Source organism: Haemaphysalis longicornis, unplaced genomic scaffold (genome assembly GCF_048455015.1).
Source record: "Haemaphysalis longicornis isolate Haplotype H1 unplaced genomic scaffold, Haemaphysalis longicornis Haplotype H1 scaffold_2, whole genome shotgun sequence".
In the NCBI taxonomy this organism is placed as follows: domain Eukaryota; kingdom Metazoa; phylum Arthropoda; class Arachnida; order Ixodida; family Ixodidae; genus Haemaphysalis; species Haemaphysalis longicornis.
Window position 1 is genome coordinate 23,168,739 of NW_027526295.1, and position 72,089 is coordinate 23,240,827.

At 47.6% G+C, this 72,089-nt stretch overlaps 1 protein-coding gene and 1 pseudogene across 1 annotated transcript; one reads left to right on the top strand and one right to left on the bottom strand.

Annotated features, from left to right (window-relative positions):
* The first annotated feature begins 6,424 nt into the window (after positions 1 to 6,424).
* Positions 6,425 to 59,659, top strand: LOC144168795 (uncharacterized). The gene is made up of 5 exons (XM_077697762.1): positions 6,425 to 6,559; positions 7,101 to 7,208; positions 11,492 to 11,650; positions 14,013 to 14,183; positions 59,361 to 59,659. The coding sequence occupies exons 3-5, from the start codon at positions 11,501 to 11,503 to the stop codon at positions 59,385 to 59,387; spliced, it is 348 nt and encodes a 115-aa protein (XP_077553888.1). The 5' UTR covers positions 6,425 to 6,559; positions 7,101 to 7,208; positions 11,492 to 11,500; the 3' UTR covers positions 59,388 to 59,659.
* Positions 17,774 to 43,531, bottom strand: LOC144170889 (uncharacterized; annotated as a pseudogene).
* Positions 59,660 to 72,089: the final 12,430 nt, after the last annotated feature.

Below are 72,089 nucleotides of genomic sequence, written 5' to 3' on the forward strand. Positions count from 1 at the left end.
GGCGTACGTCTCTTCAGGGTGTTGGACACGGGAAGCTAGCTTCCTTTTGGCAATGGCTGAACGAGTGCTTGGAGTGCCGAAAATCTTCCGAATCTCTTCCTTAAAGTAGGTCCAATCAGTGATACGGCTGCCCTCGTTTAGAAACCACGTTTTTGCCACCTTTGTCAGGTAGAAACCAACGATGTAGAGCTTGAAGGAGTCGTCCCATCGGTTAAATGCACTCACCCTCATGAACTGGTCCAACCAGTCATCCACGTCCTCACCGCGGAGCCCGGCGAAAAACGGTGGGTCGCGCTGGTGGCTGGTGATCGGAGCCGCAGCAGCGGCGGCGCCAGCGGTTTGGCTCGCGGCTTCACGCTGCATAGCCTTTGGTGATAAACGGCGTCCGGAACGGAGCTCCAGGGGTGCAGTGGGCAGACGTAGAGGTACTGGGATCGAGGTAGACCTCCACCACTTGTAAGGGCCCCGAAGGACAGCCGGTACAGGACGTTTATTAGGCGTAGCAGCTCTCGCGGAACACACACACAGCTGGCGGCGAAGAGGCGGACACGAGCCCCGAGGTGGAAGATGATGATGAGGATGACTATCAGAGGAAGATGAGGTATGGGATAGTGGCCCCTAGGTAACTGTGGTAGCGGTCAATGTCCCAAAGGGCTGGCGCACGACTAACTGCTCACAATATATATATATATATATATATATATATATATATATATATATATATATATATATATATATATATATAAGAGAAGAAAAACTTCGAACAAGGTAAAAGCACGATTGTGGCCTACGTTTCAGCAAAGAGAACTTGCTTTCCTCAGGGCAATCTCTCGCCTGGCAGGCAGGGTTTATATAGGGGTAGGACCCCAGGTGAAAGGAGAGGGAAAGAGGGAAGGGAATTTGAGCAAGCTGATTGGTTTCGGAGTGTGTCGGGGAAGAGATTGAGGGGCCAAGAAGGTTGTCTAGTTTAAGCCGCGAAGTAGGTCACACGGAAGTCAGCTGGTGGTTGATATTCGTGGAATTTTTGGACAGAAAGGATGAGAGGGTGCTTATTGACCCGCCGCGGGGTATAGGAGAAGGATCTCAGAACCGCCGGAAGCAGACCGGGCGGTGAGGGTGGGGTCCTCATCAGAAACTATCTGCAAGCCTCAGGTCAAAAGAAAAGATAGAGACGGGGGAAAACTAACTAGGTCAAGAAAAAAATAAAAAAGGAGAAAAAAAAAAACAGGGAGGGGAACCACATAAACCCACACACAAAAGAAAAAGCAATGGCCCGGCAACTGAAATGGCACGTGTCACCCACGGCAACATTCCTGGTACAGGCCTGTCCTGAAACTCAAAAACGAAAAGATAAAGTTAGAGTGACATACGGGGCACAAGACCACGCGGAGTAAAAAAAAAATAGAAATTAAAATAAATAAAATTGAATTCCAAAAGCAAAGGTTGGAGGCATGAGGGCGAGTATTAAGCTAGACACTAAGGAATGAAAAAAAAAAAAGAAAAAAAAAATTAGGTGACCAGGTACACAGCAGAGTGAACGGTCATAGTCTTTGGATGAGGTATATGCACGACAATGCCTAATGCTGTATTCCCGGTGAATATCGCAAGGATTCCAAGTTGCCCTTAGACGCATTAATTCCAGCAGGTTCCATGGAGTTGAATTTGTGAATTAAGTAGGATTCTCGGTATTTCCTGTCCCTAGGGGACTTAAAATTTGACTGAAGTATATATAACTTAAGGTCATCAAAATTGTGGCCTGGTTGGTTGAAATGCTGCGCTACAGCTATGGAGGATTTGCTAAGAGTATCTGCCCGGTGACCATTAAGTCGTAGGCTCATAGGTTGGCTCGTTTCGCCTATATACTGTTTGTGGCACATTGAGCATTCCAACATATACACAATGTTGGATGAAGTGCACGTAAAACTTGAATTAATCTTGTGGACATAATTACTGGCTGTGCTTTTTACAACGCAGTCTGTTTGCAGGTGCCGACAAGTCTTGCATCTGGGGCGGGAGCAGCTGGCTATGACTGGTTGCTTTGAAGGCCCTGTTTTAGCATGCACTAAAATATCTTTTAGATTCCTGTTTCTCCGGTAGGTAACCCTTGGTGCTTCCGGGAAAGTCTTTTTAAGTCGGTCGTTACTGGCTAAAATGGGGTAGTACTTCCGCAGTATATTGTTTACGTTTGGGAGGGCGTTTGAAAATTTAGTTATTAGGGCAGGTGGCCTGGCGCTTTCGTTTTGCCGCTGTTTCTTGAGAACGTCATTCCTTTTGAGATTAGACACACGTTGGTACGCCTGATCGAGCGAGCTTTCGGGGTGGTTCCTGTTCATAAGGGTGGCCTTTAGTTCGTCTAGGTGCTCTACGTAGTCACTGTCATCACTGCATACTCTTCTAAGCCTGGTGGCTTGTCCTACAAAGATCCCTTGTTTGCAGTGTCTGGGGTGGTGGCTTTTATAATCTAGGTACTGCTGCCTGTCTGTTGGCTTTCTAAAAAGCGTGGTTTTAAGTTTACCGTTGTCTAGAATGACGGTAGTATCTAGGAAGTTCACTTCTTTTTCAGAATACTGGCAGGAGAATATAATAGTCGGATGCGAAGAATTGAGATGGGATATAAACGTTTCTAGAGTCGCGCGACCGTGTTCCCAAATCATAAAGATGTCGTCTATGTAGCGGAGGTAAACCTGAGGTTTATGCGGAAAAGAGCTTAATAGGGTAGCTTCAAGTTGCCCCATGAAAATGTTGGCATAGGTCGGTGCGAATGGAGTACCCATGCTAGTTCCAAAAACTTGCAAAAAGTAAGAAGAGTCAAATTCAAAATAATTGAGAGTTAGAACTAGTTTTAACAAAGTTATGTACACTTCTGGTGCATGTTGGTGCGGGTTCACTGATAGAGATTTTGAAATCGCTTCAATTCCTTCGGCGAACGGAATGTTTGTATACAATATGTTTGTATACAATACAATACAACGGAATGTTTGTATATATATATATATATATATATATATATATATATATATATATATATATATATATATATATATATATATATATATATATATATATATATATATATATATATATCATCATCATCATCAGCCTATGTACGCCCACTGCAGGGCAAAGGCCTCTCCAATTATTCTCCAATTGCCTCGGTCCTGTGCCAACTGTAACCAATTTATCCCCGCAAACTTCTTTACCTCATCTGCCCATCTAACTTTCTGCCGCCCCCTGCAACGCTTGCCTTCTCTAGGGATCCACTCTGTTACCCTTAATGACCAGCGGTTATCTTGCCTTCGCATTACATGTCCTGCCCACGTCCATTTCTTCTTCTTAATTTCTACTAATATGTCTTTAACACCAGTTTGCTCCCTGACCCCCTCTGCTCTCTTCCTGTCCCTTAATGTTACACCTATCATTTTCCGCTCCATTGCCCGCTGAGTCGTTCTCAATTTAAGTTGAACCCTCTTAGTGAGCCTCCAAGTTTCTGCCCCGTAGGTGAGTACCGGTAAGATGCAGCTGTCATACACTTTCTTCTTCAGCGACAATGGTAGGCTGCTATTCATTATCTGAGAATGTCTGCCATATGCACCCCACCCCATTCTGATCCTTCTAATTATCTCTGCCTCATGGTTTGGATCTGGGGTCACAACTTGGCCTAAGTAGATATATTCGCTTACCACTTCCACTGCCTCGCCACCTATGTCAAACCGCTGTGCTGTCACGAGGTTATTGATCATTACTTTAGTTTTCTGCATATTCATTTTCAGTCCCACGGTTCTACTCTGTTCGCCCAGTGCGGAAAGCATGCTTTGCAATTCGTCCCCCGAGTTACTTAGCAAGGCAACGTCATCAGCAAATCTGAGGTTACTGAGGTATTCTCCATTAACCCTTACTCCCACCTGTTCCCAATCCAACGTTCTGAATACTTCTTGTAAACATGCTGTGAATAGCATTGGAGAGATTGTGTCTCCTTGTCTGACACCCTTTCTTATAGGTATTTTACTGCTCTCCCTATGGAGGATGATCGTAGCTGTAGACCCATTGTAGATATCCTCTAGTATTCTTACATAATGCTCATCTACCCCCTGGTTCCGTAATGCCTGAATGACTGCTAGGGTTTCAACCGAGTCAAATGCTTTCTCATAATCTATGAAGGCTATATATAGGGGTTCAGTATACTCAGCGCACTTCTCTATCACCTGATTGATCGTGTGAATATGGTCCATTGTTGAATAACCTTTACAGAACCCTGCTTGTTCTTTAGGTTGACTGAAATCTAAGGTTGCAGATATTCGGTTAGCGATTACCTTGGTAAATACCTTGTAGACGACTGACAGTAAGCTGATCGGCCTGTAATTTTTCAAGTCCTTCATGTCGCCTTTCTTATGAATTAGGATGATGTTCGCGTTCTTCCAAGATTCCGGTACCATTGCGGTCATTAGGCATTGCGTATACAGGTTTGCCAGTTTTTCAAGGACAATTTCTCCGCCATCCTTCAAGAGGTCTGCTGTTATCTGATCCTCACCAGGTGCTTTGCCCCCTTTCATTTCTTTCAAAGCCTTCCTTACTTCTTCGGTCGTTACTGGTGGGATGTCTATCTCCTGTGAACTACTGTCTCGTTCGGCATTATCCTGTATGTCCTGGCTACTGTACAGATTCCTATAGAACTCCTCGGCCACTGTGACTATTTTATCCCTATTTGTGATGACATTTCCTTGCTTATCCTTAAGTGCATACATCTGATTTTTCCCCACGCCAAGACGTCTCTTCACTGCTTTCAGGCTACCTCCGTTCTTTACAGCGTATTCGATCCTCTCCATATTATACTTCCGTATGTCAGCTGTCTTACGCTTATTGATTAGCTTGGAGAGCTCCACTAGTTCTATTCTATATATATATATATATATATATATATATATATATATATATATATATATATATATATATATATATATATATATATATATATATATATATATATATATATATATATAGTCGTCACGCTTCAGTATTTCTCCTGCATAAATGCACTTCCCCTTGTCAGCAACTACAGGCCACGAGTGAAAGACCAGACAGGCGTGCGATAGTGATACCGTACATTTATGGGTTGTCCCATCGATCGAGAAGGCAGAAGATAGGCATGAGGTACAGGTAGTTTGTTCCGCGCCAAACGAACCTGGATCCCTGAGACATCTCGTGGAAAAAGCGGTAAAAAGGAAGAAAAAGGAACTAATGTTGAAAAGTAATGCACATGCGCAAGTTTGTCAAATCCTCCCTTGGGATGGTGTACAAGGTCCCGCTTTCATGCGAAAAGTAATCGGTACGTGGCCTTGACGGGAGCCATGTGCTGGGTCAGCAGACGGCTGTATCGGGCAAGAACTGCGCTTAGTGAAATGCACTTGAGCATTTTGTAGGACTGAAGTTCTGTTCACGTCACGAGATGAAGTGACCAGGGAAATCAGGGAAGTGTTCTGTGTGGTGTCATGCCTCCAGGGCGAGTGCCCCTTCACTCCGCTCGTTTCGCTGCTGGCAAAGGAAACTGATTTTCTACACGATTAATATTGAAGAGTGACACATGCGTACAGTGGTGTGCGAAGTGTTGACCTGTATATATAGTTTTATTCGTGTCATTAGAAATTCATTTGCTAAACCAGTCATCAACCGTACATTCCTCCCTTTATAGTGCGCTTGTCTAGTGAACTCTAGCGCTTTACGGTTGGACGTGGACTTGTCGATTATCGCACGTGCTGTCGGTGATAAGAGTTTGCGTTAAAAATCTACAAAGGGTGTACGCTATGTTGGTGTAGGGACAACGAGCCACGACTACCTTTGTCGTCTAGGGCAGCTACCACGTGAGTTTCTCGAGCTCCTAAACCGATATACAACGCCCTCCTCCGATCATCCCTGCCCAACCAATCGAACATCATCTACATATCGATAGATTATGGAGTTCAACGCGCCGAAGCTACACCTGGGCTGTGTATGAGGTGCGCCGTAATGGAGGGTTTGAGATTAATTTTGACCACATAGAGAAATCTCGGCGACCCCCATACCCCTTGCACTTCACGAGCTCACATTTGAACACAGGTCGAATTCATGAAGAAAACTCTTAGATATCTAGAACACCGGCATGTCCTTTATTCCTTTATTAATTCCGTGTTCCACTAAAAATGAGTATGTACTGAAACAAGCAGCTGACGCCGCTTTCCGCGCATACCCGTGACATTTTATAAACGTTTGAAACTCGCGCCACTTCGCCCTTCCCAGGGGCGCTCGTAATATATATTTTACCTTAGCCTAACATAAACTGTAAAACCAACACTGTCGGTGTATTCTTAAATAAAAATTTGTTGCATAAGTGAATGCTAAATATTTTTGTTATGGGTGACGACAGTAGCGGGAACAGCCACAAAAGTTTTGACGGAGGAGCCAAGGAGGAGCGGTGCACGTGGTTATTAGCGGTTGTGTGTCGCTTTAGGAAGTCCGCACGCCAAAGCAGGCGAATAGTGGCATGGTAAAGTAATCTACGAAAGAAAGTCTACGCTTCTCATTAAAGGTGCGTACACTTCGCAGACAAAGCAGGAACAACCGCGAGACATCTGCCGTAGCGAGCGTCGCTGGGCGCGAAAGCTTTCGAAGGTGCTTGTCTTCTCTCGTTATGTCTTTTATTCTTTAACATTAATGACAGTGAGTATCGTTCGTGCTTTGTGTTGATGCTTTTTCTGTGTATTCTAGTTTTCACGCCCGGTGCCTCTATGTCCGTCAGTTGAGTTTGTCGAAGCGTCAATGCCGCGTTTTTTAAACGTCTCGTCGATACGGGCGCTGGAAACGGTGGTGTTGGTTGTGGCTTGCGACAGGAAAAGGAAAGGAAATGCACTGGGGATATTTTGAGCTCGGCAGGGAGCTCACCTGCATGCAACCCAGTGCAGGGGAGGGGAAGTAGAGGGGAGTGATAGGATAAAGTAGAGAGAGAGAAGTATAAGGGGAGCTGTCAGTCCGGGCACATCAGTCAATCACTGCACTCCGTGCTACAGCGGCTGCATGAGGCCGGTCGTCTCCAGGTGATGGAGCAGATGGACTTCCCGTTGTTGCCGCAGGCCCCTTCGGGAGGAGAAGGTCCTCCATGCCGGCACTGGGAAGGCCTCGACGCTGGAGCGCTCGGTGGAGCTCTGCTCTCGGCCCCGCGTGGTGGGGGCAGAAGCAGAGTAGGTGCTCCAGCATCTCCAGTTCGGAACAGTCCTACTGGAAACGCGGTACACGTGTAGCTGTCAAAGTGTTTTTGAAAACCTCACCAGTGCAAACACGAGCAGTGACGTTATACGCAGTTGTGGCCTTTCCTGGGGCAATGGTTCGGCGCTTTTGTTGCCGGGAGATTGCGGCTGGACTTGCCCAATGTTTATGTCAAACGGCTGAACCTTGTTATCATTGCAGTTTGTGGCTTAGACAGTGTCGATGTGTCACTGGCGTGGTAAAGGAAATGAGAATGTTGTGCGCGATGCTTGGCATGGCTTTGTCATGACTGCCAAGTAGAGATGAGGCGGTATGCGTCCCAATGCTACCGCGCCGTGAAACCAGACTGGGGTCCACGTTTATTTTTCGCTCGTGGCCACGGTGGTGGCCCAACCCCAGCACCATCGCTCTTGGGGATAGGCCCCATGCGCTGGTATGGTGGCGACACCGGCGCCTGAACAACTAGCACAACCTACGGCCACTGCCGGCATTTATCGGATGTTGCCATTGCCAGCGTGCACAATCCTCTGTGCACGCTCATGCTACGCTGCTATGAGTGGTTGCTCGAACCAGCGCACTAATTTGTGGTCGCCAGCTACATGCCGCAAACGATGTTTACTGCGTCCCGGAGGGGCTGGCAAGCGCAACGGAGCTGTCTGATGTTTGTAGCAGTGGCGTTTGTCACATAACAGGTGTGGGTGCCGAATTTTAGTGAAAGGCAGATACAGTGATTGGTTGTGAGTTACGTTGCCCACATGCGGCTCACACATCACTACACTTTATTAAGATTTCAGTGAATCGAAGTGAAATAGTCTCGGCAAGCTACACGCGCTTGAATGGGTGGCATTGATCGTGTGAACATGTTGATGCAGTTGCTAGGCTCGTCAACTTTCGTGAACACAGGGCAGCAACTGCCCACTTTCAGCACTGGCATTAGCGCCAGACTTTCTTCTGTCTGAATCAACGAAATTTTAGTCGTATAGAGTTGGCTGCGATATCTGCGTCAAAGCAGCCGCTGGTGCTGCACAGGCAGGAGCTATTCGCCTGCCCATCACCGATGAGCACCATAATACAAATAATGAATCAAACATACAGATCGTTGAAGCGTAAGTGAACTGTAATACTAAAATTCGGGGGTATGCATAGGCCCAATGACAAAAAAAAAAAGGCCGACATCGTCACTGCTTCAAAGTGATTAATACGCACATTTGTTGCCCATTTGTTTAGCTGGCGTGGTTCCTTGCCTGTGAAATCCCTGCAGCTTTGTCTGTCAACCGTTATTCTGCCTCATATTCCGTAGCACTGAGAGAAGATTGCTGGGGTGTATGGTGGCGCGCTGTTTTTATTCCAAGTGACGTTCGCACTGTGTACGCGTGCTTTGCCGAGCACCGGCTGTCACAGGTCCCCACCGAAGCTGGTGGCGGGCGTGCACATAAACAAGTTCCCCGATTATAAACTGCATTCACACAAAAGACCAAAACGACGGTTTTTGGCCAGAAGTCGATCGGCGTTTACATTGCACGCCGCACTGCACGGATTCATCGCTGCCGCCTTCCTGCTTCATTTCCAGGGAACTGAGGGAAAGTATGTTTTTAGCAGCCTGCTCGCAGCCTTTTTGAAGATGTTGGGGAGCCATCAATACACAGAAATATGCATTAGTAGCTTGACGTTTCTGCAATGACTGCGGTATCTCTACCCTGTACAGCGGCTCCTTGGGCCTGAGGAACATGTGATTTTTGACTGCACCGCTGTTCGGCGGCACTGCGGTTGCGCTCAAAACAGCAGCGCACGGAGCCTATAGTCTGTGTATGTCACCAGACGACTACGTACTGGGACGCCGCCAGCTTCTTACACCAATGATGGACTTTTATAGTCCAAGAATGACGCGACTGTAAAAGTAGTGCAGCCAGCGTAGTTGTGAAGAAAACCGTCAAGAGAGCGGTATCAAGGCTATTTATTCCCCTGCTCTGTGGCATGCGAAGAAATGTGCTGTGTCCTTCAGCGCACCCAATCATTGCTGCCAGGTTGAAAGCTTGTTTGGACTGCCCACTGTACATTTGGATTACTGGGAGCTTTCTTTCGTTCCTGAACATCTTACTTTGACGGCACAGGCCTGAGCTTTCAAGCTATCTGGATGCGCAGGGTATCTTTTGCCCTGAAAATATGCAGCTAAGTTGGTGTGAATTTGTGGTGTGTAGCACAAAAATGTGCAGTGATGGCAGCCTGTGCTACCCATGTCATACATGCGTGAAAAATGACATTAAGTGTTTAAGGCCTTAAGATACCAAAGGACATTATTTGGGTGGCCGTACTACATTAAATGTGTAAAGGCCTGAATACATGGAGCGAGAATGCGACGAAAAGACGATGAACAATGCCCGGCGGTGAAAAAATGTCGTCTGCTGCCGATGTAGCAGTGTCAGAAAAGTTCATCGGCGGCGCAGCGGTGGCGGCGAGCGGCAAACCAAAGGTACCAATCAGGACTTCCGATTTCCCCTCCATGGCATATGGCGTGTACAGGCCCTGTAGACGGACGCTTTGGGAGAGTTTGATAGACGTACACTTGTCCCGCGCTTGCTCCAGCAGAAAAAACAGATTGTAACTCGGAGATTGATTGAGGAAAATGGTGTTGCAAGAAGTGAAGTCCGCATTTTTTCTGATAGCTCAAGCTGTAAGCGCAACACGGTCCTGACCCAACTACCGCGGCTTGTGTCACTGAGATAGGCATGTACGATAGCTTTCATTAGGCTAAATAAAGGCGATCCGGCTACATAACTTGTATTAACAGCAACATGGGGCCAAGATGGGCGTGTGAAGAACAGGCGATATTAGTGCGAGGGCCTCTCAAATACTGCAAAATACTAGGAGCAGCCAGCCGTGTGTATTCAGAGGCGAGATTGAGTAGCTCTATTTTGCAACATGTCGCCATCAGTGGTAAAATGCCAGTTTCATGTTCTTGGAGTCGCTGGTTTGAATCTCCCTGGGAACATTTGTTGTTTCTTTTTTTTTTAATTGCCTTTAATGCTTTTGAGAACTGAAAACGCATATTTCAGCAGAAGAAACGCCCATGAGTCACGCAGAATCGTCAAACGATGTACAACCCAAGCGGGGAGCTCCTTCACTGGGTCTGTTTACTGAACGCCGCCGTTGATTCTGGGCATGCAGGTTACCCAGCAATGGAACGGCGGCGGATGCCATGTCATAACTCCATGTAGTTCAGCCCAACGAACAAACGGCGCCCTGCCGTGGCGGATTTTCCGTCGCGCGAACTTTGTCATTAAAGTTCGCTACATGTATTCTGGCCTTAAGGCATGGTGGTGATAATGACCAACAAGAGAAGTGCGCTAATATTTTAGAAGTTTTCAATGTAAAGAAAAACGTCTTACAAGGGTTAAAATTTTTTTTTTTTTTTCTGAAATAAAGCATTATGAGAAATAGTGTTTTCTAAAAAAATGGTGTGAGCCATTTCTAGAGTGGCTTCAGCAGCTGCCGTCGCCTGCCAGCGGTAACCAAATCCGAAAAATTTGAAGCGACGTGTAACACGATGTTTTGCCTTTTGTCGCTGTTTTAGTGATCTTCATCTTCTTCAGAACTTCGCCACCAAGAGTGCACAAAAAATCGTCTTATTTTGATGTTCAGCCACGTTTCTGCGTTAACGCTCTGGTGCTGAGTTTCGTCGGTTTCATTTGGTGCTCATCTCGTTCGAGAGTAGGAAGATTTGCGATGTTCGTGAGGGTGAATGAGTTGTGCGGAACTCTTTAATCCAAAAATGACATTAGAGTGAGTGGCCTTATATCTTTGCTTTTGGCAGCGAATTAATGGCATGAAAACTTAAGGCATTAGGCACCTAATGTCATTTTTCGTGTACTTGTGACGCTGGTGTATTTCAACCACGGTGACCGCTGTCAAGGCACGGTTGGCAAGTTGTTCGAACCCTCTCGCCTTGGGGGAATCCATTGCACGGAACTTTGTGTTGGCCCATGCAGTGCAGCCTGTGAGTTGCTTCCGAGAGTTGTTTCTGCTTGCAAGTCTGCAAGTGGGCCCACTGTTTGCAGGGTCAGTCAAAGAATGGCCAAGTGTACTTAAAAGGTACAGGGCACAGGAAGCTAGTTGGGACACTTCGAACAAAGAAACAAAATCGGTGCAGTTCTCAAAGCGATTTCAAAGGGGAACTGTATGACAATGTAAATCCCCAAGTGAAAAATACTAAAGTGTGTAGTGTTTTGTTGTCATAATGTTTGCGTGCTTGTCTTGCCAGGCGAAGGGGATGCCCGTCACACAGGCAAAGGTACCCCGCTGGGCTGAAAGATGGCGCCACCGCTTCCACGGCCATCCAGTGCAAGATCTTGGCACGCAGCACACATCCAACTGCCGTCTCAGACCTCCGTGGGAGAGCACCGAGTGGGTACATAATGTGGTGAGTGGCGATGTGATCGACCCCCGCCTCTGCGGGAGGTGGCCGACAGCGTGCCAAAGTGAGCTCCGCTGTTTTAGCAGATTTCACAGGCGGGGAACTGGCTTTTATTTTTTTTGCAAAGCTCTTCCATGTCAGGTAGCCATTTATCTATTTATCAATGATTACTCCCAAATAATTGTTTCTCAGCCTTACTAAGTGCTGTATCTCTAGGGTTGTTTGTTTTAGGGTTTTATATTTTTTTAAAATTGGGGGGGGATAAAAATCGGTGCTATTTTTCGAACTGATAATTAGGGAGAAATCGGGTTTTTGTGTGAAACCATTATGAAATTTGAATATTTCTGGGTTAAATCTACAGATGTACCAAGTAATGCACTCAGTTTATTTTTGAGGGTATCACGAGATTTTTAACTCTTAACGCGTACAACTGGTGCTTATTTCAATCTGGTAATCGGGGGGGAACATCAGGGTTTTCTAGGAAATGCTCTCCGAAATTCTGCATTTGTTTGGAAATGAATCAGTAATGATGACAGTAAAGAGCATTGGTAACTTATAAGAAATGAAACATTTTTTCACAAGAAACTGGTCGTCAATTTCGTACTCATCTTTGTTAACGTACCATATGATCTCCTTGCACAACATGTCTGTCTTCACTCTAGGCCTGTCTGATCACTGAATGTATATCAACTGGGAGAAGGTTCTCTAGACCACACAGCTTGCATTAGCCAGGCACAGCAATGTCAGTGCTGCATTTGCCAGCCGGAGGTAGTGAGAGGTAGATTCATGCAAATGCTCCTCAAGTTTGGAAGCTGTGTTTGTGGGGCTTGCTTCTTGCAAGTACTAGTTGAGAACGGCAGACCGTCAGCGCACGGCTACGCAGATCACTACTTTGAAAAGGTCCATTCGGGGAGAAATCAGGTTTAACCCGATCTCCTGAAACATGTTCGGGGTGTAAGAATGGGGTAAAATAGCTTTTACCTTAACACGAACAACCCCATGTATCTCTTATGTATAATTTGCAGTTTTGCGCTGCTTGTGTTTGGTTGAAAGAAAAGACTCATTCTTTTTTGTAGTGTTCTGGACGAATCCGCTACTGGTAAATCAGTTTGATGTGTTATGTAATTCTAAATTTGCTAGGGTTTTGGCTTCCTTTAGACTGTGCTAAGACCTGAGTAAAGCTGTATCATCAATATAGATAAGTGTAAAGCCCGTTCTACATGGTGCAAGTTTTCATGCAAATTTGTTGCTGCAGCACCGCTCGTGTGGCAGAAGAATGTATTTCTGTTGCTGCGGAAAATTACCGAATGCCAACTTGGGTTTCATCACGTGTGGCTATTCCAAACATTTTTCGATTAGCTTCAGCAGCCAAAATGGGCCTTCTTGCCGCACGAGCGATGCTGCAGCAGCGAATTCGCACGTGTAGTACAGGGTTTGGCATGTCTTGGGGTATTTGGGTAGTTCCTGACAGTTTGAAAAAATACAGTGGAGCCCCGTTCATACGTTTTTTTGCCAGACCGGGAGAACAAAACGTAACAACCAGGAAAACGCTGCAGCGAGGAAGCTTTCGAAAATGAACGAAAACAGTGTAGCCTGGACTTGCAACCATGTGTTTCTGCAACTTTGGCTTCTGAACTTTAAAAAAACTTGAGAATGTAGTATTGCCGCTTTTTGCGATCGCTGGAAAGCATTATGCGTGGCAATGCAAGGTCCCCAGCAATGTCGACTCTTTTCCGCGCTGGCTGCTTGTACACTGCATTTAATACGTCAAGCTTTTCCTGAAGGGAAAGCGCCTCCCGTTTTCGCGCCGCCATCAAGGTGCGACAAAGTTCACGGTTGAAAGTTCAACGGTGTTCTCTAAGCTTGATGTGCGCGATGACTACGAGAGCGCATGCTATTCGTGCAGGGGTGCTTTATGACAAACATGCACTTCCGGCATTCCGAAGTGAAACTTCTGCTGTTAGCGCAGTGACGATGGTGATAGCATAGAGTAACATAGGGCCATTTAGTGGTGAAGAATAGCACCTGCGTGCGGCTTCATGCAGTCAGTTCCATAGCCAAGCCTGGCCAAGGCTTGTCAAACGTCAATCACGCAGTCTGCGCATGTTGCTCGGGCGGCTTCGGAGTGTCAGATTGCGATGAATGATCCGGGAACGTACTCTGAGCCACGACAAAACGGTGAGGATTTTAATACATGGGACTCTACGTGAGCTGCTCCAGGACTAGATAGACAAAACAACGTAGCAGCTGGGAAGACGCAGAACTGAGGAACATAAGAGCGTGGTGCTGCTGTAATATGAAAGGAGCTGATTACTGGGGAAGCGGATTACTGCTGGAAACCATCAGAACAGTGTAGCTTTGCTTGCAGGATTTCGGCTTGTGGAGGACCTGGCTGGGATGCGGTGGGCTCGGCAGGGGACGGCCACCGCAGCTGCTGACCACACAGGTCAGCGTCGCATCGTCCCAAGGGAGAAGGTTCGTGCCAGTGAGTTGGGCCCTTGAGAAGCTGGACGCGTCATTGTGCACTGCCTGGCCACAGGTAACTCGCACTGCACCGATCTCTGGCGGCTCAAGGGGTCGAGGAAGGGAAAATATGCGGGGGTGGAACAGCTGCACCATTTGTGCCATTGAGTGCCAAACTTGTTCACCTGTGCCTTCCTGCGCAGAACCGTCTCTGTTGCGCCAAACTCGTTTATCAGTGTCGTCCTACATCGCAGCGCCTGAATTTAGTTGCGAGATAGGACCACCATGATGTCAAGCACCCAAAAACTTGGCTGAAACAACGCGTTTTCGGTTTCATCCAGGCGTTCATGGTTTTGGTTTTATAAAGGCTATCAGCGGCTATGGAACTTGGCTTTGGCTTTGCCGTAAGGCCGCTAGCCCTACGCGCCATCTGCTTGAATTTCTGCGTGTTGCATTTGCACGGTTGTGTTTGCGCGGGGTCGGCTGCTGCGCCACAATCAATGGAAAATGACCAAAAAGTAAAATGTTTTTTGTGTCTCATTGCAAACAGAAAGAATAATATCCACATGAAAGGTGGTAGTTTATTGGAGGTGAACATCAATTTAGTCTCCCCTTTTTGGCGATCCTAGCTTTGCTGCCCGCAACTTTCCGTTGCTGCATGTATTGAACAAACAGGGTCTTGGACGCTTTGCCCTCGCTTGTTAGTTCGGTGCCCTTTGGTTTTGAGGCAATTACTCACTTTCACCGGTGAACTTGAAACAAAAACTAACTTCAAACTTGCAACGAACTCCCTGTGAAATGTGGGAGGGTTGGTCGCCTTTTTGCTCCGCCCCCCCCCCCCCCCCCCCCCCCCCCCCCCCCCCTTTTCGTTTTCGTTTCTCTGTGTTTTGAATAGAACAGATAAACTTCAATTCAACTTTGGGGTTAGCTTTGCTTAGTGGAGGATTATCCAAGATTAATTGTGCTTTCTGGTAAGATTTACTTATGTAGTCTTTTGCGCAAGTTCGTGGACTCTGGCAACCTTGTGTTGGGTGAAGACGAAGCTATGCTCAGCTTCAGAGCGCATGGAAACTGCTGTTTGATAGAAAAAAAATGCAAGCAAAGACCTTGGTTTACGGAATGTTGCCATACTGTCACATACACTCTGCAATTTGCCGAACTCGAAGCAAGGCCTGTTATCTGGTCTCCTTCAACTCTGCGAGTGAGGTTTGACCTTCAAATGGCAATAATGCGGCGCGCGGCGCTCGCTGAGGCCGAAGGTACATAACTCCGCCTTTGTAAACATCGAGAAATAGTGCAGGAACTGCGTTCCTGGTTCAGAGTAAGCTGTAGTGCATGGTAGAATGCCTGAGATAGACAGAGAGGAGGTACTTGGCGGGGGACTTGCACAGCGGAATGTAGGGACATTAGGGCGGCACCATAATCCTGTGAGATGGTGTTACATCTGCTCCAAATGGCATTTCTGGCTGCTCCAAACCTGCTACAAAAATTCCTTTCTTGCTGCTACAAAAGCCTGCTACAAAAGGCTCTTGTACCTAGTGTTGTGGGGTGTACTTCCACAGCACGCGCCCGGCTAACCACGAACACACACCACGCCGGTAACGGGCAACTGACCCCCAGGCTTTATTTGCCTTTGAATATAGTTGAACCCCTTTATAAGAGACACGTACCGGGGAGCAGTTTCTGTCTCTTATACGAGATGTCTCTTATAAGCAGGGTACCATGTTTTCACTTGCTAATCAGACCCTAGTTCAATGTGGGCACCGTATGACTAAAATAAGCTCAAAAGAATGCTTCAGCATGTTTCAAAAGATTCATTCTAATTATTGTCTGGTCCCAGAATTTATGAAACTTTGTTTGCTTCATGACTGTATTTACACTGTTTTTTACAACCGATTCTACTAGCTTTTTTTCCTTTCCTTGTTTGTGGAAGATGAATCGTAGATGTTGAGTTCACAAGCCTGATGAATAACCAGAGTGCACAGCTTCTTCCGCTGTGTGGTCAGGCTATTCATTACGCTTGCAGGACTCAACATCTGCAGTGCTTCTTGATTGGGAGCTACGCGAGTAGGAGAGCCCGCATGTGTGATCGCGCTCCATCCAATGAATGGCAGTAAGCTTCAACTACTTCTGTCAGTTGCATTTCCATTGGCAGGGCTTCTCATTGTCATTTCATAACTGACTGAACCACTTTGTGTTTGCTGAAGTTATAATAAATAGCGACTGCACCTGTCTGTCGTCCACCTGTGTTTCCACAATGGAAGCAACTGCAATTAGTGACTGGTGACACTGCATCTGAAGTTAAAATGTCTGTTACAAGCGAGATTATTGATTAAAGATCAAGGATGACTTGTCCCTTATAACCAATCTTCTACATCTAATGTCTGTTATAAAAGAGGTCGATTTAATGGGAAAGATAGGGCAGCCAACCATGTGGGTGAATAGTGTCTCTTATACCCATTTGTCTCTTACATCAGTGTCTCTTATAACGAGGTTCAGCTGTATACACATGGGCAACAGTGGAAGTGGTGCCCTCTCTCCGGTAGCACACACATCAATGGTCGCTGTGGTGCCATCTGTCTATATGAGCACACACTACACCTACTCCCAGGACTGCTCCCAAACCCATGGACCCTGTTCCACCCCTGAATTACTGTTACTGAGTGGCAGAGCAAATGAAATGAACTGTGACACTGTACTTATCCTATGTACAAGGCGGCCATGGGTCACACTAGCCAACACCACCTAGACTTCTTTTTCAAGGCCTCTGCAGACGTGCGCAACATCATCAGTGCGAGATCTGCCTGGAAGCTGGCTTCACTGAAATGAATGGTACGCGTTTTGCCATTCCGCGGCCACGTTGCATGCATAGCTTTTTTTTCCTTGCACAGATTTACACCTACATGGAAACATAATGAGAAATGTAAGTTTTGTGGGCAATACACAAGTTTAATTTATTTTAGCAACAGGTGCAAAAGCTATGAACCTGCGACAAAGCCTATAGCTTTTGAAGGCACTGCAGGGTTTATTGTTTATTTTTATTTTGTAAAGGCAGCAGAACTATTTTATCAAAACAAGAATGCCTGCTTTATTATAAAATGCTTCTAAAAACAAACACAATGAAATAAAGCCATTCAACGAGGATTCATACTAAGGTGTCACAAAGAATATTTTTTATGAAAAAAAAAAATAAAAATAAAGCGGACTTGACATTAACTGTAAAAGCTTTTTGACACTTCACACGTAGTTGAACACACAAAAAACTTCAAACATGATTTCTTTGAATTTTCAAACTATTCTTACTATATTATTCCACATAACTGCTTGAGTGCAAGAAGAAAGGTAACCTTGACAGCAAAAGGGGACTGTTGACAATACATGACAATGAAATTGGGAAGTAAAGTTCGTAAGAACATTTTAGTGTGCAGCACTTTAGCGTCCGGTGCCGTGGTTTGGCGGCGGCAGCGATATCCACGTAACCGAACGAGTGAACGAGGCACCGAAGCCAGAAAGAAAACGGGGAGGAGCGTCTGGTGAAAGGGTGAGGGGGGGGGGGGTGCGCTGCTTGGCTTGGCATCATCTCCCACTGCCTCCCCCTCACACTTCGACCAGAGGCTGCTGCTCATTCGGGGTTCATCTGAACCACGTGAAATTTGTGCGGGAGGTTCAAACACTATTGGCAACAAAATGTCCGTTGGCGGCACCACGCTGCGAGAAAATGGCAGAGTAGCGGGCACTGCCATGCGTTCGCTGATCACACGATCACTTCCTGAGACACGGCAGATATGCACTGTGACCGAAGAGACTGTGATTCTTGCTTTGCACAAATTTTGCATTAGGGCGTATAGTAATCGTCAGTGCTTTTTTTGAAGTGAACTCTTCGAAGGCGTTGAACCTGGGAGCTGAATGTTTAAGCATTTGTCAAAAGTAATTTTTTCGGACGAGTTGAAGCCGTGGATAACGATTTGGCTTTGTAAAAACAAAGGACAGGTTATCAGTCTTGCACAAGTAACTGCTCTTGGAGTGTCTTCAGTTTCCGTTTGGTGGCTCTGGCTTCAGGCGGCTTCTTGTTTTCTCGTTTGCAAAGGTTGTTCAGCCAAGCGTTGGCTGCTCCACTAAGTATATAACCTATTACTACATGCGTAAGTGGCCATTGTCGCAAAAATCAGTCTTCATTCCACTCAAGCAACGGTGTAATCATTGACACAAGCAATTCTTTCTGCTTTTCACAGGCACAAAATTTGGCTGCGTGTCCTTTGCTTCTCAGTTTCTCAAGAACAGTATTCATCATGAGTATGGCGTTCACGACGACAGCTTGGGGAAACTTCTGTCCACTTTTTGTAATGCTCGTTACGCTCTCGTCTGCCTCATTTGTGAGAGTTTTGCTCTCAACAACTAAGTGCTCTTTACAGAATGCATGTGTAAGCTTTTGGAGTACAGCATGTGCACAACCATTAGCCACAGAAGTTGTAGCTGGAAGTGCGGGCTGCTTTGCAGCAAAGTCCTCTTCTGTAACTGCAATCTCAAATTGCTTTAAAGGATCATGGAATTCATCAGTGGAGGAGCATGACAAACCTCGGCATTCTCTGGTCGCTCGAGGATCTTCTGCAGCCTCAATTTGTGCTCCGCTTCATAGACCTGCCATATGGACATATGGTACTGGGCACCACGTAACCGTCGGTACTTGCCAAACCTGTCTTCTAGGCAGTCTGTCTGAAATTTCTCTGGTAAAACGACATACTTGAATCCAAGCTGTTTAAGGCAGTAGCTTGCCACCTGAGCGAGAGCAAGGGATGTGGGATGCAGTTGCGTTGTGGGTCTCGTTAGTGAAATGACCAGTGTCATGCTTGGGGCCTTCCAGTAGTCGAGCCAACTGACTAGTTTGTTCAAAAACTCGGCTTGGTGGCAACCAACTGTCTTTATGGGCTCTTGTAAGTCATCTCGAAGACGCCTCCCTTTGTCTGGCATCTTTGCATTCACTATGGGCCACCATATCGGCAAATAGTCCGCGCTTTTGTCATGCTGCAGTTATGCTGCTTTTGCAGTGTTGAGAGCTGCGACTGTGAAACTGTTAAACAGCTTGAGAACAAGTTTCATGTTTTGTCGCTCTATGTTCGAAAGTTTCAGTGCCTGCGAAGGCAATGTTGGGGCAAGTCGTACAAGCTCACTTCTCTCTCTCTCGTGAAGCTGTGCCGGTGTGTCTAATGAAGCTGTTAGCACACATGGTTTTTCAGGTGGTCCATGGATGTTAGGAAACAACGTACATTTACCACTGTTACACTGGCTTAGCCAATTGTCCCTTGTGCATTTTAGAACATGAACAGAATGCAAAATAAAATACAGTAGTCTTGATTGGTCTGATGTATGTCTGTAGACTGTATCGACCTTCGGTGGCCCTGAAAAAACGTCATTGCCAATGACAGTAGCGGTTGTCTTAAACAACCACGATTACTCAAAATTCTGTTTCTCCAAGAAGGCTTTTGACCCTAAGATTTTCAGCATCTTCAAGAGGGTTTTTACTGAACAAAGTGAGCACTCAAGAATATGCGAGGCCCAATCGGGTAAATAGGGTTCCAGCAATCGCCTGTGTTTCTTTCGAGTGGCACCTCACTCCTTTCGGTGTTAGCTGGATGTTTAAAGCATCAGAAAGGTCCTTCAGCATCCTGGTGAATGTTTCAGTGTCTTCAGAGTTTTCCGTGCCTGGCACTTCGGCCTCTCTCTTTAGCTTGATGCCAACTGTTGCGTTGCGGCTGAAGAGCTGTTAGTTAAGTGCATCTGTGTTGAGATTAACGAACCCAAACAGCATGCAACGCGTAACACGAATAGGCTATGGCAGCAAAATACTGGGTGGCAAACCTGACACTCGTCTTCTGAAGACTGCCAGGTGCTACTTGGGCTCCCATCAGTTTTAACACTACTTGTAGGTCATGCTTGTAGGTCATGTAGGTAGGTCATGTAGGTCATGTAGGTAAGTGGCCATGTAGGTCATGTAGGTAAGTGGCCTTGCAAGTGGCCTTGCAAGTGGCCTTTTTGTATCACACAGCGTGATTTAGTGACCCAAATTGATGTTATGGTCGCTTGACTGGAAATAAAAAAAGGTAGCGATTAAAATCTAAATCCAAATTTTTGCACATCTTTTTTTTTCTTACCAGTCCTTAGTGGGCTTCCTCAGGTGGTTTCTGATGCATTTTACGATGCGTGGGATATCACAAATGAAATAGATCCTCTGAGAAAGCTCCTGAGGGTGTTCGATGTGATGGCATGCAGAGTCCAGCTTAGGAGCACCGATGAGTGGGCAAGTTGGTATGGAGACATACTAAATAAAAGTGCAGAAAAACGCGGGACAAAGAGAAGAACTACACAGGACGAGCGCTTACTAACAACTGCGTCGAGGTTTGTCGTTTTTGGTTTCATTAAACTCAGTTGTTAGTGAGCGCTCGTCCTGTGTAGTTCTTCTCTTTGTCCCGCGTTTTTCTGCGCTTTTATTTAGTATGAGTCCAGCTTCCCTGATATCTCAGAAAAAAAGCGCACAATCGACGAAGACACAGAATAAGGACACAGGATGGCACGCTGCTACAGTGCAACATTTACTAAATCAGAAAAAAACATAACTTTGCGATTTGTGCTATAGTGCAAGCTCATTGATACAAACATGCACAAAAAAAATACGGCATGATCAGGGCAAGTTGTGGTCCCAGGAATTAGTAATGGGTGGCTTTCGACTCTTTTGACTTAGACTTTTGACGTCAACTCTTCCCGGCTGATATGACAGTCTTTGACTATCTCTTTGTGTCTTGCCCTTATGGTTGTATACGACTTCTTTTCTCAAATAGGGGTTTACAGCCATTTTTTTTGCACTCATTGCAGCAAAGTACTAGGTGCAAGTATGGCCTGCCCACCAAAAAACTGTCGCACTCATGTAGGCGTATGTTTAAGCCTCGGCCGGTGTGTCTGATGTTAGCCTTTCCACTTGCAAGTGGCAGACAATGCACGACTGATTATGTGCAAGGCACAAGCTGCTGCCCAACCAATGTACCAAGCTGGGTCCACATTGAGTGGTTGTTCCTGGCAACTCCTTGATTATGGTGTGCGAAGGAAGGGGTTTTCTGCTGGAAATATGTCGCCTCAACGTCAAAGGGAGTTGTTTCATGCAAACGAGGGGACGCTCATCATGCTGTACTTCATTGTTTCATTCCAGGTGCGGTCCAATTGTTGCATTGTGCCTTCGTAAGTTTGGCACTTTTGCCTACCTAGTCTTTTCATTAGGCTGTGGAGCCGCTTTGCCGCAACAACAGGGTTATCAGCCAGGTCAACTTTTGCTTTGCATGCTATCGCAGCCTCATGTTCGTTGTCGGAGCTTTCTTCATCGTCACATTTGATGCCGATGCTTCTAAATTCTGAGAAACTGCTCACAGCCTTCAACTTTTTGGTTTTTTTTTTCTCACAAACACTCGGAGCACGGCAACGCCTTGAACAGTTCAGCCCAGCAATCAGTGATAGAAGGGCTGTGGCGTTTGCACCACACTGCGCCATCCTGCTCCAGACAGCAGCATTGCACGAAAAGTGCTCCCAAGTGGTGCCACAAAATAAGAGGCAAAAGTGTGGTGATGTTCATTCAATATGCCAGTCACTTTGTGCAGAGGGCAGTGGAGACTAATTCATTGAGGTGTAATTCACGACATGGCGTGCAGCGTTGTACTGCACTTGTCAATTCTCTGGTCTTACTCGTCACAATTTCCTGGTCTTCTTTGAGGCGGCACGGTTTCACGGGACTTGGGATCGAACTTGGGGTGCAGGCAATGCTCAAACATTTGCCTTGAAGAGAAGCTTCACTGCAATGGCCTGCTGTGCAGTGAAGCATGCGTCATCACCGGCCATTGTTGCAATATTTCCGCTGAGTGTCAAACGGAAAATATGAACCCGTTTTAGTGTTTATTCGAGCCCTAGCCATTTCCTCTTATCGCTAGTGCGCTTGCCGTTCCTAAAATTGATCCCGTAGCGCATTAAGAGTCAAAGAGAATGAGATGAAAAGTACAGCCCTGCACAAACCAGAGGGGAGCTTGCCTTAAGCTAGCCACTATCTCCAAGTTGTCAGCTCTTTCGATGTTGCTTGCTGTGCAGCAATGAGATTTCTTTTGTGTAAAAAAGGCGGGGGGGGGGGGGGGTTATTTTTTGGGCTTAGGCGATTGTGGAACACTCCGACCTGGATCCTGCGACTGCCGGTTTTCACACCTCAGTGACACGGGGTTTATTAAAAAGCTTTCCATCTTTTCACTCTGGGACTTCTGCGCTTGCCTTTTCTTGCCTAATTTCGTTAATCCCTCTCTCAACTTGTATCTCTTTTCTGCCCTCCTCTCTCTTGGGCCTTCCTTCCCTTTCCCCTTCCCCGAACAGAGACTATTTGGTACACCAACTAAGCACTCTGCTAATACAGAGCTCCTCTCTCTCGCATGCCACCCTCTGGCATGGCTGCGCCAAGTGCATCCTTGCACACAACCTAAAGGAGGGCGTTTCCCAGCCAAATTGCGTTTTTGTGAGCCTCTTCAGCCTACATGGGCTGGAGAAGGGTTTTTCATATGGCTTTGACCACCAGCTTTCTTGGCTGCTAAGGACCCTTCTCTCCTGACTCTTCTCTTGGTCTGCAATGCCCAGCGCGAGTGCGGTGGCACCAGTGGCAAGGAACCATTTCGAATGCCCGTTTCAAACACCAAAGTTTAGTGAGGTGAAAAATTAGTTCCAAGCAATGCATCAAAAAACGGCTCTGATTATTGCATTCACCAGGGTTCATAGTACAGTATAACCTCGTTACAACAGACCTTCATAGTGGTCACGATTTCAGTTTTCTATAAAAGATGTATGAACTATGCAGACACTGTTACTGCAAACTTCGAAATAACCATGTATGAAGTCTGTTATAACAAGAGTTCGGAATTTTCAACTATTAAAAAGCAGAAACAATGGAACTATGCCGGTCATTTTTCAAGATCATTAGAACAAAAACAGGTTGGTAATTATAGCCAACAAATGATAAGAATGATTTTGTTTTTTTTCAGCGTCTTCACCCTTCTGCAACTATGAAGTATGTCAGAAAATCGCATGCACGAGTGCTGTGCTGCTGTCGTACAGAACTCACTCTATCTTTTCTTTCGCTGATAATATTCCATTCCTCCACTTCAACCTAGACTTGTTTCAATTGTCTGCAATATGAACTAAACGAAGGTCTTGTTGCTAAGCTTGGAGATTTCGCCACCTATATTGTATGGGCAGTCATTTTTCTTTTGTTTCAACAACGGTAAATTTCATATGTAAACATTTGAGCTGTTGTACTAACATTGTTAAGTTTTAAATCCTACCCCCTCGACTGCACGCATACTTCAAGTGCATGACTCCACGTACTTAAAAGTGATAGTTTTTGGCAAGCAAAAAGTTTCACCTCTAACAACTCACAATTGTTTCAGTTTCCGGTTTTTGCTTTACAACCCTGGTGAATTAGAAACACAAAAACAGCACTGAATGAAGGTGTATAAGGAAATATGAATGGCTGAAAAAAAGCCAGTAACTTCATGTTAATATGTGCCAGAAAAGCTGAACATATCATTGAGATTGTAACCAAAAAAATGGTAATTGAATTTGCTTATGAAAAACCTACACCTACTAACCTCGCATATAACCGTACAAATTACCAGCCACACAAAGCGATTTCCAAGTGGTTTATTCAAGCCTTGGAAAAGAAGCTAGTGACCTTCGACTGAGTAGGCGGGTGACAGCCTTTGACACTATGTCACTTTCCATGAGCCTAAGACGGTGCACTGCATCTGATGCCATGTTTGGTTCAAAGTAGGACTTCAGGCCTTGAATGTGCTCCAACGCTTCGGCAGTTGTAACCTTACGAAGTGCAATGTCTTCGTCGCCTTCTTCGTCTTCATCTAGTTCGTGATCAACAGGAACATTTGCTACTTGTGCTACAATTTCTTCGTCTGTTATCTCTTCTGTGCTCACGAGCTCAGAATCCGCATCCACATATGCTGCAAAATCTTGCAGGCCAAAAGCTTCCTCTCCAGCTGCCCACATCGCTGGGTCTGGTCCGTCTGCGTCCGCCACCACACAGTCCAAATCTTCGCCATCTGCAAGGGACAAAGCCTGCTTTGCAGAAGCAGTTCTTTATGACCTTAGCTTCAATCTGCTCCCAAACAGCAGACAGGACCTGCACAGCAAACCTCAGGTCAATCACTGACTCCCTCTTCTGCTGCATGTCATAGAGCAGCCGCTCGGTGAGGCGAGTGCGGTACCAAGACTTGACCGAGTGCACGATGCCCTGGTTGATGGGTTGTGCCTTCGACGTCGTTCCCGGAGGAAAATATGCTACCTTGGTAGCCTGAAGCACTGGTAGCTGCATGTGGCTTGAGCAGTTGTCCAAGAATAGGATGACTTTCCTCTTCTGCTTTGCCATCTGGCTGTCGAAGTTGAGCAGCCGCTTGTTGAAGATGACCTTGGTCATCCAAGCGCTTCCATTGGATTCCCACTTCACAGGAACATAAACACCACGCAAGCACAAAGGCCTCTTCGACTTGTCTATGAGTAGCAGCTTCGATTTCTCTGTGCCATCCATGTTACAACAGAAAAGAACACTGATGCGCTCCTTTGACCTTTTGCCTCCATGGCACAGGTCACCAGAAAAACCATATGTTTTGCCCGGCCTCATCTTATAGAACAGCCCGCTTTCGTCGGCGTTGAAAACGTCACGCGGCTCGTAACCTTCGAGGATCGCTGGAAGTGACTGCGTTTTTCAGTCGTCGACTACGGAGTCGTCAACGCTGGCAGACTCGCCAGACATGCACTTGAAGGAGATCCCGTGTCTCGATTTGAATCAGTTTAGCCAGCCTTCACTACACTTCAAGTCATCCTGTCCTAGAATGACTGAAAGTTGCTCGGCCCGTTTTCGCAATAAAAACCCATTGACGGGGATGTTGCGTGAACGGGCGTCGCGAAGCCATACTAGAAGGACGTCTTCAACTTCAGGAAACGAAGCATCTCTGAGCCTGAACCTCTTTGGCTGCAGGTCACCCGTTACTTGCTTGGCCAGGGTATCCTTTCTTTTCTTGATGATCGAGTTGACAGTTTGCTTAGACAGTCCTAAGCGCTCTGCAGCGTCCGTTTGCTTCTGGCCTTTGTCTATGCAACTGATGATTTGAAGCTTCTCTTGCAGCGATATTTGCTTCCGTTGAACTTTTACAAGGGAGGTCGTTTGCTGAAATGTTGGCATCCATGTCATCCGTGTGTCAGGCCAACAGCGCCCGGTGAATGAGTGCGTGTGGAGACGTAGAACCGAACAACCAGCCGCAACCAGCAAACCAAACCTCGCTTTCTCCGAGATGGTGTCGAAAACTGGCCTGGCTTGGCCTGGCTACCATGCTGGCTACAGTAGATACCGAAAAGTTCCCCGTTTGGCGCTGTCCAAAACCGATCCAAGTCTAGCCATAGAGAAGTCGATCCGAGTCATAGCGAGCACAGTGGCAAAATGGCCGCCGCCGCGTTACCGCTGTGGCTGCTGCTACTAAATCAAGAAAAGTGTGAAATTAAAGGTTGTCTTCAGCTGAAAAGTCTGCTGTCGAGGTGTAAAAATGGACTTGCTAACCTTGTAAACTGGTCTGTTATATCCGAATGTATGTTGTAACAGAATCCGCAGTAAACGAAATTTAATCAATGGCGCAGATAGGAAGACCAACCGAACATCGCAAATTGGTATCTTGTATCTGAATATCCGTTGTAAGCAGATCCGTTGTAACGAGGTTATACTGTATTGGAAAATATAAAGATTGCAGTTTTAGGACCAACACTGTTTTGGCTATTGTTCCTCCATAAATGGCTAATTATCTCTGATTATCTCGGTAACTAATTCACTGACCCCAAAAATATTGGCATATTTGAAATCAGTGGTAAAAAAGCAGCAAGGCTGACAAGTTTCCCAGAGTTTACTTTAAAACTAAAAGAAATTGTTTTAAGAGCCATGTCCCACCAGTTGGTGATCGGCTCCTCGACAGCCACAAGATTCAAGCGGCCTCCACTTAGCTGCCTCCAATGCGTCCGTTAAAAAAACGGAGGCAGCCCAACCCTTTCCCTCTTCTATAACACCGTAGTCCTTTCCACCGCAGTGCCCACGGCACATTATAATGTGGAATAAACGTGGTTTCATTCATTCATTTCCCCTTGTGAAAATCAGGAAGCTCCTGCACCTCATCCCACTGGTCATCACGTTGGTGAAGTCTGGAGCTAACTTACCAAGAGCTCTGTGGTTTTGCAGCATGTGCGCAAACATGGCCAGCGTACTCTGCCAGCTAGGTATGACATCGCGTTTTACTGTCGGAGGACGCCGTAGCATTGATGTCATGCAATACTCGGTGTCTTCAGTCTGTACTACCTGAATCGGGTCAGCCTTCTCTATCTTAAGCACTTCACTTACTTGAATCGTCAATAAACTGGCGTCTTGCATTCCTGATCAGTGATAATTTCTAGTTGAGCTTTGTAATGGACTGCTTTCACTGGAGCCCAACACTGTACTGCACAATTTTTTTACTAGACAATGGCTTCTATATAGTTCACTATGAAATGAGAAGCTACTGTGACGTTTATTTAGTGAAAATGAATTTGGTAGAGTGTGGGTGCGTTTTGTGTCCATCACTTTTTTCACGTAATGAAAAACTGGAGACGGGGGAAAAAATCGCAGGACAAACAGTGTAACTCCCAGACTTTGTCATCCACAGGTGTAATGTGTGTCAAGCTGGCAACTGCTGATACTGGGGCATGCAGCGGTCTGGAAAGGACAAACGTGGCAAGGAGGAACATTATTCTGTGTGAAAGTGTCTCTGCAGCCACTCTCCTCTGTTCACTTTTCTTCGACCAAGTTTCCGCATCCTTGTACCAGCGTCTGCTTTTATCCGTTGTGATCCATGCGTTTCCTAGCAACAGTAGTACTAATAATCTCGTGAATCAGCAAACTACGCTTTTTCGTTTGTTTGCTCCATTAGCTCCTTTGGGCGGCATACGTGACAAGCAGACCCAGCGGGAGCCCAAGAACCTAAGAGGCGGGAACTGAATTTAAGTGCAATACTCCTGGGACTGTTTAAGCTTGCATATGCCCGTGATGAAAAGAGGTGCGGAAGGCATTTGCAGTCAATGAAGGGTTCCCTGCCACTTCTTTCTGAATAAGTGCACCTGTTCTTGAGAAGCTCGTTTATGCTGCCAGCGTCAATGATCCCATCTGGGCTACATGCCAACCATAACTGGTCTAGCTTTACAAAGCAAAGCTCGCATTGTGCACGTCTTGGCTGTAGTGGTGCTTGTACTGTTTGCCTGAAGTTAGCTGAACCATAATTCCGTGAGGCATCCCGGACCTGGCATGGTGCATCCGACCCTTATGCAGTGTCAGACTGTTTTGCCCGGCCTGGTTCACATCTTGGTTCACAAAGCTGCGACAGTTCTCAGCATCAACGATGGCCGAGTACTTTGTACTAAAGGGGCACAACACCATAGCTGGACTTCACAAGTCCTTCCCGGCTTGCTTGAAGCTGCTGCCTGCACCTGGCCATGGCAGGGCTAACCTGAAAAATTTGTTTTCATCGGCAACTCCTGCCCGTGTGCATTTGAGGTGGCAGATAGCAAACTCTCAAGTGCTTACCGTCGTACCTATGGGATAGATCCTGTCAATTTTCTGCTTCCCAGTGACACGACCAGTACTTCGTCATGCAGTGACCAAACAACATTGACCCAGCGTTCAGTAAGGGCAGGTTGCCCTGTTTGAGCTGAACATGAACTAAAATATTTGAAAACACGTTCAAAATACTTGGCAAATGTGATACTGCATGTAACATCAAAATACCTGTGTCACACTTGTGACGTTTGCATGTTGACGCCGGCCGCTGACTGCGTGCCACCAATTTGCGAAGAGCCGACATGCGTACCACCCCACGGGTGACGTCCCCATGCTGACTCCGGCGTCCGATGGCGACGTCGCCTATGCGCACAGCCCGCACAACGAAACGGCCTGCCGCGAGTTCCCCGAACCAGCACCTAGCGCTGAATTCCCTCCACGAACTGGCGGAGGTGATAAGAAGGCCCGCATGCTCCGCGATCCCTGTCCTGCCACCCGCCGTCGTCGGAGATGCCGCAGGTGACATACAAAAGTGCTCCCGAATCCCGGCCAAGAACGAGATGACGATCATCCCTCATACCCATCTACGCAGACCAGCGAGCCCGCCGCAGCACTTTGAGTTCGCCCCCACGGCCCTGCAGCGTGCGTGGTCATCACCGTGCCTCGGAATGATAGTCCCGACCTTTCCCGACCTACAGAGCAAACTTGCCCCATGCACCCCGGCCACAGAGCAAGAGGTCCCATCTCCGAGGTCCAGCGCCAGCCGCCTTTCGGATCCGCTCCTACGAGTCGCATCATCTTGCCGGGTGAGCGCGTCAGCACCAGCCCAACTTCATTGTTAACCCTCTGAGGTACACAAGAAAACGAGCGACACGAAATTTCGTACGAAGGTGTTTGTCGTTTATTTTGGCCTTCCAAAAAACAAAAAAAACCAATAAATAAGATAACTATTGTTATGCAAAAGAAGTTATAGGTTTGGACGCATACGTCCCTATCTACATTAAGGGAGCCAACTCGCTCAAGCAGTGGTCGCTACTTGTTTGCTACCGGTATAAAAATCCAGAAAACAATTTCTCGCCGCCGTAAAGCACAAGGGAATTGCACAAACTGTGCAGCAATTGAAGGTGTGGTTTTGAAATTTTTTGATTTTGTGCAATTTACGCCGCGCTTGCGAGTCACTTTTGACAATTTGGTGTGTTGGAACTGTGGGATGCGTCAACACCGTGGTGCGTCTCTGTGTCTGCATGAGACCTGTCAAGCCTCATTGTCGACTTGAAAAGCTGCCAATAGAGAGCGCGCCACAGCTTGTCGAAACTCACGCAAGTTCAGAGCAGGAATATTAGAGTTTTCAGCTTGGAGCTTCATGTAGCAAATGTAGGCATTGTTGACACCGATGTCCAGAAGTTCAAAAAATACGCTTAGGTAGTACTTGATTTTGGAGCGCCGGTCCACTTCGTAGGTAACTTTCTTTTGGTCCATAAGGTAACAATCAAGGTGCAACGGACATCCATTTTTAGATGCAAAGCATCTCTTAGTCCAGGCTCCGTCATCTGGCGTCCGCATCTCTCATCCTCTCCACAACAGCTGTGATAACGCCGCCCTCTCTCCCCTCCTCCTCTCCACACCACCTGTGCGATAGCGCACGCGCTGCTCTTCCTCTCCCCCTCTCCACACCACCTGTGCGTGGCTCCTCCTCTCCCCTCCTCCTCTCCACTTCATATAACCAGGTCTGCGCCGCTGCTCCCTTCAGTTGCTGCTTTCTGTCGGGACAACGCTGCGCCTTCCGATGAGCTCACAATGGACGCCACCAACGATTCTGGCAGTGAACTGGCTGTCACGCCTTCAACCAGCAACATCTAGTCCACTTCCAGAACCGGGAGCACCTCTGAAGACAAGACTGCGCAGAGGAGAGCTTGCAACGCAGAACGGAAACGCCAGCGTCGCGCAGTGGATCCCGTGCTTCGAGAACGCGAAGCCGCTTCGAAACGCCAGCGTCGAGCAGCGGATCTGGATGCCGTTCATCAACATGAAAACGCTTTGAAACGTCGTCATCGAGCAGCGGGTTCCTCGCTTCGAGAACGTGAAGCCGCTTCGAAAAGGCAACGTCGAGCAGCGGATCCCACACTGCGAGAAAGTGACACCACTTCGAAACGCCAACGTCGAGCAGCAGATCCCTCGCTCCGAGAACGCAACGCCGCTTCGGCACGGCAACGTCGTGTTCTGGTCGGCGCTGACGAACGCTTCAAACGCGAGTTCTTGCACCGGAGCAGATGCTTTGCATCTCGTCACGGTTCTTTTGTGGGAAGATAGTGTAATTTTTTTCTTTCTTCCAAGCGCATCGCCGCTGTGCAAGAATGTATTCCACTGGCGATATGAAGTTGGATAACAAAATGACTGCCCGGTCATCCATACATTTGACGCAGGCAATGCCATCCACACTAAATGATGCAATACCATCTCTTTTCATTTCTTTGTCACTCGGAAAATTCCTGGGCATACCCTTCCGGTTCGCGCGCACGGTTCCACAGGCCTTGATTGCGTGCTCGGAAAGCAAGGCTGGGGAATTGAAAAAGTTGTTGAAGAAAACCTCGCAGCCAAAACCTTTCAGTTCATCTGTAAGCTTGAGCATGACTAACTCTCCAAGCCCCATGGCAGTGCCTTCGCTCTTCATCCCAGTGTACATCTCACACTGAAACAAATATCCTGTTTCTGAGTCGCGGCGGCACAACGTCTTGAAGCCCCAGCGAATCGGTTTGTTTTTTATGTATTGTTTCATGATGTTGTGGCCTTTGAACTTGATCATGTGCTCGTCGACTCTCTGCTGCTTTGTCGGCAAAAGCGCAGCTTGAAACGCCTCATTGGAATGGTCGATAAGAGGCTGCACTTTATGGGCCCTGTCAAAGTTGGGCTCCTCTCTACTCGTCTGAGACTCATCTGCAAAATGCAGAGCACTGCGAAGCTGCTCAAAGTGGTGAAGAGGCATCACACTGGAAGAACGGCACGCCAAGGTCAGGCAGCGTTGACCAGTAGTTTCTGAGAGCTGGCAACACGTGGTAACTCATTACTAACTTGACTCCCAGAAACGCTTTCATTTCTTCATTTGTTGTTGTGAAAACAATTCCATTTTGTTGTGGGTAATGAATGCTCTCTTTCACAAGTAAGTTAAACCTCGATGTAACGAACTTCAATGTAACAAAACCCTCGATGTAACGAACCATGGAATTTTTTGTAACTTCAAGTGTATGCACACCATGTATTTTCACCCTCTGTGTAACGAAGTCCCGTTTGCCGGAATTTCAATGTAACGAAGTTTCATGGAGAACGAGGCACGATGTTTAAGTTGTACAAGTAGATTTTGGGAGACGCAAGCGCCGAAATGGGGTCCCAATAAAACGCGAACGGCGACACGGGTCGCCCAATGCCGCGGATGCAGCCAGCCACGGAGTCTTTGATTAAGTCCCTTGCCTACAAACTGCGTGGCGTGCATACACGGCTGGCGCACTGTTTCTGTCGGAGCTTAATCGTCTACGGCTTAATCGGCATCAGCGTGAACCGCACGCAGCGTTTTCTCCTTGTAAAAACGCAAAACGCGCCCCGCAATTAAGCCACAGGCGCGCTGACGCAGCCGCGGAGACTACCCGCACGATGCGGGTAGCTCCAGCGCAACTCGAGGGGCATATGAGAGGGGCATGTGAGAAAAAAAGCGGATAACGTGGGCGAAATTTTCATTGCAAACGTGACACGCGCCGCTTACGAAAGCGCCCGTCAAATATCCTCCGCGGTGGTAAGCCTAATCGCCTCTGGCGTTGCCGCCGCCGCCGCAAGCCGCCGCTTTGCACTTCGTTCGAGTTCACTCATGCTTGTCGGGTTTCGTCGTCCCAGCAAGCATTTGTGAATCTTTATGAGCCTTGCACGCGCGTTTTTTTTTTTTTTTTTTCACACCGGCGTCCGCGATTGCGTGCCGGCGGCGGGAAGTGACTCGCGCTGCGCGCGGCAGTGGGAGGAGCCTGACCAGTTTCACCATGGTTTCGCCAATGGGGAAGCGCGCACCCTATGGCGGGAGCTTCGAAGCGCTCAGGGATGCCGGCTGGCTAGACGATAAGGCCGCCTCGAAGGATATTTGATGGGCGCTCTCGTAAGCGGCGCGTATGACGTTTTACAGTGAAAATTTCGCCCACGTTATCCGCTTTTTTTTTCTCGCATACCCCTCTAATTTGCCCCTCGAGTAGCGTTTCAGCGAGCGGTTAAAATCGGTCGCTGGAGCTACCCGCATCGCGAGGGTGGTCTCCGCGGCTGCGTCAGCGCGCCTGTGGCTTGCGGGGCGCGTTTTTGCGGGAAGAAAACGCTCCATGCGGATCACGCTGATGCCCGCGTAGACGATTAAGCACCGATAGAAACAGAAACAGTGCGCCGGCCGTGTATGCGCGCCACGTTTTCTTTTTCAGGAAACGCTTCACGGGATGAACACTTCATTATAACCGCGAATTTCAATGTAACGAAATTTCAATGTAACAAAGTAAATTACGAATTTTACCGACTTCGTTACATCGAGGTTTAACTGTACATCAAAGACCAGTGCATCAAGTTCATCACTGCTGAAAAAATTTCAAGTGGTGTCACAACGCTTTCTTCATCTTTGTCCGGTACACATTGCATTATCCCGTACTCCATTCCAGGGTCATTTGTGAATCTCTTGGCTCTGTAGGACTTCTTTCACGTGATTTTCTTTGTGGCTTTAGCCACACTCATGTCAGTAGAGCTGATGGGTGCTGTAGTTGTTGTGAGACGCTGTATGCCTGACGCATTTACTTGGGGGTTTGAAGGCCCGGGTTTGTCTGGGTGCTCAATGTCAGTCTCTGCCTCAACATTATCCACGTCTTCAACAAAAAATTTCCAAATCTTCCCCGTCAAGTTGTAATGCGGTTTCATCATCGCTGTCGTCAGCAAACAAGATTTGGTAGATCTCTCCCTCTGACACTAGAAATTTGTGCCGTTTAACAGCCATCCTCCTGCAAGCCAAAAGCTGCGGTGAGGGAAGGTAAGAGGGCGAACTCACGGAAACGCACAGAAAAAAGACAAAAACACCAACCAATTTTTTTCGCAGCATTTGCTAAGGCAATATGGTACCAGCGTCGTGATCGCGAGTGCATTCAAAGCAGAACCACAGTTCTGTCAGGGTACATAGGGACACATATGTCCAAGTACGCTTTTCTCCAATTATAGTACAATACATGCTTATTTAACCATTCCTCCAGTTACCTTTGTAACTACAGTTAAACCTCGTTATAATGAGACGGGTTATAACGAAATAATGGATATAACGAGCAAATCGTAATTCCCCTTGAAAGTCCCCATAGAAATCAATGTATTTAAAACCTCGTTTTAACCAGGTAAAATTTCCCTGTTACGGGATATAACGAACAGATTTCGTTGAGAAATCAAATTTTGAGCTAATTTTACAACAGTGCGCAATGCGGATTTGAGACGGTGCGCGACGCGGCAACGGTATTAGCAGTTCAAAACTCGCGCCACGCGCGCGAAGCAGGAAGGCGCGCCATGCGGACGCTCCGCACGCGAAGCCCCCACCCTCCTCTCGCTGCGCACGGCACTATTTACAGTCCCGCGGACTCACCGCGGGCTCCCCGAGAAGCAGTCCGACGTTCGATTTTTCAACGTATCCCTATGGCTTCGGGGAATCCGCGGACTATCCGCGATGAGTCCGAGAAGAACCCCAATGCACACGGCGCGCGCGGTTGCGTCGCCTTCCTCTCCCCCCTCCCCTCCCTCCCCTGTTCGTATCGCCGACTTCGCTGTGTAGTTTTTTGTGCGTGGGTTTTGGCAGTCTTCAGCCTTATCTTTTATCGTACTGCCCGCGTGATTCCAAAAACGCGAGTGCGACAGGCGGGAAGCGAAGCGAAAGACTACCACGCTTGAACAGAAGACGGCTATGATAAAAGCCGTCGCATCGGGCGCGAAGGAAGGTAAGGTGCACTCCGTGGTAAGGTGGCAAGAGACTTTGACGTGTGGACGAGTACGCTGTCGACCATCGGGAGCAACCGAGAGTCCATCGTCAGCACTGTTGCAAGTGGCTTGAAAAGAAGCGCTAAGGACGGCGTCGGAGGCACTAGATGCGGTGGACGTGCTGCGCCGCTACTTCGGTGCGCACGAGGGCGGCGAAGATGCCGTGAACATAGCGGCCGCAGCTGAGGGAGCCATCGCTCGCATCAGAAAGGTGCATCAACGTCCAATTACGGAGTTCTTCGTAGCCAAGTCTGTTTTAAATACGAGTTTTGAACTGCAATAAAGTAGGTTCGTGACTTTTCCGCTTTACCTCCGGAATGTGTTTATTTTAGGGGTGTGCGAATAGTGAAATTTTATCTCGAATCGAATTCGAATCGAATAGTGTCGAATAGTGGACAAAAATATCGAATATCGAATACCAAAGCTTTTATTTGGAAGAACAAGTAGGTTGGACACTAACAAACACATGCTCATGTCCTTGAGCTCTAAATAGTAAATACACTAAAAGGAATTAAAGAAATCACAAACTGTCATGTTAAAAGTATTACAAATTCTCCGAATATCTCCAAGTAGTGAACGTGGTGTTTGCTCTTCAAGTGATTCAAGAGCGGGCTTGTCGTGCTTGCCGGCGTCTTGAGCGTGGAGCCGCATTTCTTGCAGATGGCAGAGGACGGACTTGCCTTCTCAAAAAACTTCCAAATTACGCTTCTTTTTTCACCGTGGCTATTCATGCTGAATGGCACGGTACGCGGACGTTACACAGGAGGATAATCACGGCGTGCGACGACCATGGTGACGACGGCGACGACCGTCAGATTGGCTATGGATAGGCGTCAAGAAAGGGTCTAGAACGGGTGATGATAGTGTGTTACAGCAAGGCCAAAACCACAGAAATTTAACAAGACCATAATTGTACGCTATTTTGCGGCTGCACAGTCGTGTGATAAAATTAATTAACAAAAGAAAAATGATATTTTACGGCCGACTATCAGCGGGGAAGAGTCAGTGTCATCGCCATCACAAAATGGCGTCGTCGTAGTAATTTGTTTTGTCCCGAGTGGAACGCATCATATTTGTTTCCAGTGACGTGAAAACGGAAACGCACCTCATTATTACAAAAACCCGTATGTGAGGAACGTTTTCTGCGCGCAAAAGACTGCTGTGTCGCTCCTTCTTTGCGTGTATGACAGTGACGCAAAAAAATCGAGGAACTATTTAATTACATGTCGGCAATGAAGTCTCTGCGGGCGAAAAGGAGGGATACGTCCAAACCTCAAAGACAACTTTCCTAGCCGAAAACGGGTCGCTGGCAATTGTTTGACCAACACCTTTCGACGTTCGGGGCAGTAAGGGCCACACTAATCTAGCCGCAACTTTGGCAGCGTTCGGAATATTCGTCACGTCGAATTATTCGAAAGTCTGAATGCTGGGTATTCGAAAATCGAATCGAATTATTCGGGCAAGAAATATTCGATTCGAATTCGAAAATCGAATATTCGCACACCCCTAGTTTATTTTACTTACTACCGCCGTGCAGCAAGATGCTATTTCGCCGGCTTTTTGTTTTAGGTTACTACAATGCATAATATTTGCAGTAAATGTCGGCTACGGCTATAACGAGCAAATCGCGGCGCCCCTTCAATTTCGTTATAACGAGGTTTAACTGTAGTTATCTTGGTAATTAAAATGTCTAACGAAGTTATTTCTCTGAGATTTTGGTCGATAACACACGGCAAATTAAAAAACATTTCACCTGCTTTTCTCGATGAAAAACGTTGCGCACCCGCTTCATAATCGCCTCTTTTGGAGGAATTTATGGGGCAGTTTTGCCGATGAAAATTAATTTTCCGCTATAGCCAGACGCATGCAGACGTTATACGCGCATCCATGCCGGAATCCCTTAATACAGGATTAATTTAAATATTTCTACAGCCAAACCTGTGTTGCCTCTTTTCCCCTCGACTCCGTCTGGATCCACCTAGTGGGTAGCAAGACGCTATCCCCGTATCGGGGGGGGGCATCACAGGCTAGTGCCAACTTTCTTTTTTATAACTCTATTAGGGCTTCTTCTTCCATTTCTATTCCTGAAACAAACCAAGAAACACAAACTCAAACTGTCACGTTTCGTAATTCCAATGGCTCAGCCATGATCTGGTGACCAAACTTTCGAAAGCAGGCAACATCTGTAACCATATCAGCCAAATCTTAAAGTGGGGTGGGGGGTAATTTTGCGTGAATAACCTTTTCGCAAATTTAGCTGACACATCGTTTTGTCAACTTGCAAACACGGGTTTCTGCTGCAAGCAATTCCGCGAAATATTCTGTTTATACAAATCATGAAAAACGGTGGCATCGTGAGTGCATAAGACATTGTTTTCTTACATTACTGTTTTGTTGATCCTAGCTGGAATGGTCTGCAAACTTCAGTAAAGTCATACTAAAGTCCTAACATGCACTGTAGGACTTGCGGCTGGAATAAGCAGCTCAATGTGTCACTTTCCTTACTTTTTCAACATTTGAGGTCAGGCGAACTTTTGCAGTAAAAGGCAACTTTTTACATTATACTATTGAGTCAGCCATTTTAGATGTCTGCAGTTGTTGTGCCAGCGTTTCAAACGACTGCTTCCTTGTGATGATTCGACGTGCAGTAGAACTTGTGATCCATACCGATCTGTTTGTGCCACCTGTAAATAAAATGTCCAAAAGATTCATAAGCTTTTCTGCAGCATTCCTGAAAGGAAAGTCTAGAAATGGGCATTATTATGCATTAACCTCTCATGACCGGTTCTCGCAAATTCGCATCACACCAATTGTAAGGCGCACAACCAGAACAAAGAATCGGTAGCTGTCACACCCGTGCTCAGATGGAATCTACACAAGGATGGCAACATAAGGCAGAAGCAGCATCATATACCTCCCACTCAGTAAAGTGCCGACTGCTGTCGTTTCTCCTGTTTTTGCCATTGATCACTGTTCATCGTGGTGACTGGTCATCCATTGAAACTCATATTTACTAAATGAAGGGAAGTATTTAGGTTGCAAAAAAATGTCTCACAATAGGTACTTTGTTCACTAACACAGGGGAGTTGGCATGAGTAATTTGTTCCCGAAGAAAGTAACCGTGCACTGGTATGATGCAGATTGTCTTGTTTATGCGGAAGTGCTTTTCCCGGAGGAGAAGAACAAAGTGTTTGGGCATTAGACAAACGACGAATTGTATTGACGGGACATAACCAGAACAACTACAGAGAGGAAAATCGACACTAGCTAAGAAGTCCAGTCTCTATGAAAGGAAGTCCTACCCACAAAATAGTTCAGGCTCGCGCTTAGGAAGTCGATGGCTGGCTAGATGTTATGGCCGCTAGTGCTGTGACCTTGAAGTTGGCGCTAGCCGTTGCTAGGTGGTGAAGTGCCTTTGAAACTAGTGGCGTTGCAGAATCTCTGGGGATGTGGTTGAACGTCTTGAAGGTGAAAGGGAGAGTGTGGCTCGGCCGTGAGGTCTCCTGGGCGTTTGCGCCCAGCAGAGAACTCGCCGATCACCGCGTTCCTGCTGCCTCTGACATGCCACCTCCCTTCCGCTTCTCTTTCTCTTCCTCCTCCTTCTTCCCCGCGTGCTCTTTTCTTTCCGACACCAGCGCGAGTTGCTTCATCGTTTTCACTTCTGTTGCTCCAACTCCTGCCCCTTAAAAACACCTCCTCATAACTGATTTATTATGACACTTGTTATGTTTTCGTGCCATAGTCGCAACTTTGTTCCCGAAACTCCGGCACGGGTAAAAGTTCTCCTGCGGCTTCCTTATACATAGACTAGAAAAAGTGAAAGCAAAAAAATTGTTTTCATGCCTTACCGTAAATTCAGGCTAGGATAGGTTAAATAAAGAAAAACCGGAACAGATCTCTTGACCCTTGGGTTACAGTTTCCACTGCTATAACTTCTTGTATGTGTGTGTTGAAAAACTTCTCCGCTCAAAGCAGGGCTGCCGCATGTGCTCGGGCAAGCCTGGCTTCCCGGGCGTGTTGGGTATAGTGGGAAACTATTGTGCCAAAGCAAAACTTTCGTCATCAAGCACAAGTTGGCATTAAGTGCCGCCTTTTTCACCGAATTTCCCAAAACTTCGCTTTTTACGGTTGTAGGGCAATGCAGCATTGAAAGCTCGTGGTATCCAGTCTGTGTTTCTTCGATCAGGTCTGCCTCGTAGGTCGTGGGCACTTCACCGACTTGAATCATCGAGAGAACTGATATTTGCCATCCCTATCAGTGATAATTTTTAGTTGTCGAGCTTTGTAATGCACTGCTCTTGCTAGCACCTGACACTGTGCTAGAAGGTCGGGGAAGCATACGTCTGCAGAATCCACATACTGCTACAAGATTGTGAAGGGTGTGCCCCATGCACGTTTTCTGGCAGCCGGTGCTACACCTACACTCATGTTTCAGGCAACGTTGGTTACTGACTGTACTTTACTCTGTCATCTCAAACTCTTCGAGGCAGGCGGAGTATTGGCGACTCCGTGTTTCTGCCCGCCACTTAGCGGCCTTCGCGAGAATCGCCCTAATAAGGTCCGGTTGCGGACTTCCCCACGGTGAACCGCACTTGTTTATCGCCGTAACTGCGTAGTTGGTGTGATACCTCGTTAATTTGATTTAGCCGAAGTTCGAACTGAGGGAGGGGGGGGCTCCCTTTGATTGGTGGTACAGCGCACACTACCAGTATTAGAAATGCATGCACGATAAAGTGCCTTTGGAGGGCACTTTCAATAATTGTGCGCTGCGAATGTACGGCATATACAATGCTCAGTTCGAGATGTGAACCCAAAGCAGCAGGCGCGCACTTCCAGACTAAGATCCATGGTGTGAAGGTCGCGTGGTTTATGGCAGCTGCTTCAGTGTACGCGGAGCAAGCGCACAGTTTTCGGGTATGGGAAGCTGTGGAGGCTAGTGACACATTGAACGTTGGTTTTCGGCTTCGAATTTCATGAAAGGTAGTCTGTGCAGACGGGCAATATTCTTCAAAGGAACCGTGGCACGTGTTTCAGGTTTCTAATTAGCGAAAGTTTTCCCTCATTCAACTACACGTTACTTTGCCGGGACCAATGGACCAGTTTGGATTATCAGTTCGTATTGTGCAACTTCAAATTAACGAGGTTCGACTGTGACTAAGAAATGACAGGCTTCTTTAGTGTTTATATTTTTTTAATGAATGCGACGAAGTGTAAGTGTGTTTTGTGTCCTTCGTCCTTGTTTTTTTTTTTTTAACTTTGGGATAAACAGGACAAACAGCATAACATCCAGACTTTCACACCTACGTCATGTGGTGTACTCCAAACAAGCAACTGACACTAGGGCACTCAGTGGTCAGAAGACAAACGTGTGAAGGAGGAACTTTATTGATGCGACTTCAAAATTTGATCTGTCCTTATTCTCTTCTGCTCCCTTTTTCTTCGAGGAAGTGTTTGCATCTTTGAAGCTGTCTCCACTTTTGCCATGTTCTTGCTAGCATTAGTAATGTTGTCCTTGTAATTTGTATAACTGTAGTGAAAACCTACATACCTGTCATGGAGTCACATGTGAAGACAACGTAGCTCGTTTCCTTGTAGCTGACCCTTTAGAGATGATACGTCAGCACGCAGACATGTGGTCCCTTCTCAATTGTGTTCTGTATCGTTGCAGTTTTGCTGTGATGATTACAGGAGAGGGCCCCTCAAGCATGTGTTGTCTGATTGGGGAGCTCTTCATTCGAGCCTAGCACGTTGTCTTTCACCAGAAAACTCTTAAAATGATATAAAAATATTCTGCATAAACTCTTGATAAAAAAAATGAAGGGTAAATGGCACCTTTGGTATTCGTAGTGCCACGGGCCTTGAATAATAAGGTGTTTTAGGTAGAGGTAAGAGGCACTACCCTTCACTGGCACTCAGTTTAAAAAAAAGGGCGGCTCCTTGGTGGGTTCTGCTGCTGTTAACAGTACAGATTTTTCAGATTTAAGAAAGGTACTCACCTTTCTCACACACTCTGGAAAGACAGGCACCACTGGTGGGCCCAGGGCAAGGCACAGCTCAGCTTATCTATGGTCAGCTCAGATGAACTGTTGAAAGCTTATCTCGGTCAGCTGAAGCAGGTGCATTATTGGACAACAATAATTGTGGCCAGCCGAGCCTGTACCGTCCTATAGCTTTGCTGTTTCTCCTGTGTCATGGTTGACATTCATCAGGTCACATTAACGTACAAGTTGATTAATCGGTATGTGCTAGCTCTTGTCTTCCTGTCTTAGAGAACATGGTTGACACATGCAGCACCCCTCCTCATTGATATGAAATGCCTCGATTAATTTTCGGGTTAGGCACTTTCAGGGCTTCAGAATGGTGTTTGTCAGAAGCAAGTGGATCAAACTCGCTCCCCATTCATTCTTTTTAGAGCAGGCCTCTGCACCAAGATTTAAGACCCTTCTATTTCCTGGTACTTACAATGTGTCCTTAATCAGGGGGCTACTGTCGTTTTCACTTACAGAGCAATTCATTTGCTAGTGTGGAAGTGTGCACCAACTTGTGGGAATTGAGCATGACCACTCTGGCCTCATGCAATGGCCAGTGCGCTGTGAGGACATTGGGGTTAAGCAGACGGGTGTGTGACACGCGGAGGAAGATCACAAGGAAATTGACGCCATGGTCTTGAACAGATAACTTAACACTGAATATATTGGGGACGGAACGCGCACACAAGGGAAATAAAAAAATATAAACAGGTCCGACCCACTAAAGTTCGGGAGAGAAGCGGGGAAAAAAAATAGACAACTCCACGCTCACAGCTCTGTCCCACAGTGATGGCACTCAGTCGCCACGGCGTTGACGTCCTCGCCGCAGGGTTTAGTAAGACGGCGAACCGGTCGCACTTCCGCTGAGTCACGCGCCGCCGGCTCCGCTCGCTAGGCCTTGCCTCGGAACTGCGGCTCCCAGGGACGTCGCGGCGATCCAACAGCTTCCCGAACGGCGACGTCGGTCTTCCGTGTCACAGGCCCGTGGTCATCACCCTGCTAGAGCAACCTCGAGCCACGAAAGCCTCGAACCGCCTGCCCATTGTTTTTGTCCAGCTGCCGTGCGGAACCTCCGCCGCTCGCTCCGCTTCCCAGGCCGGCCCTCCATGATGATGATCCTCCCCTCGCTGGTACACACCCTCTAAGGGAAATTGGCCCGGTCTCCATCTTCTTCTTCTTCCTCTCGAGGCACCTGCTCTGCGCCGTCGTCCGGGTTTTTCCCCACGCGTGGGACGCCAGTCACCACATGCGCTTCACTTCTGCGTTTTTGTAAAGCAATTGACTTGGCTGATGAGAGTTAAGTAGCCTACCTGGCTGAATGGAATAATTCAATTCTCATTAGCCAGCAGTTGCATGTGTTGTGGGAGATGTCTACGACAAATGGCAATGCAACAGGAGCTTCTTTAATGGAGAGCTCTCTCAGCTGCACATGGTGCGCTTTTGAAGTGGCCTGCAGGTGTCCCTTCAATGCGGCGTTGTCAGCTGCGGATTCGGCATTCTCATGAAGCCACTGTACAGGGCCACAGTGAGACTTTGTGGTCCCTCCGTAGACCACAGGGTGGCTGTAGTCCTGCAATGGGACAAGGCATAGGAGCAGCTCTAAAGCGCCAGTTTGACAGCTCTGCGGTAATGATTATCGGTGAAGCACAACTGAACTGGAAAGAGATTGAATGTTTTGGCATCACAGTTTATGCATTATCCCTTAAATTAGCACCAGAGTAGGCTACACAAGCAGATGTGACTGCACAGCTCCTTTGCAGATATACATGGAAATCAACTTCGGTAAACCTGAATTACTTTCTTGTGAGATGAAAAAAACTGGAGAAGTCTACAAATTTTGTAGAGACTGAATAAAGAGAACTGGCATCATGCATACCAGAGATAAAAATGCCTCTTATGCAGTAAGAATAAATGAGCAGTGAAGTTTGCTGTCTTAATGAAATTGCTTGACTTTGCCACTGAGGCTTACTAGAACTTATGCTGCCCATAAGGTTCTACAGTCCTTACCTAGTTGCAGTGGGCCTAGTAATCCATTGAGGAATGCTGGATCCACAAGATTACTGACAGTTAGTGCATATTCAGCACAAAGATGTGCTATAATACATAGTTTGTGGTAAATTTCAGTTCACAGTTTCTGCAGTTACTAGCACTGCTCCAGCCAGCAATTAGAATGTGCTGTAAGAAAGTAGAAAACACGTGGCGCAAAGTAGACGTGGACGAAAAAAACAAGGTAAGACATATACAGGCGCCAACTTCCAACTTTATTTAAAGGAAACCACACGAATTTATACCTGACTTATCTAAACAGAAACAACAACAAAAAAATCAACCAAGGTATAATCATGCTAACAAGTGTAAAAGGTTGTGACAATGGCTAAAAATGAATAAGTACAACACTGCTGAAAGAATGACAACTAATCTACTACACCAAGAGCAATCAAGATGGTCCAATAGCTTGTGCGTGCATTCCAGGCGCAGACCAAACCGAAAAGAGGGAAGGACAACTGCGCGTGCAAAACTACACGCTGTAGCTCACACCCTGGATAAGACGACCTTTCTGAGGAGAGCAAGAACAAAACGGAAAGAGAGGTGATCGAGGCGGTTTTTATCAAAAGAGCCGGCGACAAGTGTGTCAGCACGCCGTCACTAGCATTAAGTGAAAAAGAAATGTAATTTCTAAAACACAGCGTGTAGTTTTGCATGCGCAGTTGTCCTTCCCTCTTTTCGGTTTTGTCTGCGCCTGGAATGCACGCACGCGCTATTGGACCATCTTGATTGCTCCTGAGGCTGAAGTAGATTTGTTGTCATTCTTTCAGCAGTGTTGTACTTCTTCATTTTTAGCCATTGTCACCACCTCTTACACTTGTTAGTATGATTATACCTTGGTTGATTTTTTGTTGTTGTTTCTGTTTAGATAAGTCGTGTATAAATTCGTGTGGTTTCCTTTAAATAAAGTTGGAATTTGGCGCCCGCATATGTCTTACCTTGTTTTCTCTGTCCACGTCTACTTTGCGCTACGTTTTTTTATGTACCAACTAGCTCAGCAACAAGTTTCGTTAAGAATGTGCTGGTATGCAGAAACAAAAGGAAATCAGACATGGTACTCATACGGTCCGTTTTCTCTTACTGTGAGCCATTTGAAAGCATAAAAGATTGGGTAAAACACCCTGAAGGCTGCCTACGTCTCGGAAGGGGAAAGTCTTAGAATGCAGCAGGTGAAGTGTTTGCGAGTAGTGTTCGTCGAAAGAGCGTTCGCACGCTCGGCAATCCAGAAGCTTGCCCATCACCACATTCATCGTGTTTCTCTTTCTGCTGCGAGCTGAGTGCAACAACCTCGGAGTATTTCAGAGTGTACAAGCGCCTAATGTGTCTGAGCCAAGCTCGGCTCGTAATGAGCCTTTGTCTTGTGCTTGAACCACGTCTGCCTCATGTGAGACTTGCCTTGGCCCCAAGGCAGCCACACACGACAGTGAGCCTGCACTTGTGCATGTAGCCAATGGCTTCCAACACCAGGTTTTTGAGGACCACCCCTGAGAGCTCGGCATTGGGAATGTACCCAAAGGGCATTTTTCATGGTACCGCAAGTCCAACGACCATGAAGACGAGTGCGTCTGTTGCAAGTGGCATATCATCTGCATCACCTGGCTGCTGGCTGTTCCTGAGCTCGACGTAGCCGATGAGCCACCCTGTCGAAGTTTCCAAGTCACACGCTTTCCTGATGCTCATCCTGTCGAGCAGGATTGAGCAAGGCGTTTACAGGGGGAGTTGCGCCTCCTTCGAGTTATGGGACACGTCGGCAGTGAAGCCTGGCCAGCCACTGGCAACCTGGGGCCACTGCCTGATAGTTCTTACACTAGTCTTAGCAAATAGTGTGCATGTATATTCATACACACAAGGAGAATAATAACGGACCAAAAGGGAAACTTCATCTCCTCACTGTACCATTTCCCTTGTGGTTGCTCTGTGGCTTTCTTGCTCCAGCCTTCAAGAATTTCTTGTGGGAAGTTTCCGAATAGTTCTAGTTTTGTTTCTGCGTCCTCCAACAGCAAGTGCTTATCCTTCATATTGGCAGTGATGGTTTCCATGGTTTGATTTTTTTCGTTGTACCGCCTTGCTCTTGCCCCCAGCCAATTAATTCATTTTTTTGGCGGCTTTCAAACTTTCTGTTAGTTGTACTCGGTCTTCAGGTTGTTGTGGAGAGCTGTAGGCATGGTCATGACTCCTTTTGGCATTCTGCACGCTGCTCGGAAATTGCACTCCATCCTGCTGTTGGTAGCGTTGTGTGCGTGGACTCTCCTTTGTATCCATTGCCTGCATCAAAACATGTTGACCGTTGGATATGATACTCTTGTCTTAACCTTTTCTCGTGTCTTGTGCACCTCTGCCTGATGAGTCAAGAGCCATCAGCTGCAGGGCCAGCGGAACCTAATAAAAAGTCGTGGGGAGGTGTGGCAGGCCTTCCAGTTGCTTGCGACATGGGCTGTAAAGAGCAGTGTGCAGGAGCGTTTCTGATTGTAACCATGTGGAACCCGGTATAAAAGCTATGTTCACACTATTGGCTAAATGCTGTTAACAATTAATTCATGTGCCAAAATGTAATATTGCATATACTGTTAATTAAAAAAAAAAAGAGATCTCGAAGTGGTGATCTGTGGTCTACCAAAATCTTGCACATTGAGTAAATGTTCTATAGCTTTATCATAAACATTTTGACAGGAAAAAAAAAAAACTTTTGTAGCAAGTGTGGAACAGCTGTTTAAGGAACAGTGCACCAGCAAAATAACCGGGATTGGTTGCAGCGCACGAGGTTACAATGCATGACATCTTGATTTTCTGGAGAAGTTAACGAGATAGTTTCTAGCTTCCTCAAATGGCAAACATTTGCAATAAGACCGGGAAAGCAGTTGGGACTCCAAAACACCAAATGTTGTGTGTAAATGGGACATCATGTGCAGCATGGGATTTAACATATTCTTTAACCGTATTGTTTTCACGTTTTTTTGCTTCTATATACTTGTATGATCTTGACAATTCCATACTGTTTTGAATTTCTAATGGAATAATGCACTTTATCTTGGTTGTGTGTCACGTTTCTTGCCTGTATGCATAAAAGTGAGCATGTACACATGCACACCAAAGCTTTCTTAAGGGGACTTCGAACAGTGATGGCTCTGCATCCTCACATAGCCCCACCGTTGCAGGCCACCACAAGCAAAGCCTGTGGTGGCTTTTGGGCTCAAGGTTTTCTCGCCCCATGGCCTAGCCCCATTTCTGCAGATGGTCTGCATCACCCAGTGGGAACCTGGATTCATATAAATTTATTGAGAAGGCCAAACAAAAATGTCAGTCGAAACCTGAATTTAAAATATAAAAAGGGAGAAACAGGAGGCCGACAGAAAAGTGGGCTTGTAGTAAACAAAAACCTGAATAATTTCTCTGCGTTTACCTAGTAATGGCAGGGTGCTTGCTGCTTTCGAATTTGAAAATAAACTTTGTTCTCGGAAAACTTTTTCATTACAACTAATTCGTCATACATTAAATTTACTTCACAAGTTTGTGCAGAGAGAGCTGCGCTTCATCAAAGCAAGTGTTAGAACTGTCTCTACATATTTATGTAAGTATACGCAGTGTAGTGAGGTACGCCAGTGAGAATTATCACCTTACTGGTGGCAAGACTGTTTTGTGATGTTTTTTGATGTAACAGTACATACATGAACAGCGCTCTAACATGTTTACTGTGTGGGTAAAGTGCTGGCCTGGAAGTTGTAGCAGACAAGACTTCCTTGTAACAGACGATCTGTGCACCAGGAGATGTCACAGGAGCAGCAGAACCTGTCACCCGTTGCAAAAAGAACTACTGATGTGCAAACAGCACCTGCTTTGTCAGCACATGCCTCAGGTATGTGCCTCTGGACTGCTCGGTGATTTGTCGAGTGATTGCTCATAGCCGGAGCACGATTCATTTCCTTCTGACAACTTTTGTAAGGTTGAGGACATGCTGAGGTTGTTCCTGGTAGTGTGGCATGGCCAGAAGCAAAGCATTGTATTGCTGAGCAAAGTCTTGGAAAACTCACGTGGTTAGTGCCTGCATTTGGTTGTGCTGTGGTGGGCTGGTGCGAATTACTTTCTCAGCAGAGTGAAGCACAGCATGCACAAAAGGAAAAGGTTCAACGAGGCCACCGTTGTCCTATATGAATGTAAGCATGCTGGTAACAGTTTCTGAAAACAGAAGATCTGCCCATTCTTAGCAGTGGAGGCGTCCGTTGACATGAACAACAACGTGCCGGCGTTCTGTTTGCGATACATCCAGGGCGCAGAGCTGGATTTGGCTTAAGCGCCTAGTACTATTCGAGCGGCAAACCGCCGCGAAGTGTCCGTTCTTGCGACTGTGGTTGCATGTGGCCCACCATGCTGGGCACTCAGATCGCGGATGAGGGGCGTGGCCGGAAAAATCGCATGCCGACTTCGGGCCAGCGCGGTACTCGAGAGGCTGACAGACGTTACTTCGTGCAGTTTCGCACGCTGGGGCGGCAGCCATTTGGTACTGCTTATTCGCAACAGCATCGATGTTCAGTGCATCTGGTGCCCTGACGCCGCCTTTTCTCATTTTCAGCGTCTTCGTACTGACGCGCTTGGATGAGCGCCTCGTCCAGTGTAAGCTTTGGATTGCGGCAGAGCTGGTCGGTCAAGCGAGAGTCAAGCAAACCTACGATAAATCTGTCCCGAACCAGCCGGTCGTCAATTGCCCGAGAGGCGTAGTTGCATTTCTTCACGAGATTTCGGAGCGCCGTGAAAAACGCGTTGACTGACTCGCCTACCGCTTGCGTGCGCTTGTGGAACCTGCTCGATTCGTATACCTCGTTGACGGGGTGTACAGAATATCCCGCAAGACTCGTCACGCCGGAGTACGAGCGATAGGCCTCGGCGTCTGACAGGAGAGACGAAAGCACCTCGCGACCTTGGGGACCCATACAGTAGAGGAGCGTGCGTACCTTGCTTTCTTCGGGGGCGGAGGACAGCACTGAGGCGAAGGAGTAATCCTCGAATTATTGAAGCAACGCGTCCATTGGGCTGGGTTGTAGAAAGTGAACTGCGGCGGAGTTCGAAACGTGAAGCTGGCGGTCACGGCGGAGGCGGCGGTTGGGTTATCCTGCATTTTGCACGGTTGTCGCAGGATCCCACTTCTGACACCATGTAGAGATGCGCCTGGGTAGCGCGGACGCCGCTAGCCGGGCCGAATGTGGGCGTGAACCTCGCAAAGAATGACCCAACAACGCGCAGTTCACGAACAGCAAAAAGCCCCGTTTAATGCCCACCAGTGCCTTTATACAGAGTGGAGGCGCCACCTCCCAGTTACTCCAATGAACAGGTGGCGTCCTCTACACTTTACTACTTCTGCATTCACACAGTGCAAAGTAGACGTGATCGAGGGCAGCTGGTACCAGTGGAGCTGGTGCTTCGTCAGCATCGGGTTCCTCAGTGGAGGTTTGGCTCGTGTCTGCGTGGCTCTTCAGCAAAGAGATGCCTTCTAGCTGTGTGGAAATGATGTTGGCATTCTTTGATTCGACAACGGCCGCATGAACAAGGGTCTGTCAGTAGGCATGTTGGAACAGCCGCAGATGGGCTATTTCAACCCACCAAGCTTCCCTCAAAATACCTACTCTTCTTATGTTATCGTGTAAGTGGCACACAGATGAAAAAAGGATGGGCAGGCTCACATCACACGGACGTCTTGGGCAACTCAGGCCAGTTGTGTCAAAACAGATGTGGTCTGCATACCTATATTCGTAATACCTCGGAGTAAAGGTGATCGCAGCGGCACTTCACAAATGTGCTCCAAGTTCCCAAGATTTGCAGCACTCTCCAATACCTTCATGTCCACATGGTCATCAGGTGAAACATTCACTGTGTACCAATTGTCCTGAAACTTTTGCTGCACACACCGCGTTAGCCTGAACTGCTTCTACTAAGAATGATACTTATAAAAAGAACGAGCCTGGTAGCATGCAAAGCGGGAGCATAAAACGCGCGAAGTACACAACAGAGACGCTTGCGGCGTCATGCATCTCCCATATGAAATTTAAATCAATGTCTAGAAAAAAGAAGCCGTAGGAATTGTATTTGAATTAACTTTTACGTATCGGAATAAAGCACACCAGAAAATTTTCGATATATGCTGCTCATATTCACTGTGTTATCAGTTTCTGTTACCGGACCACTTGAGTTTTGGTTTCAGAACTGCTCATAAACTCTTACAAAATTGACTATGACTTTTGAAGTAAACAAGATAACAATATGATCCTGTCTGCAGAACATTTCCGAATGCTTGGGGATGCTAGAAATCTAAAAAGAAAAGAAACTGTATTTAAAAAAACCTTTTTCATGGTGGCGACGTACTTTAAATTTTTCTCATGACCAAGAAAGCATGTTGTGGATGAATTGTCTAACTAGTTCTGTCGGTATTCTTAGCACTGAGAATAGCACAAAGTTGAAAGTGCATCTCGCAGAGCTTTCGTGTTGCTGAATCATGGAAAACGCAGCTGCACTGCTTTGTATATTTTGTAAACCTAAACGGAACAAGCCAGCACTTGCTAGTCCTTCTTACCTCAGGGTTGAGGATGAACACATCTGGCATTCACTTCAAAGCACGCGTCAGGTTCTGTTTCAGGGCCCGTCGCTTTCTCGGCGCAACCGCCGAGGCGGTGCAGCGAGGCAGGACCTTGAACATGAACACGACTGACGCCACGCCACACTGCGGCTGGACCACTAAAGCCTGTAAATGAAGAGCGTCACATCATGTATTCCTTTGCACTTGGAAAACGCAAGGGTTTTGTATTCGGACGGTGATGACCTCGAAGATTCTTCTTGGGTCCGCTTCACTCTTATCTAAACCGTTTCCACCAACCTAAAGCACGGCAAAGTTCGCGCACTTAAAATATGGGCATGATATTGCTCGCAATATCCTGGGAACATCGTGCCCTCGAAAACTGAAGGTGTAGGTCCCGACTGATGGCAACAAATGCCAGCCTGGACCGGCAAAGAAATTTCACCTGACTATCGCCAATGATCACACCGCGCACGGATGCTTTGGCTCACTGTGGGACCTCGTCTGTGACCAAAACAACCGTGATGACCTCACAGATTTTTCTTGGGTCTGCTTCCCTCTTATATAAACCATTTCCACCAACGTAAAGCACGGCAGAGTCCGCGCACTTAAAATGTGGGCTTGATATTGCTCGCGAGAGGCTGGGCGCGCGTGCCCTCGAAAACCTGAAGTGTAGGTCCCGACTGATGGCAACAAATGCCAGCCTGGACCGGCAAAGAAATTTCACCTGACTATCGCCAATGATCACACCGCGCACGGATGCTTTGGCTCACTGTGGGACCTCGTCTGTGACCAAAACAACCGTGATGACCTCACAGATTTTTCTTGGGTCCGCTTCCCTCTTATCTAAACCATTTTCACCAACCTAAAGCACGGGAAAGTCTCGCACATAAAATATGGGCATGATATTCCTCGCGAGAACCTGGGCACATTGTGCCCTCGAAAACTGAAGGTGTAGCTCCCGACTGATGGCTACAAATACCAGCCTGACTGGCAAAGAAATTTCACGTGACTATCGCCAATGATCACACCGCACAGGGATGCTTTGGCTCACTGTGGGACCTCGTCTGTGACCAAAGCGACCGTGATGACCTCACAGATTTTTCTTGGGTCCGCTTTCCTCTTATCTAAACCATTTCCCCCCGCACGGGGCACCTTGCGTATTCATGGTGACGGTGAGCAGCGACACCGCGGACCCCAAGCTCCCATACATAAGCCGTGTCCAACCGTGGCGAGGTGTTTAAAGGTGAAGGGTAGAAGCCGTAAACGGTGGCCGTCGGAGCCTTGGTCAAGCTCCGGCCGATGGGCTCCCTGCCTGTCTACCAGGCAGGGAGCTCCGGGACCTCTTTGACTACCAGGGAAAGGTCAAAGGAGAAAGTACCCCCGTCTCCCTGCTTTTATACTATGATATATGGTTTCCAAATTTTCTAAATTCAAAGATCGGCCCCCTAAAAGGGGCTGCACCGAAGTATCGTTTCCTCTGTTGCCAACGATGAGTTTCCCAAAGCCGGACAACTATGCTAGATTTTTGGTAATTGAATCTGTTGATGCGTCAAACCCCCTTGCCACAAAGTCTGTCTTCCTGATCTCCAAATTTCTTGCGGGCATTGTTGGTCAATCCTACTACAAAGCCAAAAAACTTAGAACAGGAGAAGTTCTTGTAGAAGGGAATGACAAGCAACAAGCTACAAATCTCTTGACTCAAACTCGCATCGCAGAACTCGACATCAGGGTCATCCCCCACCGCAGCCTTAATAGCTCCCAGGATGTGATCTCTGAGTCAGATCTGATGAATGAAACTGAAACTGATCTGTTGGAAGGCCTTAAGGACCAAGGTGTGACAGCAGTGAAGCGTATCATGATCCGTCGAGATAACAATGAAATCCTAACAAAACATGTAATATTGACTTTCGACCATTCCACAGTACCTGAATCAGTAAATGCAGGTTTCATTCATTGCCCCGACAGGCCATACATCCCCAACCCGCGCCGGTGTTTTAAATGCCAGCGGTTTGGGCATGGCACTACCGCCTGCCGTGGTCGACTAACATGCGCCAAGTGCGCACAACACGATCATCCATCTGACAACTGCCCATCGCAAACCTTCACTGGCGCCAACTGCCAGGGACCCCACGGGGCCTACTCTAGAACATGCGAGAAATTCAAACAGGAGAACGAGATCATCAAGGTGAAAGTCACTGAGAACCTTACCTTCCCAGAGGCACGAAAGAGGTTTGCCTCTTTCCCCCTGGGGAGGTACGCCGATGCAGCTCGCCGGGGGGCGGAGCGGCGTCTGTTGTCCACAGGGACCCAGTTCAGCGAGTCTGACCTGGTCCCTCCCCTGCCCCCCCTCGGTTTCCTCTGGCAGCCCAATCCGTCGCCACGCCGCTTGCTGAGGCAGCAGCGGTTGTGGTGACCTCTTCTGTAGGGACTGGTGCCGCTCCCGCCTCTGCCTCCCCGTCCTCCATTCTGTTGGAGGGTGCCGACCGGATGGACACCGGGGGCCCCGCATCGGCTCCCACCGCCACCGCACCTCCCGTGCCACCTCTGGTGCCCCGGACGCCCTCGGCGGTACGGCTCAAACGAAGGGCTCCCGAAAGGGGGCCAAGTCCGGGGGGCCTGGTCCGCCATGCACCCTTCTGGCATCCGACGAGGAGATGGATGTCACGCCGTTCCTGCCTGCAACGCAGCGCAAGCGGCCTCCGATGTCCAAGCCGACAGAAAAGCCTAAAAATCCTAGAATAACAGCACCAAAGACGACACATGAACAAACACACACACACTCCAGGTATTCTTAAATTTAAATAATGGGAACAGAAAACATCATCCAGTGGAACTGCAGAGGCCTTCTTAAAAATCTTGACGATATGTATGAGATTCTGCATGCCAGTCAGCCAAGTATCATGTGTCTCCAGGAAACCCACCTCAATTCTAAACAAATTTCTTAAATAGGTACATGGTATTCAGAAAGCACAGGGCTGCCTGCACACACTCTTCAGGAGGTGTCGCAATGTCGCCTGCCACCCTGTCACTCTGAACACTGTCATTGAGGCTGTAGCAATCCGTATGATAATATTTAATAGGTTGATAACGGTATGCTCCATTTACATTCCTCCTGATCATGCACTCTCGAGCTCTGACTTCGAGGCGCTGGTCGACCAGCTGCCCGAACCATACAGCCTAATAGGCGACCTTAATGCGCACAACTCTCTTTGGGGCTCCTCTATAACGGATGCCCGAGGTCGCCTGATAGAGAAGTTTGTTACATCCTCCGGAGCATGCCTTTTCAACAAAAAACAGCCTACATACCATAACTTAGGACACAATACATCCTCACATCTTGACTTGGCTATTGGTTCCACAGTTCTGTTTCCATGTCTTGAGTGGGGTGTGGGCACAGACCCATATGGTACTGACCATTTCCCCACTTCATTAACGTATATAGGTATAGGCCCGAGCAGTCCATCTTCCCATAAAAGGTTTAATGAATCAAAAGCAAACTGGAGCACATTCACACAAACATCTCAACTACACCACACATCCATAGAACACCTACACGTGGAGGAAGCCGGCCAACTCGTCACGGCGCACATCCTCGACGCCGCCGAAAAGTCCATTCCCCAGGCCTCCAGTGGGTCCCGCACCCCAAGGAGGCCCTGGTGGAACGAGGACTGCAGGCGGGCGCGAGAGGCCCAGAACAAGGTGTGGGGTGTCCTTCGCCGGTACCCCACGTCAGATATTCTCATTTCGTTTAAACGGGCCAAGGCTTTTCGGAGGCGAGTGCGCCGTGAGGCGAAAAGGGAGAGTTGGCGCACCTTCCTCACTTCTATCAATTCATACGCAGACACACACAAAGTCTGGACAGGTATACGAAAACTAAAAGGACAACAAACACACAGCCTGCCCCTGGTTAGTACAACAGGGGACACACTGGAAGACCAGGCTAACACACCCGCACAACACTTCCAACACGTCTCCAGCTCAGCACACTACACCAATACTTTCATGCAACACAAAACATCTGCAGAAAAGAAGCCCTTACGAGACAAGAACAAGTCAAATTCTGCTTACAACTCTGCATTCACACTTCATGAGCTGAAGGTTGCTCTTGCCACTTGTAAGCCCTCAGCTCCAGGGGCAGACAGCGTTACATACACCATGATACAACACCTACACGCAGACACTCTTGAGACACTCCAACACCTCTACAACAGAATATGGCTTTCGGGGCAGCTTCCGAGGTCTTGGAAGGAGGCCATAGTTGTGGCCTTTCTGAAGGAGGGGAAGGACCCTTCCTCTCCAGCAAGTTATCGTCCCATCGCCCTGACAAGCTGCCTGTGTAAGCTCCTCGAGAAGATGATAAACCGTAGGCCCGGGCAGGGCGATCAACAAATGATCAGCTTGTTGCATTAGAATCATACATCAAAGATGCCTTTATACAGCAACAGTATTGCATGACAGTATTTTTTGACATCGATGAAGCATACGATACGGCATGGCGTTACGGCATCCTTGCAGATTTAAAATCGTATGGTGTAACAGGTAATATGTTGAACACTCTTGATAGTTACCTGTACAAACGAACATTTCGAGTGAGTCGGGTTGCACTGTCCAGAGTTCACATTTAAGAAAATGGCGTGCCTGAAGGCGGAGTTTTGAGCTGCACTCTGTTTATCGTCAAGATGAATTCGCTTCGGAAAGCATTGCCGCCATCGATCTCCTGTTTAGTGTATGTCGATGATGTACAAATATCTTTTAAATCTTGTAACATATCCATACGTGAACGTCAAGTCCAGCTTGGGGTAAAGAAACTCTCTCGCTGGGCAGACGAAAATGGTTTCAAACTTAATCCCACAAAAAGTACCTGTGTCGTATTCTCAAGGAGACGTGGAGTAAGCCCGATCCTGAAATAAACCTCAATGGTGACCCAATCCCTGTTAAAAAGGAACACAAGTTTTTGGGTGTGGTGATGGATGAAAAACTCACATTCATATCTCACATCAAACAACTCAAACAAAAATGTCTAAAAACAATGAATATTTTGAAAATCCTGTCTCACCAATCATACGGTGCAGATAAACAACTCCTGCTGCGCCTTTATACCGCTTTGGTAGGGTCTCGTTTGGATTACAGTAGTGTCTACGGGTCGGCTACAACAACAGCGCTAAAAATGCTCGACCCAGTGCTGCAACTGGGGCTTCGCCTCTCGTGTGGTGCTTTCCGTCCAAGCCCTGTCCAAAGCCTGTATGTGGAGTGTGACAAGTGGTGCCTGGAGTACCAGCGAATTTATGTTGATCTTTTATATGCTTGTAAAATATCATCAATCGACAACCATCCTTTTAAACCTGTTTTTATGGATACATCCACGTCACAGCTGTTTTTAAATCGCCCATCTCTGTCTCTACCTTTCTCACTTAGGGTGAGAAGGGAAGCTTCTGAACTGTATCTCCTTTTTGGACACGTTCAGAACATCTACCATTGACGTTATAGCCCCCTGGCAAGTTCGCCCTGTATTGTGTGACCTGTCTTTTACACAATTACAGAAAAGCAGGGTACCACAAATCGCGATTTCACCACATTTTCAGTATCTGCAGCAAAAATACCAGGCTGCAGAATTTTTTAGTGATGCATCGAAAACTTCCATCGCGGTGTCTTGTGCTGCGCACGGACCCAACTTTACGGCCTCTACATCGATGCATGTAAATTCAAGCATCTTCATGGCGGAAGCGTATGGCATTTTTCTTGTTGCTGGTCATATTGTTCAACATCACATTCAAAAGTCCATCATCTACACAGATTCACTCAGCGTTGTACGTGCATTATCATCCCAAAGCGTTCTAAAAATCACGTCATAAATCTAGTTTTTAATACTTTAATGTCAGCGTATGCCAAAAATCTCGAAGTGATTGTATGTTGGGTACCAGGTCACTGTGGTATTGCAGGAAATGAAACCGCAGACCAAATGGCCGCCACTGCGGCACACACAAACATAGTGGACATTACAAAATTACCGTACACCCACCTCAAGCCATACATAAGAGAACACCTTCGCAGAACCTGGCAAGCCGACTGGAGCACACAGACAGACAACAAGTTACACCTAATTAAACCACACCTAGGACCATACACTACTGACTCACACAACAGATTCATTGAAGTTGCACTAGCTAGATTGCGGATAGGCCACACACACGCAACACACTCCCATCTGCTCACTGGTTCTCCAAGACCCTTGTGTAGCAGGTGTGGGGAGGGCCTATCCATAATTCACATTCTCATTACATGCAGAGCACTCCACAGAACAAGACACAAATATTTCCCACGACTATACAGACAACGCATCCCACTACATCCAGCACTGTTTTTAGCGGATGATCCCATAGTCCCTCTACAACGCACTTTTAGGTTTCTTAGCGAAATCAAATTTCTACAGCTTATTTCCTATCACGCGTAATTCTTGCACATAGTTTCATGCCCTGCACTATCACACCCTGGCCTTTTACACCAGCAATCCTCATTGTCTTACTGATTTTACTATTTTAATCTCTGGTCTTGTTGAGCAATCTTAGGGGTTACATCTTCAACTGTCATACATAACCATTGGTTTGGCGCTCTTTGCCCTAGTTGGCCTTGCGCTATAAACATCCAACCATCATCGTCTCGGCAGCGTCCGCGTCTATAGACGCAGCCGGCAGGCTCGGCGGCTGCGGGTGCGCGTCGTCGTCGTCATCCATTGTGCGTCGGTGTCGCTAGGCCTGCACGAGGCCTAGCTTTGCCGGCGAGGTGTCGAAGTTGGTAGGGTGAACTAATCGAGTTCCGATGGTCGCACCTGGCTGATGTAGGTATCGATCCGCTCCGAAGGTGGTTGGGCGCTCGATGATGAGTTCGGTTGAAAGCTGGGGCCGAAGATTCACAAATATTGAGACATTAAACGGGAGCCGAAGTGGAGTGTGAACCACCACGTCCGCCCCCTGGAGATTGCTGGGACAATAGACTTTACCCAAAAATACATTCCGAGTAGTCGATGGTAAGTGTTGCAGGGTCCCTTTAAATGCAAAACTACGCCAAACCGAGGTGAAATGCGTGCTTATAAAAATTTACCTGAACTTCCTTCTGCTGCGGCAGCACTTGGAGGTTGGTGCACTTCAGCCCGAGGCACTGCTGAACACATGAGACACACAAAGTGTTCAAATCTTTTTCCCATGGTACTAAACTATAAGAAGCAAGACTTGCCTGAGCTTGCTGGCATCGTGTCAGCTGGCCCTCTAGCTGGTGTATTTACTGTGAAAAATGTTTGGTTTGCATAAATACATTTACTTGAATCGGACATAAGCCAAGAAAGAAAAGAGTAATGATGGCTGCAACTTCTTATGAATAACTGGCACATTACAGGTAGCCTCTCCAATTAAGCACACAAGACTGTCAGACAATTGGTAAACAGAAAGTTCATCTGCTCGTCTCTAACTTTACTGAAGATGACATCCATAATCAATTCACAGAACAAACTTTTCTGTGTAGCCATGCAAATTGGAATGGTACACATGCATGCATGTGGTGCTTGGTCTTACCCAGACATGCATTTATAAAGTTGTCCACAAACGGTTTGAATAACCTTAGGTTGCATATTGAACACTTTTGCTGTAGGCTACTTCTAGGAAAGCTCAAAAAACAACTACATGCTTTACTCATTCTAAGCTCTCAATTTTTTTACACTGCCTGATATGGGAAAGCTTACCATCTGCAACTTCCCGGACTTGTGCTGGTTGTGCAGCTGCTCCAACGGTGTGGTCGTCTTTCTGATGATCGACTACAAACAAGAATTTCATGGCATATATGTTTATATATTTCAAATAAAAAATCCTACTTTAGCAAAAAAACAAAATCATTATCACTCACTGTTGAAAATTTTGGCCTCAAGGCATTTCTGTTGTGAGGCCAAAAGTTCAAGCAGAGCCTTGTTCTGCTTCTCTAACTCCCGGGCCCTCTCGCCACATTTTATTCGTCAGAGCCTCTTGTAGCTGAGTTCATGAGCACAGGTTGTCATCGTCGGTGTCTGACGACATGTCATCAGCAGCGGGTCGCTTCCCTAAGCGCTGCTTTTTTGTCTAGTCCAAAGAGTAATACAATAGTTACAAATTAGGTCACTCAAATCCACAAGAATAGGATCTACCACACTGCGTCCTTGAGAACTGCCAGCCGTCCCAGTGGAGACAGAGCTGGCAGAACTGCCAGCCATCCTAATGCTCTGGAGGACATTGCCGACAGTTTTTCTCAGCATTTTATCATTGGAAGTGTCAAGCACATTATACAACGCAAGGGGACATACAAGGACGTTTGTTTTGCAACGTCTCACGCTTTAAGGACACATGCAGCCTAGACGAACAACAAAAATAGATGAGACCGTAACCATATAGCTTCACTTCATACTGCCCTGACATAATGGAACGCATGATATGCCGAATATCTATGCTCAATCTGTACTCCACAGTACCGTTAATTAGCTCTGCAAACATCATGTACAAATCGTAGTCTATATATTCACGCCCTGACACGATGGATGTATGCTTCAACTCAGTACTGTGTACATCGCCGTCAATTATTACGCGGATTACTCACTCACAAACCATCCTGTACAGCTTGTAGTCTCCCTATTCGCGACAGTAATGAAGGATGTTGTCTATGCCGGATTGCTTACCAGAATATCCTTTCTAAGATCTCCAACCGCCTCATCGCTGCTGTCTTCATCACGGTCATGGAACTTGGGAATCGGCAGCCTCTTGCTTGCCAAGCGAGCGTCCAGCTCTTCTTTCATTGCTACACAATATTAAAATGCCCGATAAGACAAATGAATTACCATGTGCACCGAGTGAATGTCACCGAAGTAAAAATCTTACCTGCCAGCATAAGCACCTGGGCGCGGTACATGCCCGTGTTAGCTTCTACCAGGTCTTGCCAGAACACATTGTACAAAGTACTCTTATTAAAGTCACGCTCATCTTTCGGCTGAAAGTTTACGACGGCGTCCACAGGAACAATGTGGAGACGCTTGTCTTCATCATCTATAAATCTTACCACAGCGTGCATGGCACTTTCTGAAAACAAAAATGTATATCGATAGCTATTCTCAGCAATAAACAAAACGAACAGATTGCTGGAATAAAGAAAGGAAAAAAGGCGACGAAACGACAAAGACATATGCACGCTAAGACAGGCAGGGCGAACAGAATTGGAAAACGCATCCATGGAAAAACGCCACCAAAACGCAAATGATGATGATTGCAGGCCTCTTTTTTTATAGCCAAGAATTTGGCCGGGTTGGCCATTTTTCCGCGACCGATGCACCACCTGGTGAGCATTTCTTGGGGACTGCGGGGCCAACAGACGCCGCCGCAGTCACACACTGTTGGGCCGTGCCGTGCGTGGTTATCAGACGTCCCAGCCATGGAAAATTGGTAAGTGTCACTTGTTCGGTATGTTAGCAGCGTGAAGTTTAACAGTGCTTAAAGGGGGACGTTTGAAGCGTTGGAGGGCTGTCCACTTTGCCCATTAATTCCGTTCTCAACCCACTAAGGTGGCGTGCCCCCCTGCCCGCGCTTTTTCCTGACGGGGGTTGCCTGTGAGGCTACATTTCGCCGCACCAGCAGGTCATATACCCGACCTTTTATCACCAATTGATATTTATTTTCTTCATTCAGGGCAGATTGCAGTCATTGCCTTTACTTGGCAATGTACAGAAGCTATCCATCCGGGCATCATTATGCCGTTGTTGGCTGCACCAATAATCCGCGCAAGTGCAAAGTGCTCATACAAGAAATGTATGAAGTGCACCACAGCAAAAGAACTGTCCGCGTGGGGGGAGTCTATTTGCTGCACAAATTTCCTGCATCCCTTGAGTCCCGCCGCGAATGGGTCGTCGTGCTGAAGCGGAAAGACTGAAAGTAGCAAATTTGCGATAGTGTGTACCGTCGTACGCTGCTTTGGAAGCACTGTTTATTCACCCTCTTGCTAAATATTGCACGTTTAAAGTGGTTTTGCATTTTAGCGATTTACGAAAACGAATGGGCATGCTCCGCCACCGCAATACTCTTATTTCGCTTTTGGTTCGCCGTTTTCGCGTACCCGAGCTGCAGCATAGGTGTAGGTTTCATTTGTACCACCTTCCCGTCGATGAAATGAACAGAGAATGCCTCCAGAGCAGACACGTGCGATAATGATTTAGCATGACAGTGAATAAAGTGCTTCCAAAGAAGCGTAGGACCGTACTTACTCGCAAATTTGCTAGGTTCGAACACTCCGATTCAGCACGACAACCCATTCACGGCGGCTCTCGACGGATGCAGGAAATTTGTGAAGTGAGTAACATACAGACACTTTTGTCGTGGTGCACTTAACACATTTCTTGTATGGGCACTTGGCGCTAATGCCGATAGTTGGTTCAGCGAACAACGGCGTAATGACGCCCGGACGGGTAGCTGCTGTGCATTGCCAAGTAAAGGCAATGACGGCAATCTGCCCACAATGAAGAAAGTAAATGTCAATTGGTAATAAAGAGTTGGGCGTTCGTCCTGGTGGCATGGCGAAACATATCCTCACAGGCAACCCCATCAGGACAGCATGCACGTTTGTCGCCTTAGCGGGTTGAGAACGGAATTAATGGGCAAAGCTGGCTGCTCCTCGACGCTTTGAACGTTCCCCTTAAAGCACTGTTAAAGTTCACGCTGTTTACACATCGAATAAGTGACACCGAGTTTCGATGTCACTGGGACGTCTGATAACCAAGCACGGCACGGCGCAACAGCGTGACTGCGCTATTGTCTGCTCACCCCGTAGTCCCCAAGAAATGCCTGGAAGCTGGCACATCGTTAGTTAAAAAATGGCGAGGCCCAGTGCACAGAGAAAATTTTTGTGTATATGCTTTGCTAATTTGTTGTGCTTGTATCATTTTTCTAGGTCGTTGGGGCAGTGGGACTCCAGTGACTACTAGACTCTCCAGTGGACTCCGGTGACGATTCACAGCATGTGTTGCCTCCCTTTGCACTATTATGCATTCACTTGTGCAATAAATCACCATCACCTGCATATTCTGCATACTTGTGTCATCACGAGGAGGCTTGGGGAGTACTGGTTTTAGTTTAATGCTACACACAAAGGCTTTACCAAGTGGAGATTCTGGAGATATACAAAGTGACATACCTTGCCAAAGAGTCCACTGCACAAATACCTCGGGGATGGCAGTACTAAGTCCAGGCCCCTCCTTTCTCGAACACCCTGTGCATAACACCTAGCAAAAAAAAACAAGGCTAGAAAGTAGTCCTCAAAATGTCCTGACGTCGTAGAGTAGTCCTGCGAATGTACTGTAATCATCCGTGGCTTCTTTTTGAGGATGTTCTGAGGATGTGCTAAGGCTGGATAAGAGGACCTCTTCCATACCAATTGAGTATCAGAAGAGGACGTACTGAGGACATCCTAATGTTCTCAATATAACGTCCTTGGGACGTGCTCAGGATTTGTTTGTATTGTCTGGGAAGTGCCAGCGGTTCGCGCACGGTGCAACCACTTGCCGTGGTCGAACGACCTGTGCGAAATGCGCGGAGCATGATCACCCGAGCGACAACTGTCCATCCGACACCCTCTCGTGTGAACTGCGGCGAGCCGCATGCAGCGTACTCCCGCAAGTGCGAAAAATTTCAAATCTAAAAAAAGATAAACAACATCAAGGTAACGGAGAACATCACCTTCCCAGAGGTGCGAAAGAGGTTCGCCTCTTTCCTCCTGGGGAGGTACGCCGACGCCGCTCGCCGGGGGGGTGGATTGCGTCTGGTGTCCACAGGGACCCAGTTCAGCGAGTCTGACCTGGTACTGCCCACGCCGCTTGCTGAGGCAGGAGCGGTTGTGGTGCAAACCACTTCTCTTGGGACCGGTGCCGCTCCCGCCTCTGCCTCGTCCCCCAGTGCGTTGGAGGGTGCCGAGGGGATGGACACCGCGGGCCTCGCACTGGCTCCCACCGCCACCGAACCGCCCATGCCACCTCTGGTGCCCCCGACGCCCACGGCGGTGGCGGCATAAACGAAGGGCTCCCGAAACGGGGCCAAGTCCCGGGGGCCCGGTTCGACGGGCACCCCGAGGACATCTGAGGACGAGATTGACGTCGCGCCGTTTTTTCCTGCAGCGCACCGCAAGGAGCGGCCTACGAATGCCAAGCCAACAGAAAGCCCAAAAAGCCAAATCCTAGAGTAACAGCCCCGAAAGACACATGAACACACATACACACAGACTTCAGTAGCTTCTAAATCTCCATAATGGGAAGAGAAATTATTACTCAATGGAACTGCAGAGGCGCCCTTAAAAATCTTGACGATGTGCATGAGATGGTACATGCCAAGTATTATGTGTCTCCAGGAAACCCGCATCAATGCTAAACAAACAAATTTTTTAAATAGGTACATGGTATTCAGAAAGGACAGGGTTGGGTGCACACACTCTTCAGGAGGTGTGTCCATTGTCGCCCTGAAATCATTAGCATGTCACCCTCTCTCTTTAAGCACTGTCCTTGAGGCTGTAGCAATACGCACGATAATATTTACTAGGTTGATGACGGTATGCTCCATTTACATCTCCCCTGATTTTGCACTTCTGCGCTCTGATTTCGAGGCCTTGGTTGACCAACTGAATCATACATCCCCCGCACGGGGCACCTTGAGTATTCATGGTGACGGTGAGCAGCGACACCGCGGACCCCGAGCTCCCAACATAAACCGTGTCCAACCGTGGCAAGGTGTTTAAAGGTGAAGGGTAGAAGCCGTAAACGGTGGCCGTCGGAGCCTTGGTCAAGCTCCGGCCGATGGGCTCCCTGCCTGTCTACCAGGCAGGGAGCTCCGGGACCTCTTTGACTACCAGGGTAAGGTCAAAGGAGAAAGTACCCCCGTCTCCCTGCTTTTATACTATGCTTTATGGTATTGTCTAAAACCCCCTCCAACCGTGATCGGCCCCCTAAAAGGGGCCGCACCGAAGTATCGTTTCCCCCATTGCCATCTTTGACATTTCCTGAACCAGATAATTTTTCTCGATTTCTTGTGATGGAATTGCTCAATCCAACCCACCCTCTTGCATCTCACCCCGCACGGGGCACCTTGAGTAATCTTGGTGACGGTGTTGGCGACACCGCGGACGCCGAGCCCCCTACTCTTGCTGTAATCTACCGTGGCTACGAGTTGTAAGGTGAAGGGCAGAAACCACAAACGGTGGCTGTCGGAGCCCAGGTCAAGCTCCGGCGGATGGGCTCCCTGTCTGTTTACCAGGCAGGGAGCTCCGGGACTTCTCAGGCTATCAGGGTAAGGTTTGAGAAGAAAGTACCCCCGTCCCCTGCTTTTTTCAATATCGCATGGCTTTTTCTTTATCCATCCAATCCAATGATCGGCCCCTTTGAGCACCGAAGTACTAGCTAAAGGTAAACCAGAACATTTCCACAAATTTCTTGTCATTCACTCTGCAGAAACCACTCCTGTTGCAAAGAAGTCTGTCATTCTGTTGGCAAAGTGCATTGAGTCTGTTGTTGGTTCAGACTATGATGCTAAGAAACTCGCCTCAGGTGATGTACTGGTCGAAGTAAAAAGGAAAAATCAGAGTGAGAACCTACTGAAACACACGACGTTGGCCAACTTGACTGTCACTGTGACACCACACCGGACCCTCAACTCCTCGCAAGGAGCCAAATCAGAGAAAGAACTAGAGTCTGAGACGGAAGCAGATCTTGAGGCGCTCCATCCTCAACATGTGACTGCAGTAAAACGAATTGTAATTCGGAGAGCAAACCAAGAAATTCCGACAAAGCATCTAATCCTAACGTTTGATCGCACAACGCCTCCAGAAAAGGTCAAAGTGGGTTTTCTTAGCTGCAACGTACGACCGTATGTCCCAAATCCGAGGCGCTGCTTTAAGTGCCAACGATACGGCCATGGAACCCAATCATGCAGAGGGAAGTTGACATGTGCCAACTGTGCTGAGACAGGTCACTCCTCAGAAGCTTGTGAAAGCACCACTCAGAAGTGCCCGAATTGCAGTGGACCGCACGCTGCTTATTCGCGTGCGTGTACACAATTCAAGGCCGAAAAGGAAATAATTCACATAAAAGTAAATGAAAACATCACCTATCCAGAAGCGCGCCAAAAGCACAAGCTGCTTTCGGCCACATCGTACGCAGACGCCGCCCGCCGGGGGTTGGGGCGGCGTTTGGTCAGCACGGCAACACAGTGCAGCCTTCTTGCTGACGTGTTGCTGTCCCAACCCCCAGCTGAGCAGCCACCTGCTGCCTCTACAACACTTGTAGAGGCTGCGGGGGCCCCGTCTCTTGCCGGACTGCCTTCGGCAGTCCAGAGTAGTCAGGAATCGCCCAGTGTGGCGACTCCAGCGGATGTGGCGAGTGCGATCGCTGCTGGGAGCTCTGCCGCTCTCACTGTGTCCTCTCCACAGGCCCTAGGGACACCTGAGGGCACGGAGGAGATGGACACGGTAGGGCCCACAGAAGTGCCCATCCTAGCCCCGCCGCCTGCCCCGCCCGCGGCGCTTGCGACTGGAACCAAAGGCACCCGTAAGGGTGCCAAGTCCAGGGGGCCCGGTCCGCCTGACACCCCCCGAACATCTGATGAGGAAATGGACGTCGGACCGTTCCTGTCTGCGTCGCTCCGCAAGGAACGGGCTGCGGCGTCCATACCAACAGAAAAGCCAAAGAAACCCGCTCCAAGAATACAAGCCCCGATAGACAAAACATGAACCCACACACACATTCCAGTAGCTCTTAAAGGTACATAATGGGAACAGAAAATATCATCCAGTGGAACTGTAGAGGCCTCCTTAACAATCTTGATGATGTCTACGAAATATTGCATTCAAATCAGCCAAGTATGATGTGTCTACAAGAAACACATTTAAACTCCAAACACACAAATGTCTTGAATAGTTACATGGTATTTAGGAAGGACAGGGCTGGTGGTGGTACATCTTCAGGTGGTGTGGCCATCATTGCCCGAAAATCATTGGCATGCCACCCTATCCAATTACAGACTGTCCTTGAGGCTATTGCCATTAGAACCATAATTTTCAATAGGCTGATAACAGTGTGCTCCATCTACATCCCTCCTGATTTCCAGCTTTCAAGCTCCGATTTCTAGGGTCTTGTAGATCAGCTACCAGTACCTTTCATTCTTATAGGTGACCTCAATGCACACAACACTCTTTGGGGCTCTCACCGCACGGATGCCCGAGGTCGCCTAATCGAAAAACTTCTAATATCTTCAGGAGCATGCCTATTTAACAAAAACAAGCCTACATACCATAATATAGCACGCAACACTTATTCACACCTCGACTTGGCCATTGGCTCTGCAGTACTGTTTCCATCACTTGAGTGGGATGTTGGCACTAACCCATATGGTAGTGACCACTTCCCTACCTCACTAACGTACATAGATAAAGGCCCTAGCAGATCCCCTTCCCATAGCAAGTTTATGGAAGCAAGAGCAAACTGGAACACATTCACAGAGACATCTCAACTACACTACACAGACATAACACACTTACCTGTAGAGAAGGCAACACAGCTCGTCACGGAGCACATTCTCGCCGCCGCCAAAAAGTCAATACCCCAGGCCTCTGGGTCCCTGCGCAACCCGAGAAGGCCCTGGTGGAATGACGACTGCAAGCGTGCGCGGGAGGCCCAGAACAAGGCGTGGGGCATCCTCCGTAGACACCCCACAAGTTGTAACCTTATTTCTGTCAAAAGAGCGAAGGCATTAGGTAAGCGTGTGCGCCGTGAGGCAAACAGAGAGAGCTGGCGCGCCTTTCTCACATCCATAAATTCATACACGGACACCCACAAGGTATGGACCCGAATACGTAAACTAAAAGGACAACACGCACATAGCCTGCCCCTGGTTAGCACGACAGGGGACACTCTGGAAGATCAGGCTAACACACTTGCACAACACTTCCAACACGTGTCTAGTTCTGCGCACTATACAAACACTTTTATGCAACACAAAACATCTGCCGAAAAGAAGCCTATACGCGACAAGAACAAGTCAAAGTCTGGATACAACTGAATTTACACTCCATGAGCTGAAGATTGCTCTTGCCACTTGTAAACCTTCTGCTCCAGGTGCAGACAACATTACATACACTATGATTCAACACCTACACGCAGACACCCTTGAGACACTCCTGCACCTATACAACCAAATATGGCTATCGGGGCACCTTCCAAGGCTTTGGAGGGAGGCCATAGTTGTGGCTTTTCTGAAAGAAGGGAAGGACCCTTCTTCTCCCGCAAGCTATAGACCTATTGCCCTGACAAGCTGCCTGTGCAAGCTCTTCGAGAAGATGATTAACCGGAGGCTCATGTACTTTCTTGAGTACAATGGTCTTCTCGAGAGCTGCCAGGCAGGCTTCCGGGCAGGGCGATCCACAAACGATCAATTTGTTGCACTGGAATCTTACATTAAGGATGCCTTTATACCCAAACAGTACTGCATGACCGTATTTTTTGATATCGAGAAAGCTTATGATACGGGATGGCGTTATGGCATTCTTGCAGACCTAAAATCCTATGGTGTAACAGGTAACATGCTGAACACTCTTTCCAGTTACCTGTCTGAACGAACATTTCGTGTCAGAGTCGGTACGGCACTCTCAAACGTTCACGTGCAGGAGAATGGCGTGCCTCAAGGTGGCGTATTGAGCTGCACCTTGTTTATAGTTAAGATGAACTCTCTCCGAAAGGCACTGCCGCCAACCATATCCTGCGTGATGTATGTAGATGACGTTCAAATATCTTTCAAATCATGTAACATATCCATTTGTGAACGTTAGGTCCAGCTTGGGGTAAACAAACTTCCCCGCTGGGCAGATGAAAATGGATTTAAACTTTTTTTTAAAGTGCCTGCGTTGTATTCTCAAAAAGGCGGGGCCTCCTGCCCAATCCCAACATAAAACTCTTTGGTGACTCGATTCCAGTAAAAAGAGAACACAAGTTTTTGGGTGTGGTGTTTGACGAGAAACTCACGTTCATCCCTCACATCAGACAACTAAAACATAAATGCCTCAAAGCAATAAACATACTTAAGGTCCTTTCACACCACTCCTATGGCGCGGACAAGCAACTCCTCTTACGTGTCTTCACAAGCTTGGTGGGGTCCCGCTTGGACTATGGGAGCGTGGTTTATGGGGTGGCAACAAAAACAGCGCTGAAAATGCTTGACCCAGTGCTTCACTTGGGGCTTCGCCTCGCCTCGGGCGCTTTGCGTACAAGCCCCGTACAAAGCCTATACGTCGAGTGCGACAAATGGTCCCTAGATCATCAGCGAACATACATAGATCTTCTGTACGCTTTTAAAATTTCGTCAATAACCCACCATCCCTTCAAACCATTTATTTGTGATACACCCGTATCCCAACTTCTTCTTAATCGTCCATCTATCTCTGCTCCGTTCTCACATAGGGTGAGACAGGAAGTGTCAGAATTATCTGTCACCTTTTCAGACACCTACAAACCAACCCTTTCCGACTTTTTACCACCATGGCAGCTGCGCCCCGTGTCGTGCGATTTGTCCCTTGTAGCGATTGATAAAAAACGAGTACCCACAGCTGCAATTCTTCAGCACTTCTTGTTCCTTCAAGAGAAATACAAGTGTGCAGAATTCTTTAGCGACGCGTCAAAAACAGCTCGTATCGTGTCGTGTGCTGCGCACGGACCTGATTTTAGGGTTTCTAACACTTTAAACTCGAAAAGCAGCATTTTTACGGCTGAAGCCTATGGGATATTTCTGGTTTTAAAGCACATAGTTCATCATAAAATTCCCAAGTCCATCATCTTCACAGATTCCTTGAGTGTAGTACGTGCATTGTCATCTAAGCAGCTTTGTAAAAACCATGTTATTCATCTAGTTTACAAAACCATTATGTCAGCTTATGCATTAAGTCTTGAAGTGACCGTATGCTGGGTGCCAGGTCACTCGGGGATCGCCGGAAACGAGACAGCAGATCAAATGGCCGCTGCTGCTGCACTTGCAAACACGGTGGACATAACAACAATACCGTACACTCCCCGCACGGGGCACCTTGAGCAATCTTGGTGACGGTACTGGCGATACCGCGGACCCCGAGCCCCCAAACATACGCTGGATCCAACCGTGGCAATGTGTTTATAGGTGGAGGGTTAGAAACCACGAACGGTGGCCGTCGGAGCCTTGGTCAAGCTCCGGCCGATGGGCTCCCTGCCTGTCTACCAGGCAGGGAGCTCCGGGACCTCTTTGGCTACCAGGGTAAGGTCAAAGAAGAAAGTACCCCCGTCTCCCTGCTTCCCAATGTATCATATGGCATTTTCCAAACCCCCCCCCAGACGTGATCGGCCCCCGAAAAGGGGCCGCACCGAAGTACCTTTTCCTGCGTTGCAATCAATCTCGCTCCCAAAGCCCGATAATTTCTCGCGCTTTCTGATCATGGAATCTGTTGACAAAACAAAACCAATCACTTCCCAGTCCGTCTTTCTAATCTCCAAGTATCTTGAAAGCCTTGTTGGAAAGTCGTACAAGGCTAAGAAACTGAAAACGGGAGAACTTTTGATTGAGGTAGACAACAAACAGCAGTCCGCAAACCTCCTTTCACAAACGCGCATGGTCAATGTTGACATCAAGATCACACCTCATCGCAGCCTTAATAGCTGCCAAGGCGTGATCTCTGATCCAGATCTTATAAGTGAAACTGAAGCCAATCTGCTCGAGGGCCTCCATGATCAGGGCGTGACGGCAGTGAGGCGAATAACCATACGCCGAAACGATCAAATCATTCCTACCAAACACATCATCTTGACGTTTGACCGCTCAACGCTTCCTGAGTCGGTCAACGCAGGCTTCGTTAGATGTCCGGTCCGACCCTACGTGCCGAATCCACGCCGCTGCTATAAGTGTCAGCGGTTTGGCCACGGCACCAACTCTTGTCGTGGGAAACTGACGTGCGCCAAATGTGCAGCACAAGATCATCCAACCGATAACTGTGAATCTGAGCACTTCACCTGTCCGAACTGCCAGGGACCGCATGCTGCCTATTCCAGAAGTTGTGAGAAGTTTAAACAAGAGAAACAGATTATTGCCTTGAAAGTAAACGAGAAAATCACCTTCCCCGAGGCGCGAAAGAGGTTCGCCTCCTTCCCTCTGGGCAGGACGCCGACGCAGCTCGCCGGGGGGCGGAGCGGCGTCTGGTTTCGGCGGGGACCCAGTACCGCGAGTCGGACTTGGTCCCGCCCCCGCCCCCCCAGGGTTGCCCCAGGCAGCCCAACCAGCCTCTGCACCGCTCGCTCACCCAGCAGCGGCTGTGGTTGCAACGTCTGTTGGGGATGCCGCTGCATCCACTGCATCCTCCCCACCGGCCCAAAGCACACGCAAGGGCACGGAGATGGAGACGGAGGCAGTCGCAGCGACCCCCTCCTCTGCCTCACTGCCTGTGCCACCTGTCGTGCTTCCCACGCCTTCGGCACTGGCAGCGCAGGCAAAGAATGCCCGAAAGGGTACCACGTCAAGGGGGCCTAGTCCGCTGAGGACCCCCTTGCCTTCAGATGACGACATGGACGTCGAGCCCTTCCGGCTTTCATCGCAGCGGAAGGAACGGGCTGCGACGTCCAGGTCAGTAGAGAAGGCCAGAAAGCCCCTCCCAAGAGTCCAAGCCCCGAAAGACCCGACATAAATAATCACACTCCAGTAGCTCTGAACACATAATAATGGGAAGAGAAAACATAGTTCAATGGAACTGCAGAGGCCTTCTGAATAATCTTGACGACGTGCATGAGATTCTGCATACCAACCAGCCAAGTTTAATGTGTGTCCAGGAAACACATCTGAATTCCAAAAACACAAATGTCTTTTTACAGGTATACAGGAAAGACAGGGATGGCTGCACCCACTCTTCTGGCGGTGTGGCCATAATCGCCCGCAAATCCTTAGCATGCCACCCTGTCGCCTTGAATACTATCCTTGAGGCTGTAGCCATCCGCACAATAATATTTAATAGGTTGATAACGGTATGCTGCATTTACATCCCTCCTGATCTTGCACTTTGGAGCTCTGACTTTGAGGCGCTGGTCGACCAGCTGCCGGAGCCGTACATTCTAACAGGCGACCTTAATGCTCACAATTCTCTTTGGGGCTCTTCTCGTACGGATGCCCGGGGTCGCCTGATAGAGAGGTTTCTTACATCCTCTGGAGCATGCCTTTTCAATAATAAACAGCCTACATATCATAACATAGGATACAATACATACTCAAATCTTGACTTGGCTATTGGTTCGGCAATTCTCTTTCCATGTCTTGAGTGGGGTGTGGGCACGGACCCATATGGCAGTGACCACTTCCCCACATCACTAACATATATAGGTAAAGGCCCAAGCAGTTCATCTTCCCATAATAGGTTCAATGAAGCACGAGCTAACTGGAACACATTTACAGAGACATCGAAACTACACCACACATCCATAGGACACCTACACGTTGAAGAAGCTACCCAACTCCTCACGGACCACATCCTCGACGCCGCCGAAATGTCCATTCCCCACGTCTCTGGTGCCCCGTGCAACCAGAGGAGGCCGTGGTGGAATAAGGAATGTAGGCGGGCGCGAGAGGCCCAGAACAAAGCGTGGGGTATCCTTCGTCGGTACCCCACGCCGGGTAACCTTATTTTGTTCAAACGGGCTAAGGCGTTTGGAAAACGTGTGCGCCGTGAGGCAAAACGAGAGAGTTGGCACACCTTCTTGACATCCATTAATTCATACACAGACACACACAAAGTCTGGACACGTATACGCAAGCTCAAAGGACAACAGACACACAGCCTGCCCCTGGTTAGCACAACAGGGGACACACTGGAAGACCAGGCTAACACTCTTGCACAACACTTCGAACACGTGTCTAGTTCAGCACACTACACAAACACTTTCATGAAACACAAAACATCTGCAGAAAAAAAGCCCTTACACGACAAAGACAAATCAAAAACTTCTTAGAACTCTGAATTCACTCTCTATGAGTTGAGGGCTGCCCTGAGCACGTGCAAACCTTCAGCTCCAGGCGCAGATAAGATTACATACACCATGATACAGCACCTACACCCAGACACTCTTGAAACACTCCTACATCTATACAACAACATATGGCTTTCGGGGCACATTCCACGCTCCTGGAGGGAGGCCATAGTAGTGGCTGTCCTAAAGGAAGGGAAGGACCCTTCCTCTCCTGCCAGTTACCGCCCCATTGCCCTGACAAGCTGCCTGTGTAAGCTCTTCGAGAAGATGATAAACAGGAGACTTGTGTACTTCTTAGAGTACAATGGTCTTCTCGAGAGCTGCCAGGCGGGCTTCAGGGCGGGGCGATCTACCAACGATCAACTCGTTGCATTAGAGGCGTATATAAAAGATGCTTTTCTCCATAAGCAGTACTGTATGACAGTATTCTTTGATCTAGAAAAAGCGTACGATACCGCGTGGCGGTATGGCATCCTAAGCGACCTCAAGTCCTTTGGCATGTCAGGTAGCATGATGAACACGCTTGCCAGTTACCTGTCTGAAAGAACGTTTCGCGTGCGAGTTGGAACTGCACTTTCTAGGGTTCATGTGCAGGAAAACGGCGTGCCGCAGGGTGGAGTTTTGAGTTGCACTTTGTTTATTGTAAAAATGAATTCTCTTCGGAAGGCGCTACCACCATCGATTTCCTGCTCCATTTACGTAGACGACGTTCAATTATCCTTTAAGTCTTGTAACCTGTCTGTCTGCGAGCGCCAAGTCCAGCTTGGTGTTAACAAGCTAGCTGGTTGGGCAGACAGCAACGGTTTTAAATTTAATCCAGGGAAGTGCACTTGTGTCTTGTTTTCCAAGAAGCGTGGCATGCGTCCGGATCCAGACATTCGACTCCACGGTGCCTCTATTCCTGTCCAAAAGGAACACAAGTTTTTAGGTATAATCTTTGACGAAAAGCTCACATTCATCCCACACATAAAACAACTAAAACATAAATGCTTAAAAACAATGAATATCTTGAAGGTTCTCTCGCACATCTCTTTTGGTGCTGACAAACAACTTCTTTTGCGTGTTTTTACCAGCTTGATAGGTTCACGATTGGACTATGGCAGCATTGTCTATGGGTCAGCCAATAAAACATCCCTCAGAATGCTGGACCCTGTGCTTCATCTAGGGCTCCGCTTGTCGTGTGGCGCCTTTCGGACTAGTCCAGTCGAAAGCCTGTATGTAGAGTGCAACAAATGGAACCTACAACGTCAGCGAGAATACACAGACCTCCTTTATGCTTTTAAAATTTCATCCATGCCTCACCATCCTTTTAAATCAGTTTTTCATGATACCTCCATGACTGAACTCCTTTTAAATCGACCATCGTTCTCTGCGCCCTTCTCTTACAGAGTTAGAGAGGAAGCGTCAGAGCTTGCTGTCTCCTTTTTAAATACCATCCTAAGTTCTGTTACAGATTTCATAGCACCATGGCATCTCCGCCCTGTCTCATGCGACACATCATTCACACATGTAGATAGAAACCGAGCTCCCACATGTGCAATTATGCAGCACTTCTTGTGTTTGCAGCAGAAGTACCAATGTTCTGAATTTTATACGGACGCCTCTAAAACTTCCACCTCGGTGTCCTGCGCGGCGCATGGGACCGGCCTTAGTGTCACTAGAACTCTTAACAGTAATACAAGTATCTTTACGGCAGAGGCTTATGGTGTACTTCTTGTTGTTAATCATATCCTTCAAAGTCACATCCCACAATCCATTATATATACAGATTCTCTCAGTGTTGTGCGGGCGTTGTCTTCAACAAAGTATTCCAAAAATCACGTTATAAATTTAATAGTCAAGGGTATTATGTCTGTGTATGTCCACAAATTTGAACTAGTCCTTTGCTGGGTCCCTGGCCACTGTGGTATAGCCGGGAACGAAGCAGCGGACCGAATGGCTGCTGCTGCTACACTCTTGAATGCAGTAGACATAACCACATTACCCTACACCGACGTGAAACCACACATCAGACAACAACTTCGCAAAACATGGCAAACACACTGGAGTGAACAGACAGACAACAAGTTACACGTAATAAAACCACACTTGGGACCATACACCACCGACACACGCAATAGATACACTGAAGTCGCCTTGGCCAGATTACGGATAGGGCATACTCATGCAACACACTCGCACCTTCTCACTGGGTCTCCAAGACCTCTGTGCAGTAGGTGCGGAGAGGCCCTATCCGTGATGCACATCCTCATATAATGTAAGGCACTCGACACTACACGCCGCAAACACTTCCCTCAACTACACACACGACATATTCCACCACACCCGTCACACTTCTTAACAGACGAAGCCCTGTTTTTAATCAAACGCGTTTTCGAGTTTCTCACCGACGTAAAATTTTTACATCTCATTTCTTATCATGCATGTTGACAACCTGGCCCTTTACACCAGTCATCTTCATTACGTTGTGTTTTACTTTGTTTATTTTTACTAAAGTGTTCTTTTATTTCCATGTCACTTTCATGTAATCACTTTTGTTTGGCGCTCTTTGCCCTTAGTCGGCCTTGCGCCATTAAACTCTAAACATCATCAAGATCACGCCCCATCGCAGCCTCAAT

Excerpts from the sequence above, each read along its gene's own strand:
- LOC144168795 (XM_077697762.1), top strand. The coding sequence starts at position 11,501 with ATGCCCGTCACACAGGCAAAGGTACCCCGCTGGGCTGAAAGATGGCGC. Across the intron at positions 11,651-14,012 it reads CCGAGTGGGTACATAATGTG|GATTTCGGCTTGTGGAGGAC; the intron begins GTGAGTGGCGAT and ends CTTTGCTTGCAG. Across the intron at positions 14,184-59,360 it reads TGTGCACTGCCTGGCCACAG|GTCGTTGGGGCAGTGGGACT; the intron begins GTAACTCGCACT and ends TCATTTTTCTAG.